At 45.2% G+C, this 72,089-nt stretch overlaps 1 protein-coding gene across 1 annotated transcript; it reads left to right on the forward strand.

Moving 5' to 3' along the window:
• The first annotated feature begins 28,458 nt into the window (after nt 1-28,458).
• LOC115081151 (vomeronasal type-2 receptor 26-like) lies at nt 28,459-56,198 on the forward strand. The gene is made up of 3 exons (XM_029585657.1): nt 28,459-28,566; nt 33,398-33,521; nt 55,276-56,198. The coding sequence occupies exons 1-3, from the start codon at nt 28,459-28,461 to the stop codon at nt 56,196-56,198; spliced, it is 1,155 nt and encodes a 384-aa protein (XP_029441517.1).
• Nucleotides 56,199-72,089: the final 15,891 nt, after the last annotated feature.

Raw genomic sequence — 72,089 nt, forward strand, 5'->3', positions numbered from 1 at the left:
TCTCTATAGCCTTCGGGGGGGGGGGGGATGCTAGTACTGGAGTTGAAGTAGTGGGTGCACCCTGAGAAGCAATTCCAGGTGCATCAGCCGCACTCTGTGCCTGCACTTACTGCTCTTCCTCATCATCATCATCAGTTTCATCTCTCCCCTGAAGCACTGAAGTGGAGGCTAAGACATAAGAACATAAGAACATAAGAAAATGCCATACTGGGTCAGACCAAGGGTCCATCAAGCCCAGCATCCTGTTTCCAACAGTGGCCAATCCAGGCCATAAGAACCTGGCAAGTACCCAAAAACTAAGTCTATTCCATGTAACCATTGCTAATGGCAGTGGCTATTCTCTAAGTGAACTTAATAGCAGGTAATGGACTTCTCCTCCAAGAACTTATCCAATCCTTTTTTAAACACAGCTATACTAACTGCACGAACCACATTCTCTGGCAACAAATTCCAGAGTTTAATTGTGCGTTGAGTAAAAAAGAACTTTCTCCGATTAGTTTTAAATGTGCCCCATGCTAACTTCATGCAGTGCCCCCTAGTCTTTCTACTATCCGAAAGAGTAAATAACCGATTCACATCTACCCGTTCTAGACCTCTCATGATTTTAAACACCTCTATCATATCCCCTCTCAGTCGTCTCTTCTCCAAGCTGAAAAGTCCTAACCTCTTTAGTCTTTCCTCATAGGGGAGTTGTTCCATTCCCCTTATCATTTTGGTAGCCCTTCTCTGTACCTTCTCCATCGCAATTATATCTTTTTTGAGATGCGGCGACCAGAATTGTACACAGTATTCAAGGTGCGGTCTCACCATGGAGCGATACAGAGGCATTATGACATTTTCCGTTTTATTCATCATTCCTTTTCTAATAATTCCCAACATTGTTTGCTTTTTTGACTGCCGCAGCACACTGAACCGACGATTTCAATGTGTTATCCACTATGACACCTAGATCTCTTTCTTGGGTTGTAGCACCTAATATGGAACCCAACATCGTGTAATTATAGCATGGGTTATTTTTCCCTATATGCATCACCTTGCACTTATCCACATTAAATTTCATCTGCCATTTGGATGCCCAATTTTCCAGTCTCACAAGGTCTTCCTGCAATTTATCACAATCTGCTTGTGATTTAACTACTCTGAACAATTTTGTGTCATCTGCAAATTTGATTATCTCACTCGTCGTATTTCTTTCCAGATCATTTATAAATATATTGAACAGTAAGGGTCCCAATACAGATCCCTGAGGCACTCCTCTGTCCACTCCCTTCCACTGAGAAAATTGCCCATTTAATCCTACTCTCTGTTTCCTGTCTTTTAGCCAGTTTGCAATCCACGAAAGGACATCGCCACCTATCCCATGGCTTTTTACTTTTCCTAGAAGCCTCTCATGAGGAACTTTGTCAAACGCCTTCTGAAAATCCAAGTATACTATATCTACCGGTTCACCTTTATCCACATGTTTATTAACTCCTTCAAAAAAGTGAAGCAGATTTGTGAGGCAAGACTTGCCCTGGGTAAAGCCATGCTGACTTTGTTCCATTAAACCATGTCTTTCTATATGTTCTGTGATTTTGATGTTTAGAACACTTTCCACTATTTTTCCTGGCACTGAAGTCAGGCTAACCGGTCTGTAGTTTCCCGGATCGCCCCTGGAGCCCTTTTTAAATATTGGGGTTACATTTGCTATCCTCCAGTCTTCAGGTACAATGGATGATTTTAATGATAAGTTACAAATTTTTACTAATAGGTCTGAAATGTCATTTTTTAGTTCCTTCAGAACTCTGGGGTGTATACCATCCGGTCCAGGTGATTTACTACTCTTCAGTTTGTCAATCAGGCCTACCACATCTTCTAGGTTCACCGTGATTTGATTCAGTCCATCTGAATCATTACCCATGAAAACCTTCTCCATTACGGGTACCTCCCCAACATCCTCTTCAGTAAACAGAACTAACTAATCCTTCTAAACCTTCTTCAGCTATTACTTCTTCCATTTCTGATGATGAGAATCCCACACAAGATGATTCTTCATCGGAATCAGAAGCAAACAGTACCTGCGCTACATTGCCAGCGCTAATTAGAGTCTGCTGTCGCACTGCTGCCTTTGGGTCTCAACCTTTTGTCTGGCATAACTCAGGCTCCCCTTCCCTCACCTCCAAAACTACAGAGTCAGAAACAGGTGGTGGCGATGCATCATCTGTAAATTTCATTTTTTTCCGGATGGAACTGGCTGCCCCTCCAGAGATTTTAGATTGGAACTGCTCCTATTATAACTTTAATGGGGGACTAGCACTGCCTTTTGAAGTGCCTCCTCTGCCAGTCCCAATCACTCGACCACGTCTAGCTTTCCCTGACATCATGGATTTAATGTCACTGCCTACTAGGGATTTCAATTAAAAGAATTATTTCCAAAAGAGGCCTACTGGGCTTTTGGCTTCAAAGAGCACTGCTGTCCCAATATGTGAGTATGCAAAACTGCCCACAGACAGATGCAGTGCAGTGCCTGGATGTACACTACAACTGAGACCGCTGTATGTGCACACACCAAACTTGTTCTAACTACAAAAGAGGCCTACTGGGGATTTGGTTTCAGGGAGCACAGCTGCCCCAATATATGTAAGTCTGCAAAACTGCCCACAGGCTCACGAGGCAGTGCCTGGATGTACACTACAACTGGGACCGCTGTATATGCACACACCAAACTTGTTCTAACTACAAAAGAGGCCTACTGGGGATTTGGTTTCAGAGAGCAGAGCTGTCCCAATACATGTGAATCTGCAAAACTGCCCACTGACGCCCAGTGCACTGCCTTGTTGGCTTAAAAGAGCACAGAGAGACAGTCTGAGTTCAATTAAACAACTGCAGTTAAAACAAAAGCCTGGCTTGGCACAGCAGAAAAAATGAAGAAATATCTTTTTCAATGGAAAATTCTATCAAACTAGCTAGAAATTGAAAACATCTCCCACCTACAACACCCAAATCCTGCCTGCAACCTACCCCAGGGGGGTAAAATAAGCAGCAGAATGCCACTGCTAGCAGCTTGTCTCAGTGGGACAGAGAGAGACCATCTGAGTTCAATAAAAAAAAATTCGGTCAAAAAAAGCCTTCCTGGCTGGCATTGCAGCAACAATGAACAAATATCTTTTTCAATGGAAAATTCTATCAAAGTAGATAGCAATTCAATACAGATTTAAGACACTCGGACCACCCCCGCAAAGAAAGAGCGTGGCACGCTGCGTGCTTAAGGTATAAATAGTGCAGCGAAATCAGGAACAGCGTCACAGAGCACTGAGTGAGAGCGGCGATTGGCTGCATTAGAATAATGCTTAACTCTGATAGGTTGCATTCTCATCTCCTTGCCAATCTGTCTGACCCACTCTATGACAGGGCTGTGAGGTCACTTATGACTCACAGGAAAGGGCTGGTTTTTCTTATGGATTCTTCCACATGGCCTTTTCCTATTTCAAATGGCCACTAAGAAATAAACTGTGAACCAAAGGAATGAAACTAATATGATATGTTTTATTCGTGGGGGATTGCAATCCGTTTTGCGAACCCACGAATACAACGAATAGCGACTTATGCGTTGCAGATCGCACATTCATTGAAAATGAATGCACATTCCTACTGGGTAAGCCCCTGAGATAGTCCTGTGTGCATGCAGGTGATAAGCCCTTTAGGTAGCCCCAGTGGAGTCCTCAGTAAGATTAGACCCCAGGTCAAAGCCCATGGGCAGAATGCCAGTGTACATGGTTTGAAACCAGAATACTTGTCCTAATGTAATAAGGTACCCCTAAGTAAATAAAATAGTAAAATTAAATTTAAAAAAATAAATGATTACCTGGGTCTTGGTTTGCAGAACCATGGCCTGTGAGAGAAGAATCACTGGTGGTGCTGGTCCTGGGTTGCCAGTCGTGGTGGGGGCTCAGGTAGAGAATGCCAGCTGGGCTAGGGCACTGAGAGGAGGCCTGCAAAAGCCTACGAATCCTGACCTAGCTAATGAAAGAATTGTTAGAAGAATAGGTTTTAAAAAAGAAATGTTAGCACCAATAAGAGACTTTTACACCCTTTTAAGGCTTTTAGTGGCATAAAAGAAAATAGATGGACCAGAGAAATATATTTCCTGAGAGGAAAAATGCTTTTTCAGTCCACAATAATGTGAAAATAAAAGTTTTTCAAGAAGATGGCAGCATCCATCCACCCCTAAAGTCAATGATTCATCCTTAAGCATCACTGAACAGTTAGGTAACCAGGGGAATTTTGAAGCTGTATCCAGGGATTGCTTAGTAACGGCTTCACCTGTAAATGGTGTAATGGCAGATGTAGCATCACTGCTTGACACTTCATAAGGAAATGGAAAACAACGCAAAGAAAATTAAGACCCAGGACATCTTTGGAGCATGGATATAGAGAAGCTGGAAAATCTATAGGCAGTTTAGAATCTGGGAGAGAGCTGAGCTGAAGTGACACAGAGAGGGAGGGCTACACTAATACTTCTGTCTGAAAGTGAAAAAGAGTCTCATACATGTTAAAACCTGGCAGGAACAATAGCATACACTGTGGAATGAATGGGACTGTGATTGAATAGTTATATAAAAACATTGCAAAGGTAAAGTTTAGAGAAGTGAACCTTAAGTGTCATGGAAGCTGACCCATGGTGAATTAGTGTCAATGTTCAAAGTTAATATGAAAGGGATAAATATTTTAGAAAAACTGTTTATGAAAGTGAGTGAAAAATCTCAGAAAATCACACAACATTCATAAAGACTCCCCATTCAAAAGAAAATTTCATGCAGTATTTATTCTGCGAACAGTGCATTCCAGACAGAGAAAAAGTTTCAAAATTTTTGAAAAAAGGTGGAAAAAAATTTCGCTGAAGTTATATTTTCAATGATCCTTCCTTTTTGGAAATTCTAATTAGAGATAACAATATAAGTAGTTATAGGGTACAGCAAATGTCAACACTTTGTTTTGACAGGTAGACATGCCCACTTTTTGGGTTAAGCCATGCCCATTGACCCCCTCAGCCAATCAGCATTCTCTTCCCTGTTAAGCCTCACCCCTTTCTCCGTCCTAGCCCCGCACTTGCGCAGAAAAGCCAAAACAAAGCAGTTTTGAATTGTGATACCGTAAAACCATGCTGCAGGCAGCTATCTTGGAATGTCATCATCCCTGCATAAGAACATAAGAAATTGCCATGCTGGGTCAGACCAAGGGTCCATCAAGCCCAGCATCCTGTTTCCAACAGAGGCCAAAACCAGGCCAAAAGAACCTGGCAATTACCCAAACACTAAGAATATCCCATGCTACTGACGCAATTAATAGCAGTGGCTATTCCCTAAGTAAAATTGATTAATAGCCATTAATGGATTTCTCCTCCAAGAACTTATCCAAACCTTTTTTGAACCCAGCTACACTAACTGCACTAACCACATCCTCTGGCAACAAATTCCAGAGCTTTATTGTGCATTGAGTGAAAAAGAATTTTCTCCGATTAGTCTTAAATGTGCTACTTGCTAACTTCATGGAGTGCCCCCTAGACCTTCTATTATTCGAAAGTGAAAATAACCGAGTCACATCTACTCGTTCAAGACCTCTCATGATCTTAAAGACCTCTATCATATCCCCCCTCAGCCGTCTCTTCTCCAAGCTGAACAGCCCTAATCTCTTCAGCCTTTCCTCATAGGGAAGCTGTTCCATCCCCTTTATCATTTTGGTTGCCCTTCTCTGTACCTTCCCCATCGCAACTATATCTTTTTTGAGATGCGGCGACCAGAATTGTACACAGTATTCAAGGTGTGGTCTCACCATGGAGCGATATAGAGGCATTATGACATTTTCCGTTCTATTAACCATTCCCTTCTTTTTGTTTTAAGTATCTTTATTGACAACAATTATTGTAACAAGAGACAGAATCCACACAGTATGTGCACAGTTTCCATGGCAAGGCAATCATCCTGCCCTCAGTATCCTTTTCACATGCAGTATTGCAAAACAGTAACTTTACAGGTTACAGGTTAACAGTGTTAACAGGGGGAACGGTCTTTGTGGTAAAAACATCTTGAACACTGTATACTTTATACTTTATACTAGCAAAAACCCTAGTGCTGCAGAAGATTATCGCCAACCATTGCAAAAGGCTTAAGGACCTACAGGTTTTTTCAATTATGTTTGTCTCAGCCTCCGCTTTGTCTAAAACAGTATGACCGAGAACAGTAATGCAGATAAACAGTAAAACAGTATAACTGGAAAACAGTAAAAAACAGTAATAGGCTCTTGTCGCTCTCATTCAATACGTTTGTCTTTCTGCTGTCTACTTTTTCATGTTTCATCCCTACCCCTAGGAAACCCTCCCATTCCCCTCGCTCGACATACCGAACTTCATAAGTGACTGCCCTTAGGGGGCCCCCCCCTAAATCTCCCACTACCCCCCCTCCCTCCTGCCATCCCCCCCTCCCCCCCTGTTATTTTTAAATTACTGTGTTCAAATCTGGACTCTGGAATATTCTTTCTCCGTCTAGTCCCATATGATAAAAGTGCGGACTGCAATTTAGGAGTGCCCTTAGGACCCGTTGTCCCGTCTCTGCATGCAAGTGAGGGACATCAATAGATTTATTTGAGGTCACCTATACGGATCCCTGTAGCCATCTATAAATGGGCATGTGCTTAGAAAAGTTGGCCTCTGTTGGATGAGTCTGAAAGTTTACATTCCAAAAGCATGCAATGGTACATTTTCTGACAGAACAAAACCGAGCATCGTACCAACATTGCCTGATACATATAGGTACTAAAAATATACATAATAATAACCAATAACCAATAATGAATAAAGTCCAATAGTTTTTGTCCCGCAGCACGTTTTGCCTTCATAGTCTCCCAATAACCTGGAGTTGCCCACAAGCCCCAACCATTCCCTTCTTAATAATTCCTAACATTCTATTTGCTTTTTTGACTGCTGCAGCACACTGAGCCGACGATTTTAAAGTATTGTCCACTATGATGCCTAGATCTTTTTCCTGGGTGGTAGCTCCTAATATTTATTTTTTATTTATTTAACATTTTTCTATACCGAACTTCATGACAGGCGTCATATCAGGCCGGTTTACATCAAACATAGGGGTTAACTTAGCAAAAAACCATATAACAAGAAGGCCGAAGCGCAGATACAAATAACAGGGAAAAGAACTTGGAGGCTAGAGTAGCCAGGAAATAAAGGACAGAAAAAACTGGAGAATGAACATGGATGAATATGCAGTTACTGGTTTGTACATTTAGTCTATTGAGCTAATATGGAAGCTAACATCGTGTAACTACAGCAACGGTTATTTTTCCCTATATGCAACACCTTGCTCAGACCTTTTTGCTTACTAGGAGACAGCACAGAGTGCAGATATGTTGGAAGGAAGGAATGAGCATGCTCAGTAAGCAGCCATGGGGTTTAAAGGGTAGTTGATATCAGTCATTAAAAACCTACTGCTTTCTATCATTAAAATAAAAACATCAAAATTGTTTTTTCTTTTTGCCACAAGCCATACATTTTTGTGCCAGTGTTTTCTTTTTGTTTTCTCAAATTTCCACTCCTTCCTCTGAACTCAGGCTGCTTGAGAAAAGAGAAGAAAGAATTTTTTTGAAACAAAATCTCTCATCTCCAGTTGTAATTTAATCTCAGGAGCGAATTTCTGTAGCAGAGAGAAAAAGTAACAACTGCCACCCACACCGCCCTCACCTTTCTTCCCCCATACTAGCTCCAGATAGCACAGACAGAAGTTAGAAAGGAAATGCATATTATCACTCACCGTTTTTAGTTTTAAAAATGTTCAAAATGTATAATTCTAAAACATGAATAGAAGCCAGACCATATTTTTTTGTAAAAAGCAAGCCAGCAAGGAACCTGTTTTACTTGTTAAAAGCAAGTTGTAAATTAATTTAGTGTTTTCCTTCAATATTCCAGAACGCGCCTCCTCCTTCTGACCCCCTCCTTTTTCCAGTAGAGTTCTGCTGCTTTATTTCAGGCAGAGTTTTCTTTTTTGACAGCATGTGCAAAGCACACTTGGCTAGATTTTAAAAGCCCTGCGAGCGTAAATCAGAATCGTCTTGTCTTAATAGCTCTCGTTGTCCAACTGAACTCCGCTTACAACTCAAATATAACACAAAACCGACTTATCTTGATGAATGTCGTTGTCCACCCAACAAGACCTTGTTTCAGACCCGGCAAGGGGTCTTTCCTCAGGGGATATATATGTGATGTTAAGCCGTCGGAATTACATGTCTGTTTCAAGCCGTTCTTTTCAAAGCCGTGGTGCTCGCTTCATTCAAAACATTCTTTTTTGAAGTATGCAGTAGGATTGCACTGCACGCCATATTTAAAGGTCTTACTGCACCGATGAATTGACCGCTTTACAACTACAAGTTGCTTACCAGTCGCACCCGCTGGCATCTAATCATTCGGCTTCCCTGAAGAAGGACTACCCGAAACATTGAAATGTTGGATAACATGTAGCACGCATAAGAAGTTCTATGCTATCACACACCGGCAGCTTCAGTATTGACATCCACAGAACTGGTAACACTTATATGATAGCTTTTCGAAGAATCATTAACTCTGGGATTCCAATGATTAAAAAGCCCTAGCACCTTTTAGAGCTGTATGCACTAGTTTATAGCCCTCAGTGGCCCTATATGAGGTATTCCCTGAGCTTCTACAAACACTCCTATTCATTGAGCTGAATCTTTTGTGTTTTTCATGACAATGATAGACAATTCAAAAAATTCAGAAAAGTACATATTTTACGACTGCTAATGTATACAAGAAACGGGGGTGTACAAGCCCAATTACATCTTTGCCTCGGATCTTTACCAAGAAAAGAATTGGGAATTTATGGGTGCGGATAGGCTCTTTGGCTTTATTAGGACTTTTATTGCCAAGAATTTCAGAGTACACCTTAATAGCTTAAAATTCCAAACATTACAATGGGTACTTTATAGAAAGCTAGTTGATAAAGTAAAAGATGGAGATGGATTTCCTAGCTCAGAGCAGTAAACTTTTACAAATCTTGCCTAAGCCCTGGGAATTTGATTTATAGATTTTTTGAACTTCTTCCCCATGAAACTGAGCAAGCTTCTGCAAGCCATGGTTTCTGAAGGTTGCAAGGGTTATTTCCCTGATTAATTTAAAACCGAGAAAAAACGATATTATGTGGTCATGATGCTTGAGGAAAAAATATTAAGGGATTAAGAGCATGCTACCAGATGAGAAAGAGGCCTTTTCAAAATGGTATAACAAGAACAAGGATAAAATGTTCGACTTTCAGAAAGAATTGGCCTATTATTGCCAACAGAATGTGTACATTTTGCATCAGGCCTGGATCCTGTACAGATTAAAAATCATGAAAATGATAGTGTGCCGAATGTGGACCCTTGAGCCGAGATGAGGTTGGTGCTACCACCAGGAGAGGGCCCCTGGTGGTCCTCATCATCGGGAGGCAGTGCAAGCTGAAAAGACCCAACTGGAGCTTCACCTTTACCAGCTCCCATTCACTGCAGATTGAGCCCTTGGGTACCGGGGCCGGCAGGACTTAGGTGCGGGTCTCTCACAGCATGAAACCAGAGGAGGAGGCTGAAGCAGCATCAGGCAAGCAGAAATCAGGGCAGGAGGCAAACAGATGGAACCAGGAGTAGGCCAAAGATCAGGACGGGCAGTGGAGAGGCGAATATGGAGAAACAGGCTGGAAGTCAGGGCAGGTGGAGGTCAAGCAGAATCGGGTTACCAGACAGAGGTTAGGCAGGCAGAGGTTAGGCAGAGTCAGTGAACCAAGCAAGTCCAAAGCCAGGAAGTCAGTTGTAAGGGCTGGGAGCAGGAAGCAGGGGGCAAGGCAGGAACGCAGAAACAGGAGTCAGGACCGGAATGCTAGAACACAAGATCAGATGACAACGCAGACTATGCATTCTGAAGCAGAGCAGGACCCATTGCTGAGGCCCTGATTGAAGGCAGGGCCTGACCTTAAATTGGCCCTGGCTGATGAGGTCATAGCAGGATAGCCCACGGGCCACCGAACATAACAGTACCCTCCTCCAAGGCACCCCACTCAAGGCCCCGAGTTAGTGGGGGTACCAGCTCCAAGGAAGATTTGAGTGGAGGTTTCTGCAACCAAAGGATTGGTTTTGTCCCATAGTTCATGCAATTCCGGGGACTGAACCCTCCCTGTCGAGGGGGAGCAACTCTTCCAATAGCAGGAAGGGAGGTCTGGCCCTACTGTGAAATGAAGGCCCTCCGTTCCCTCAGAGGCCATACAGGCAGAAGTGGGTCGCTGTTTCTTGCCCTTTTCCTGAAACAGAAGGGTATTCAAAGTTTGTATTTATTCATCTTTCTCGCTTAGTAGAGATGTGATCTTTTCCATTGCTCGGTTGCGTTCCTTCTTCTAATCCTCATATTCCAATCTCTCTTGGACCAACTGGTCCTTCAACTGAGCAAAGACTAGTTGTAATATATCCTTCTGGATGCCCTGGAGGTGGTTTGAGTCCCTTGCGACCTTTTGTCAGTGGTGTGAATGTTTGGCAGGATGGTGGTCACGAGCAGAGAACTGGGAGGCTCTTCCGATTTTAAACAGCAATCCATGCATGCTAGTCCCCTATGGATGAGTTCCATCGTGGACCAATTAAATTGAGGTTGGTGCCTCTGCAACCACGGTAGACCTAAAATGATGGGACTTACTGCCCTAGGAAGCACATGGAAGGAAACAAGCTCCATGTGTGTGGATCCTGTCTTCAATGTGAGCGGTACAGTGGTTCGAGTCACTAGCCTGGGATGGGGATCCTTAAAGGCCGAGGAAATTGCCAACATTGGTATTAGGGTTTCGTGGGGATTTGATACCAGTCTATAACCTCTTGTCTTATGAAATTTTCCCCAGCCCCGGAGTCCACCAGGGCTTGGGTAGAGAAGCAAGCGGAGGGTTGTTCCAGGGACACAGACAGTAGAAACTGGGGCAAAGGGGTGGTTAGCCCGAGCATCGTCTTCTCTGTTGCTTCACGGCGTAGGGAAGTTCCCTTTCTCTCTGGGCACTGGGCTAACAGATGACTGCTTGTTCCGCAATACAGACAGAGACCTCATTGATGACATTGGGTCTTTTCTTCATTAGTAAGGTGGACATTATCTAGTTGCATGGGTTCTTCTGGGAATCCCCTAAAGGGGAATGAGAATGATTGTGGAAGATGACGGCGTTCTGGAGGGGCCCCTTTGAAGTGAGCGGTGCTCCTGAGCTCGCTGCTAGAGGAGTCTGTTGATCTTCCCCATGAGATCAATGAGGCCCTCGAGAGAGATAGGCAATTCTCATGCCGCTAGCTCATCCTTAATCATGGGGACTAAACCCTCCAGGAATATAGTACGCAGTAGAGATGTGAATCGTATGCCAGACTGTCTTAATGATCAGGTTCGGCTGGGGGGGGGGGGGGGGGAATCTGATCGTTAAGATATGTGAATTGGAATCGTTTCCGATTCCAATTCACATCGCAAATTTGTTTTTTAGGGAGGCCCGCGCTGCTAAAAAAAAAACCCACCCGACCCTTTAAATCGACCTCCCTTAGCCTCCCCCACCCTCCTGACCCCCTCAAAACCTTTTAACATTACCTGGTGGTCCAGGGGGGCCTCGGGGGACGATTTCCCGTTCCCAGGCATCAGCTGCGCTAATGGCACGGATACCCTGTCACATGGTAAGGGAAAAGGGGCATCGGCGCCATTTTTTTTTAGCGCAGCTGATGCCTGGGAACGGGAAATCGTACCCCGAGGCCCCCCTGGACCACCAGGTAATGTTAAAAGGTTTTGGGGGGTTCGGGAGGGTGGGGGAGGCTAAGGGGAGTCGATTTAAAGGGTCAGGTGGGTTTTTTTTTTATCGGGCCATCGGCGCCATTTAAATTAGTGGCAGCCAAAATGGCGCCGATGGCCCGAGAGTGGGAGATCGCGCCGGGACCCCCCCCCCCCCCCCATTGGACCACCAGGTAATTTAACATTTTGGGGGGGTTCGGGAGGGTGGGGGAGGGTAAGGAATTGGTTTTAAAGGGTCGGGGTGGGTTTAGGGGTTGTTTTGGTGTGCCGGTTTTCCCGCCCTCCCCCAAATAATTCCCGTGCCCTATTTAACGATTTAGGATGATTTATGATGATAAATAGGGGGCATTTGTATTGTATCGTGCACTCTGACGATTTAGGACTATTTTAAAATTCTCTGACGATAATTTTAATCGTTCAAAAACGATTCACATCCCTAGTACGCAGGCAGTCGCCCTGTCAGTTCAGCTCTGTGGCCAGGGTTCAGAATTCGATCGCTTATTCCATCAGCGACCGATTATCCTGGCGCAGGTGTAGAAGGTCAGACCCCAACATGGGTAGCCGACTGGGCTTAAAGACCTGCTTGAATGCCGAGGCAAATTGCTGGAGATTAGAGAGATATCCAATCCTGGCAAATTATTCATATATCACAAACCAATTAACTACTAATACTTATATTGTGACATCAATCCAATTCAATAATCTTTATTAGTGAAAATTCCATAAAAAACATTCACAATTAATCCATAATACCCCACACAATAGATATTATATTTTTATAAAACATTACATAATATTCATACATCACCCATACAACACATATCACACATACATTCTACATTCAACCTCCCATAAAAACCATTTCCAAATTTCTAGACATTTAAATTAAACATTAAATACAAATCTTCTTGATTAACACATCATGAAGTGTAGATACATTTCATTTTTCAAGCAGAAAGAGTTATATTGCACATTAATTCTTGCGTTACAAGAACGTCAATCCTCTTGATCTCTTTTTATTCTCTCTACATGTTTCGCCTTCCCTCAGGCTTCTTCAGGAGAGCTTTTTCAAACAATTTCCCACTGCTCATGTATCCAACATCTATCCACAGGGTTTTCTGCACGTCCCAAAGAACTTGCCTAGACGTACAGATCAGCACATCCCCGACTCTTATTTCAAAGCGTGTCAATTGTTCAAAGCAAGCAACACATCTCTCAAAAGTACTTAGACTTCCTTATCATGGGCAGAAAAACCGCCATCACCTCGTTTCAGAAAAACGCCGCCATGGCGTTTTTCTGAAACGCCATGGCCATGGTTGATTCATTCCATGGCGGCGTTTTTCTGAAACGAGGTGATGGCGGACATCCAAGATCTCACGTACTTGATACGTAACCTCTTCCGGTACTGAAGGGTCAGATGGTTCAGGAGCCCGGGAGTGGTATCTGGATAAAACAAGAGGCTTCAGCAATGACACATGGAACACGTCATGTATACGCATGGAGGAGGGTAGGCGTAATCGGTATGAGACTGCTCCCACTTGTTCGGCAACTCGAAAAGGCCCACAGAATCTCGGAGCTAGTCTTCGAGAAGGAATACGTAGCTGTAGATTTTTTGTACTAAGCCAGACGCAGTCTCCTGGGAGGAAGATGGGTGCTGGCTGACGATGCCTATCCGCCCATTTCTTGGTGGACTGGGCGGCTTTACGGATCTTTCCCTGGATAGACGTCCATAAGGAAAGAAGCTGGCGGGCTGAAAGTTGCACTGCCGGGAGTGCACTAGGTACAGGCGAAGGCAAGGGCAGTCAAAGTTGTTTCCCATAGACGACAAGGAAAGGCGCACTTCCAGTAGCAGCATGCGTGTGATTATTATACGAGAACTCCGCCCACGGGAGTAACTTGGCCCAATTATCTTGTCGTTCATTCACGAACGAACGGAGAAAAGTCTTCAAGGTTCAGTTAGTCCATTCCATTTGCCCATTACTCTGGGGATGGAACGCAGACGAAAGACTAAGTTGCACATTGAAGCGTTTGCAAAGTGCTTTCCAATATCGAGCAGTAAACTGTGGTCCTCGATCAGAGACTATATCCTGCAGGAGACCGTGAAGTCTAAAGATATGCTGAGTGAAGAGGTTAGCTAGGTCAGGTGCAGAAGGCAACTTTGGCAAGGGGACAAAGTGTGCCATCTTGGAGAATTGGTCTACGGTCACCCAAATGACCGAATTACCTCCTGAGACGGGAAGATCCACGACAAAATCGGTGGAGATATGTGTCTAAGGCTCCACCGGGATGGGCAACGGTTGCAACAGGCCCCTGGGCCTTCCAATGAGCGGCTTTTGAATGGCGCAGGTATGGCAAGAGCCCACAAAAGCTTGGACGTCCTGTCTCACCGTCGGCCACCAGTAGAATTGCTTCAAGTCAGGAGTCTCTTTGACCTCAGAGGAGCGCGAGAGCGCGTCGGCTCGAACATTCTTAGAGCCAGGTCGATAGCGTAAGGTAAAGTCGAACCGATCAAAAAACAGCGACCACCGGGCTTGCTTTGGGTTCAGGAGTTGGGCTTGCTTCAAGAATGCTAAGTTTTTGTGGTCGGTGTAAATCGTAACCGGATGGTTAGCTCCCTCCAACCACTGTCTCCATTCCTCCAGGGCAAGTTTCATGGCTAGCAACTCTTTATCACCAACACAGTAGTTGCTCTCTCCTGGGGAGAATTTCTTCATGAAATATGAACAGGGTAACAAATGACCAGAATCAGAGTACTGGCTCAGCACGGCCCCTACGGCCACATTGGAGGCATCGACCTCCACCACAATGGGCCGGCTGGGATCCGGATGATGAAGGCAGGTGTCTAACAAGAATGCTTCCTTAAGGGCCTTGAAGGCTTAGCAGGCGGGAACAGGCCAATCCACCGCGTTGGCCCCCTTTCGGGTGAGGGCAGTCAACGGGGCCACAATACGGGAATAGTTAGGAATAAAGTGACGGTAGAAATTGGAAAAGCTGAGGAAGCATTGCAACGCTTTAAGGCCCTACGGCCGGGGCAAATTCTTAATTGCCGCCACTTTCTCAGGATCCATACTGAAGTCAGTTGCAGAGATTAAGTAGCCCAGGAATGGCAGGGACGTCTTCTCGAAACTAAATTTTTCCAGTTTCGCATACAGACCATGCTCCCTAAGTATTTGGAGCACTTGACGGACATGCTGATGGTGTGAAGGCAGGTCCTGGGAGTAGAGTAGCACATCGTCGAGGTAAATGATTACGCAGGTGTTCAGAAGGTCCCGTAACACCTCATTCATAAGGAGCTGGAACACTGCCAGAGCATTACATAAGCCAAAAGGCATCACAAGATACTCGTAATGCCCGTCTCTGGTATTAAAAGCGGTTTTCCACTCATCTCCGGGACGAATTCTGACTAAGTTGTAAGCACCTCGTAAGTCCAACTTTGTGAAAATCTTCGCTCCCTGGAGCCTATCGAGGAGCTCCGGGATTAACGGGAGCGGGTAACGGTCTCACTTAGTAATGGAATTTAGGCCTCAATAGTCTATGCACGGTCTCAGTGAGCCGTCCTTCTTGCTGACAAAGAAGAAGCCTGCCCCTGCAGGCGACTTGGACGGGCGAATGAACCCCTTGGCCAAATTCTCTGAAAAATACTCGGACATGGCCTGGGTTTCAGGTAATGATAAGGAATACACCCTTCCTTGGGGGGCATAGTACCAGGTAACTGGTCTATAGCAGTCATACAGACGATGCTGCGGAAGGATCTCCGCCTTGGCCTTAGAAACTACGTCCGCAAAGTCCTCATAAGATGCAGGAGGACCTATGGCAGAGTGCATCAACGGTAGTGCGGGAGACCTAGGCACTTTCATACAGTTAGCTAGGCAGAAAGGGCTCCACTCGACAATCTGTAGAGTATCCCACTGAATCGTGGGCGAGTGTGTCTGTAACCACGGCAACCCTAGCACCACAGGGTGGACAGCCATATCCAACACTAAGAAGGCTATCTCCTCCGAATGGCTCACCCCGGTACGGACAGTAATGGGTGCCGTGGACATCAGGACAGGTCCTGGAAGGAGCATCCCCTGGATAGAGGTAATGCGTAACGGGACCTGCCGTCTACTAGGGATGTGCAGAGCAAAAGTTTAAGTTCATATGTCCATATGTCCAAAGGGGGTCCCATTTGCGGTCAATATGGACATAAACAGAATTCAATGAGTTGAGTATATGTCCATATGTGCAAATAAAAATTTAAACCCCTCACACTCCTTAATCCCCCCCCCCCCCAAGACTTACCACAACTCCCTGGTGGTCCAGCGGGGTCAGGACGCCATTTCTGACCAACTTTGCAAGGAGCACGTGACGTCGGCGTCACGTCGGAGTGACGCGGCGTCACGTGATTCCCCGCGGGTTCGCGCCGGAACGCTCGTTCGGCCCAAAAGGAACTTTTGGCCAGCTTGGGGGGGCCTCCTGACACCCCCAAGCTGGCCAAAAGTTCCTTTTGGGCCGAACGAGGGTGCCAGAGGGAACTCGCGGGGAATCATGTGACGCCGCGTCACTGCGACGTGGCGCCGACGTCACGTGATTCCCTGCGGGGTCGCTTCCGGGATCCTCGTTCGTTCCTTTTGGGCCGAACGAGGATCCCGGAAGCGACCCCGCGGGGAATCACGTGACGTCGGCGTGACGCGGCGTCACGTGATTCCCCACGAGTTTCCTCCGGCACCCTCGTTCGGCCCAAAAGGAACTTTTGGCCAGCTTGGGGGGGCCTCCTGACCCCCCCAAGCTGGCCAAAAGTTCCTTTTGGGCCGAACGAGCATTCCGGCGCGAACCCGCGGGGAATCACGTGACGCCACGTCACTCCGACGTGGCGCCGACGTCACTTGCTCCTCGGAAAGGCTTTCAGAAATGGCGTCCTCACTCCTCGCTGGATCACCAGGGAGTTGTGGTAAGTCTTTGGGGAAGGATTAAGGAAGGTGAGGGGTTTAAATTTTTATTTTGGATCAACAATCGCGATTTCCAACTTATTCAACATAGCTATGTTGAATAAGTTGGAAATCCGATCGTTTATGTCTTATCACTTTTTTAAGTTAAAAAAAAAAATAAGTAGCGTTTTACATTTATGTTCAATACGAATGCACACCCCTACCGTCTACGCATAGGGATTCGCAACTGGGAGACTAAGTCCTGCAGGATGAAATTACCTCCGGCTCCAGAATCCAGGAACGCAATCCCTGTTACCCTGGAATACCCTCCAGGGTATTCCAGGGTAACAGGCACGGTACATTGAGGAGCTCTAGCACAGCCTAGGAGGAGCTCCTCCCGATCTCCTAGACTTTGGCGTTTTCCGCACGCTCCTGGCAGCGTGCCAAGAAGTGGCCCTTCTGACCACAATACAAACACAACTTCAATGAACAGTGATGATGCCTCTCTTCAGCAGAGAGCGTGGCCTGACCTAGCTGCATGGGTTCGCAGGTGGAAGCATCTGGAAGAGAAGTCTTAGGAGAAGGCACAGGTCTCGCCGACAAAGCAGCAGGATTGTGGCGAGAGGAGCGCTGCTCCTTGGCCCATTGTTGTAGGCGGCGGTCAATGCGGGCAGCCATCTCTTTTTTTTTTCAATTTATACTTTATTGAAAATTTTTTATATACGTTATCCATAATTTCAAAAATAAAAAAGGTAATCTTGTTATACAACATCAAACACTTACTTCAAGTATCAATTCCAAATAATCAAACAAATGTTGAACAAGAAAATTATAAATGGGGGAGCAAACTATAATCTTAATAAGACCAAACAATAATTCAAAATGGAGGAGGGTTGTCAATGATTTTTACTTAGGCCTTATTTTAGATGTTACTATACTCTTTGTCTCAGATTTATCTACAAGGAATGTTTCCAGATGCATGGGGTCTGAGAAAATAAATGTATTGCCTTGAAAATTAATATAACATTTTGAAGGAAATTTTAAATAAAAAGTAGCCCCAATCTCTAGGACTTTACTTTTCAGGGCAAGAAACTGTCTTCGACGTGCCTGAGTAGGCCTCGAGACGTCAGGAAATATATATACTCTTTGCCCACAAAAGGAGCATTCCTTGTTCCTAAAGAATTTCTCTAATACCTGATCTTTCTCTCTCTCAAGAGAGAAGGAAACAAATAAAGTCACCCTTTTACTTATAATATCCAGGGATTCCTCTAAAAAAGAAGAAATCCCTGGACTTTTCTCCATTTCCCCAGCTAGTGAGGCTCTGGACTGCATAGGAAAATAAAAAATCTTGGAGATAATTGGAATCTTATCTATTTCATAGGCAAGGTTTTCTATTAGAAATTTTTTGAACATTTCATATGGTGACAATAACCTCGTTATTGGGAAATTAACTATATGCAAATTTTTAATACGCAACTTATTTTCAATATTTTCAATTTCTGCATGTAATGATAGACTATCAACAATATGCATATTTTCAGCATTTTGGATATTTTGAACATTACCAGTTATAGACTTTACAACAGATTCCAATTCTAACAGTTTTTTCCCTGTTCTTCAATTGATGACTTATTCACATTTACTAGAGACGTAAGAGATTCATTCACATTTGAGACATTGGAGTCAAGTCTGACCAACATTCTCCACAAATCTCTCAATGTAATATCTGTTGGCTCTTTAGGGCTCAACAGACTCTTACAAGGAGCCCCTGGTGTGGATCTATCTACAGTTGGTAGTCCATCTGAAGAGCTTTGGGGAGGAGGAGAATAGCCTTCTTCCCTATTCGCTCTTACTTGACTGTCCTCAATAGTCTCTCCCACCTTTAGGGTTCCTGGAGGCTGCGGAGGTGTGATCGGGCCATTGCCTGGACTCAGAGACACTTCAAGAGTGGCACTTTCACTGTCCATTTGTGGCATCTTCTTATTGACGTGGGCATCCATAGGCCCGATTTTGGGGGCGGGAGAGGAGGTGTAGACTCTTGCCTTCCGCTTCTTACCCATATAAAATTCAAAGTAAAAATTACCTGTTAGGTAGAGTCTTCAAAAAGGATTCTAAGACAGTCGGAGGCAGTCGAAGCCGGTCAAAGCCACGCGCGCCCCTTTGGCACGCGCGACTTAGGCTGCGCACCGGCATCTGCTGCGCGCCGCACAGCCGCGGGGTTTTGAAGGTCCCGCGGTCCTGCTATGATGACGTCAAGCCACTCGAACGAACTCCTTCGCAGCTGTTTCCCCTCTCACAATTCAGGTTGGCTTAGCAGGCAGGGGCTTAGTGTTCCTCTCTCCTCTTTCTCGCTCCCCAAACACGCCACACAACCGCGGGTATTTGAAGGTCCCGCGGTCCTGCTATGATGACGTCAAGCCACTCGAACGAACTCCTTAGCAGCTGTTTCCCCTCTCACAATTCAGGTTGGCTTAGCAGGCAGGGGCTTAGTGTTCCTCTCTCCTCTTTCTCGCTCCCCGCGGGCAGCCATCTCTAACAAGGCGTTGAGGTCCTCCGGCAGATCTCGAGCAGCAATCTCATCCTTTATGCATCCGGAGAGACCCTCCAAGAAGATGGCCTTAAGACTACCATCCTGCCAACCTACTTCCTGGGCTAAAGTCTGGAATTCCATAGCATAATCTGTCAAGGAGCGAGCCCCCTGACGGAGTTGCAGCAGATCAGATGTAGCCGTGGCTACTCGGGCGGGCTCATCAAAGGCCTGTCGGAAGTTTGAGATGAACTGTTGTAAGTTCGTTAGCGAAGGATCATTGTTTTCCCAAAGGGGAGAAGCGCATATTAAGGCTTTCCCATCAAGCAGGGACAGGATATACGCCACTTTCACCGCATCCGAGGGGAACTGCCGAGGCAACAGAGAGAACCGTATGAAACATTGGTTCAGAAAGTCGCGGCAGGTCCTTAAATCTCCAGCATGGCGGGAGGGTGCCGGTAGCTGAGTCACAGAAGAGCTGTGTCCCTCGGGGACCCCGCCAGCAGGAGGCAAGGACTCCAGGCGAGAGGATAGCTGTTCTACCGTGGCTGCCAGAGTATCAATACAGCTCTGGTGCTGTAGCATCTGCCGGGCCATCCCGGGCAGATCCGAGGGAGCGGGCACATCCGCCGAGTCCATGGCCTTGCAATCTGTTATGGAGTCTCAGTTTAGTGGACCCTTAGGCCGACCTGCAGGAGACTAGGAAAGGTGGTCAATGTCTCTAGTATGTGGCAGGCCGGGAGGCAGATGTTCAGGCAGGACGTAGAGGTGCTCTTCACCCTGGAAGCTGATACTCCCCCGGGAGGAGCCCATAGGAGCCCAACCGCTGGGACTTAGGGGGCTTCACCCTTGGAAGCTGAAGCCCCCCCCCCGGGAGGAGCCCGTAGGGGCCCGGCCGCTGGGACTTAGGCAGGTTGTTGATCAGGACTGAGAACTGGAACCAGACTAGGACAGTAGATAAGTACTGTAACAAGGCTCAGGTTCTGGAACCAGGCAGGAACTTTAGCAGGGCTCGGGTACTGAAACCAGGCAGGAACTGTAGCAAGACTCGGGTACTGGAACCAGGCAGGAACTGTAGCAGGACTCGGGTACTGTAACCAAGCAGGAACTGTAGCAGGCAAGCAGGAACAGAGCGAGTAGCAAGTCAACTCACTCCGGGGCACGACGCAACAGGGAACCAGGAGGTAAGCCCGTTGCAAGGCAAAGACTGAGTGTCCATGGCCGGCTTATCAAGGACACGGTGTCTGACGTCAGGAATTGGGCGGAGTCACCACTGGCGGGAAACGGCCTAGAACATAAGAAAATGCCATACTGGGTCAGACCAAGGGTCCATCAAGCCCAGCATCCTGTTTCCAACAGTGGCCAATCCAGGCCATAAGAACCTGGCAAGTACCCAAAAACTAAGTCTATTCCATGTTACCATTGCTAATGGCAGTGGCTATTCTCTAAGTGAACTTAATAGCAGGTAATGGACTTCTCCTCCAAGAACTTATCCAATTCTTTTTTAAACACAGCTATACTAACTGCACTAACCACATCCTCTGGCAACAAAGTCCAGAGTTTAATTGTGCGTTGAGTAAAAAAGAACTTTCTCAGATTAGTTTTAAATGTGCCCCATGCTAACTTCATGGAGTGCCCCCTAGTCTTTCTACTATCCGAAAGAGTAAATAATAGAGATATGGTTCGTTTTTCGCCCTATTTAGGAAATTTAACGAAATTTCCTAATTCGTTTCTGTTTCGGAGTATCCGAAACACGACATAAACGCCGTTATTTCGGAGCCCCCGAAACCGGAAACGAAATTTTCCCCGCAATTCGGGGGAAAATTCGTTTTCGGGTTTGCCTGGGGAGAGGGGCAAAAATTATTTTTTTTAAAATTAAAAACCACCCCAAATTTAAATTAATTATAATACACCACCCCCCGATCCCTCCCCAAGACTTACGAAGATCCCTGGTGGTCCAGCGGAGTCCCGGCTTCCATTTGCCATGCCCTCCATGCCCTAGTTCGTGCCAGTGCAAGCCGCGCGCCAAAATGGTGCCGAATAGCCCGAACGACCATGTCACAGGGGCTTTCGGCGCTATTGGTCAGCCCCTGTCACATGGCCATCGGCGCCATCTTGGGCTCCTATCATGTGACAGGAGCTGACCAATGGCGCCGAAAGCCTCTGTGACATAGTATGGGCAAAGGCTATCGGCGCCATTCTGGTTACTGGCAGCCGAAAACGAAATCGCTTTCGGACCCTTGCTGGACCCCCAGGGATTATTGGCAAGCCTTGGGGGGGTCAGGAGGGGGCTCCTGACCCCCCCAAGGCTTGCCAATAATCCCTGGGGGTCCAGCAAGGGTCCGAAAGCGATTTCGTTTTCGGCTGCCAGTAACCAAAAAGGCGCCGATAGCCTTTGCCCATACTATGTCACAGAGGCTTTCGGCGCCATTGGTCAGCTCCTGTCACATGATAGGAGCACAAGATGGCGCCGATGGCCATGTGACAGGGGCTGACCAATAGCGCCGAAAGCCCCTGTGACATGGTCGTTCGGGCTATTCGGCACCATTTTGGCGCGCGGCTTGCACTGGCACGAACTAGGGCACGGAGGGCATGGCAAATGGAAGCCGGGACTCCGCTGTACCACCAGGGATCTTTGTAAGTCTTGGGGAGGGATCGGGATGGGGGGGGGGGTTGTTATATATGTACGAAAATGCTTTAAATTGTTTTTAAATGCTTGGGGTGGTTTTTTTTTTTCGCTTCGTTACCGATTCGTTTTTCGGTCCGGTTTCGGGTTTCTCGTTTCGTTTTCGGGCAAACGAACCGAAAACGAAACGAGAAGACCCGAATTATACCACGAAGTATTCGAACCGAAAAACGACCCGGTAGAAAAAAACGAAGCACATCTCTAGTAAATAACAGATTCACATCTACCCGTTCTAGACCTCTCATGATTTTAAACACCTCTATCATATCCCCCCTCAGTCATCTCTTCTCCAAGCTGAAAAGTCCTAACCTCTTTAGTCTTTCCTCATAGGGGAGTTGTTCCATTCCCCTTATCATTTTGGTAGCCCTTCTCTGTACCTTCTCCATCGCAATTATATCTTTTTTGAGATGCGGCGACCAGAATTGTACACAGTATTCAAGGTGCGGTCTCACCATGGAGCGATAAAGAGGCATTATGACATTTTCCGTTTTATTCACCATTCCCTTTCTAATAATTCTGTTTGCTTTTTTGACTGCCGCAGCACACTGTACCGACAATTTCAATGTGTTATCCACTATGACACCTAGATCTCTTTCTTTTGTTGTAGCATCTAATATGGAACCCAACATTGTGTAATTATAGCATGGGTTATTTTTCCCTATATGTATCACCTTGCACTTATCCACATTAAATTTCATCTGCCATTTGGATGCCCAATTTTCCAGTCTCACAAGGTCTTCCTGCAATTTATCACAATCTGCTTGTGATTTAACTACTCTGAACAATTTTGTGTCATCTGCAAATTTGACAATCTCACTCGTCGTATTTCTTTCCAGATCATTTATAAATATATTGAAAAGTAAGGGTCCCAATACAGATCCCTGAGGCACTCCACTGTCCACTCCCTTCCACTGAGAAAATTGACCATTTAATCCTGCTCTCTGTTTTCTGTCTTTTAGCCAGTTTGCAATCCACGAAAGGACATCGCCACCTATCCCATGGCTTTTTACTTTTCCTAGAAGCCTCTCATGAGGAACTTTGTCAAACGCCTTCTGAAAATCCAAGTATACTATATCTACCGGTTCACCTTTATCCACATGTTTATTAACTCCTTCAAAAAAGTGAAGCAGATTTGTGAGGCAAGACTTGCCCTGGGTAAAGCCATGCTGACTTTGTTCCATTAAACTATGTCTTTCTATATGTTCTGTGATTTTTATGTTTAGAACACTTTCCACTATTTTTCCTGGCACTGAAGTCAGGCTAACCGGTCTGTAGTTTCCCGGATCGCCCCTGGAGCCCTTTTTAAATATTGGGGTTACATTTGCTATCCTCCAGTCTTCAGGTACAATGGATGATTTTAATGATGTTACAAATTTTTACTAATAGGTCTGAAATTTCATTTTTTAGTTCCTTCAGAACTCTGGGGTGTATACTATCCGGTCCAGGTGATTTACTACTCTTCAGTTTGTCAATCAGGCCTACCACATCTTCTAGGTTCACCGTGATTTGATTCAGTCCATCTGAATCATTACCCATGAAAACATTCTCCATTACGGGTACCTCCCCAACATCCTCTTCAGTAAACACTGAAGCAAAGAAATCATTTAATCTTTCTGCGATGGCCTTATCTTCTCTAAGTGCCCCTTTAACCCCTCGATCATCTAACGGTCCAACTGACTCCCTCACAGGCTTTCTGCTTCGGATATATTTTAAAAAGTTTTTACTATGAGTTTTTGCCTCTACAGCCAACTTCTTTTCAAATTCTCTCTTAGCCTGTCTTATCAACGTCTTACATTTAAGTTGCCAATGTTTATGCTTTATCCTATTTTCTTCTGTTGGATCCTTCTTCCAATTTTTGAATGAAGATCTTTTGGCTAAAATAGCTTCTTTCACCTCCCCTTTTAACCATGCCGTCCAAGTGGCGCGCGCACGCCTAGAAGCAGGGCGTCCATGGGAAGGTTTCTGGCAACGCAGCCCCCGCGGGGGCGCCGCCAAACAGGGCGCAAAACAGGCCTCCAGAAGCGGGAGTAGGTCCAGGAGTATGGAGGTAAGGGTCTGGTCGCGGCGCTCTCAGCCAGAACTGCAGCAGGATGTTTTCCTTGAAATCTTCCACAATGCGAGGCTTGTTCCAATAGACTTTTCCCTTGAGCATACCCCAAAGGAAGAAGTCTGGTGGTTTCAGAACCAGCGACCGTAGTGCCCAAAGCCCCTTTGAAATTACCCTGTTGCCGAGAAAGGACTCAATTTCTTCTATGCTATTTGCCGATGTGTGACACGCTGCTCCATCTTGCAAATGGAGGTTAAACGTTGCAACAGCAGTCTGGGGCATCCCAGCTTGTTCGAAGCTTCACATACTGAGGAGCACATTGCATGTTGTTTCGTTCAGATTGCTTCATCCTAGTGAGAGTTATTACAGAATATTTGGGGCCTCTTTCGAGTAAATCTCCCTGTATAACTACACAGCTAAAGGGGATTATGAGGAACAATGTGGTATGGCAGTTAGGACCTGAGAGCTCAAGAAAACCCAAAGAGTCATTTATGATAAAAGGATGTTGTGTTCCGGCTACCTTATGCTAACTTATGGTTACTGACCCCATGGAATTGTACAGGCAGCGTCATTTTTCCTGTATTCTAGGGCACCAGGGCTACGCGCGTATCTTATAAAATCCAGTGTACTTTTATTTGCGCCTGGTCAGCGAACAAAAGTACGCGCGGGCGTTTATTTATAAAATCTACCCCAACATTTTTTTCCCCATTGGACATTGTACTAATGTGTTCCACATAAGTGTAAATACAATAATTTACCTGACCATTCAATACTGGTATTTAACATTTTTTCTAAAAAACATTGTACTTTTATAAGATATTGAACATCAAAAATTGTGTAGAGAATGGGTAGGTCAATGTTATTTTGCATCATATACAAATAGACAGAGAGGAGTTGCTATTTTAATAAATAAAAACACATTGGGCCTTATTTTCTAAACGGATCGCACGAGATAAGGGACGTTTCGCACGTGAAAAGTCCCTAATCGCTTGCAATACCAAAATGGGGGCGGAGTCGGCCCTAGAAGAGGAGGAGTCGGGGCGTCACCGGGGCCGACTGCGCGAAGACGCCACAGACGATGAAAAGGTAAGGCCCTTTTTGCGTCCGAGTTCACGCCCAATAGCTACACCTTCTATGGTGGCGCTATTGGGTGCGAAACCGGCAGCAATCACACCTCGACAGTGTGATCGCTGCCGGCTAGCTCAGGCCCGCCTCCCATTTCGGCCCCACACCCCTCATTCCCTTTAGTATCGCAGGCCTGCGATGCTTTAGAAAACGAGGCCCTTAGTTTCTCCCTTATAATAAACTTTCATCCTCGCTGGAAACTGTAATGATAACTTTATGCCCATCTTAAACAGTTGTGAACAATAAAGGGTTAATTCTCTTCGTGCTGCAATAACTTTATTAGAAAAATCTGGGAACATCTAAATTTTATGATTCCCATACTTTAATGCATTTTGTTTCTTTTTATAAACAATTAAAATCTTCAATTTGTTAAAAAATGTAGTATATTTAACAATTACTGGTCTTGGTTTTTGAGCTGATTGCAATAAAGGACCCAGCCGATAAACTCTCTCCACCCACAAGTGCCGATCATGTGATTCAATATCTAGTAGTCCCGGAAGATCTTTCTCACACCACTGCAGTAAAGCTTCACCATTCACACCCTCTGGTAATCCCAAAATACATCAGTTATTAATTCTGTTATTATTTTCAAGATCCTCAATTTTTTCTTCAAGGATTCTAATTTTATTTTTCAAAGTTATCTGTTTTAAGAAGCTCTAAAGTTTCATGTTTCTCCATTTTGTGATCAATTTCTGTCACCAGTAAGTTTTGATTCAATAACTTTTCATGTAATTCTTCAAGAGAAGTATGTATTTTTTGAAGCTTATCTTGTATAGTCACAGACACTGCCTCTGAAACAGCTTTTGTAAGCTCCCGCATTAACAGCTCTGAAACAGTTTCCGTTGGATCCAGCATTAAAGCCTTTTCATTTGTTGATTTCTTGCCTTTTCCAGCCATTTTTTTCACATTAATTTTCTAGTGATATTCAATAGTTATTATTGCAGCTATTTTAAAGATGAAAAATATTTTTTAAAACTGCCGTATTTATTAATATTAAAATCAACCTCCGAGGAGCACGGATCTTAAACGGCCTTTCCTTTTCGCGTCATCATGGAACCCTCCTCATGAATTCTTTACCTGAAACTTTTAATGATGATTGTCTGTTTCAAATCAATAACATAAACATGGCTATTGTAGAAGATTTAATGGACTCTGCTTATAAAAGTGATGAAATTGAGAAAGCATTTACCAGGTACGTGCATCAGAAAAACTTGAGTATTATACATATTGTCCAGAAAATGTTCTATTAAGGCAAAACAAGCCATACTATCACTTTAAACACTAAATACATGGTGCTTTTTAAGAATCCTAGAGATAAACTACAAATAAGGGGCGCGTGGCTAAGCAGGGCTTAGCCGGGCTTCGCCGGGCCTTCGCTGGGATTCGCTGATTTACGGGAAGGTTGGGACTTTATAGAAATTGTTTAAGTTGAATATTTCTTATATCTCTTCCTTGGTTCCAATAGAAGTGACAACTATAAGTTTATTTGGTTTTAAAGTAGTGCATTGTTAACCCCAGTACTTTCCTAAAATATATTTCCTTTACAGGATGCCACATACAAAGAGGAAGGCTAGATTAAGGCCTCCTATTGAGGTGGCATCAGTAGAAGTTAAGCAAAAAACAGTACTGGAGTGGTTAGATCCTCTAAACTCCCCAAAAGGGCAGACCGCTGTAGGAGAGTCACTAGAACGAGGTGCCTCCCCTCTGGTCAGTGAAATATCTTTGAGCCCTGGGGCACCGGCTCCACCATCTCCTCCTGGGATAATGGGCCAAGAGGCCCAAGAAAAACCAGGGGTAAACAGGAGGGCTTAGTAGGTCACTTGGAGATACAAGGAGTAAGTGGTAATCAGCTTAAAGATTTGCATGGAATAGAATATAAATCAAAAGAGAAAGTACATTTGAGTTTGATACAAAGTCCAACTGAGTTGCCTATTGATTCAAGTACACCTAAAATTACTAATACATCAATAGATGGTAATCAGAATGTGGAAGTGGTCATAAAGTCTAATATCTCACTTCCTAAACCAAATAATATAACAATGGAAAGTCTCTGGAACTGCCTAGTGAAATTGGATTCATCAATAAATAAGCTGACAGAGGTAGTAATGAAAACTTCTAATTCTTCTGTATTAAATGCAGCAGAGTTAGATAAACAGAAAGAGGTAGTAGATAAAATGGAGAAAAGAATTATTCAGGTAGAAAAAGTTCAATGTGAACAGATAGTTGAGAGTGGAGAAGTAAGTAAAAGACTAGAAAAATTGGAAAACATGGTCAGATCACTGAATATAAGAGTCAATAATTTTCCAATTATAAAGAAATTAAGTCCCACAGAATTATTCAGGAATTATTTACTACAAATATTAAAAATACCAGAGAATTGTTTACCAGTTATAGTAAGAGCATTCTACCTAGGGAGTAAGAAAAAGGAGACAGGACAGGAATCAAAGGAAATGAATAATAAAGCATTGGAGAATGTTAGTACATCTTTAGACTTGTCAGACTTACTTCAGAAATCGCAGGATGAGTTAGATGTAAAAATAAGGGGAACATTGCTGGTTCAATTAGCTTTCTCAACAGACAAAGATAACATCATGAGGTCCTTCTTTTGGAATAGAACAACTACTTTTTATGGCCAAAAGGTTTGGATTTTTCCTGACCTCATTAAAATTACACAGGCCCGTAGGAAGGATTTCCTTCGATACAGAGAACAAGTATTGGAAAAAGGAGGTAGTTTTAGATTGATATATCCATGTAAATGCAGTGTAAAGCTGAATGATTGTAGTTATTCTTTCTTGGATCAAATTGATTTAAAAAACCTTCTTGAAAATCAATGACCGGTATAGAAGTGTATGAGTGGATCTAAATATGCCTTATTTTTCCTTTGTATTCGTTCAATTATAAATGGCTATCACTTCTAAATTACCTTATGATATTATTAATGATAGGAAAGTGACTGTGTATGTAACTTTGTTATAATTATCACAGTTTGCTGGACAATCATGTGTTAATTTATTTGTTGTTGTTATTATTGAAACAATAAATAAAGAATTAAAAAAAAAAAAAAAAGAATCCTAGAGATAAACTACAAATAACTATATAATCCAAACAGATTTACCCCAGTAAGTCATGATTCTTTCTTGAGGCCGTCAAGGATGCTTCATAAACTGTCATGGCATAAGAATGTGGCATCCTGGCAGGGTAACACCAGGATGTGTGCAAGGGAACACCCGTCGATGACTCTATCCTGCTTATCCTGGTTTGTGAGGCAACGTAGACTCAAGCTCTGTTGCACCAGAAGACACCCAAAGGCTAGAAGAGTTCATGTGAAGACTGGCTGAACTCAACATGCCCACCACGGAGGTGGGTAATGTGAGCAACAGGGATCTAAAGTCATGCTTGAAAGAGAGCCACTCGGTGACCACAGGCTCTGCCACCATGATGTTCTCCAAACCCGTAAAAGTCAATCAGCTGTAAAAAAATGTTAATTGATTCACAGATACTTGTGGCTGAATGTATGATAACTTTGCTAATAAAAATCCCTGATGTCCATCCTCCAGTCTAGATGTCCATCCTCCAGTCCAGATGTCCTGAACCCCTGGTTCCTCATCGCCACCTTTCCTGGCATACCATGGGCTATGTAGGGCGCCTCAGGGTACAAGGCCATATTCTCCTCCTATGTCTTGAACCCCGAGTTGTCTGAGAATCCTGTATCTTGTATCCTGAGCTTGAATCCTGTCCTGGTCTTCGGAGCCCCTTGCATTTGCGCCCGTCCATGTCTAAGACTCTGTTTGAACCTGCTCCATTCCAGCGTGGTCCGCGACCAGCCACTGGCGGCTGAGTAGGGTGCACCCCGGTGCAGGCCTCTACAGTTTCTGCAACATGCTCTTCTCAGTTATTCCATTTTCTCATCTAGAGTCTACGTTGGTTCCAGCGTGTTCTGTGACCAGCCCTGCGGGTGGGCTGTGTAGGGCGCGCTGCGTCGCAGTCTCAACCCAGCTCTTGATCCTGACTCCTTGTCTACAGAACCTCGCTCCTGACTCCTTATCTACTGAACCTCACTCCTGACACCTTGTCTACAGTACCATGATCCTTCGTCTTCGTCCAAATGTCTTCACCTGAGTCTTCATCCAAGTACCCACATCTTCGCCTGAGTCTTCATCCAAGGTCTTCATTTGCCCTGGCCTCCGTCCGGCCTGCCGCTTCTTGCTGTTACCCAGCGGCAGGTCCGAAAGGGCTTGGAAGGGTCGAAGGACTGTTCAAGAGACCACCATTGCATTGTTGGTCTTTCCAAAGCATGCGGGTCCAGTGGAGGGTCAGTACCTTCGGTCATCATTGTCTTCATTCCAGACTTGTTCCTGTTCCGGATTCCATTGTCTGTCTTCAGTCCAACCTTGCTCCTATCCAGCCCATGCTCGGGCATGCCTCGCCTGCCTCGGCACCTCTTCCATTTTGTAGGGATGTGAATTCGTTTCATCCATTTCATACGTTTCCTATACAAGCATGTAATATGAAACGTATGAAACATATGAAACGGATGCACATCTAATTGACATGTAATGGGAAACATATGAAATGAATTAAACGAATGAAATGAATGCACATCCCTACCATTTTGTACCATCCATGGACAACAATTCATCTAACCCCCTTCCTCTCGAGACCGGTGTAGCTCAAGGGTCCGCACTATCTGCAACCCTCTTCAACATATACCTTCTCCCTCTATACCACCTCATCTCAAGCCTCGGAATTTCTTACTATATATACGCCGATGACATCCAGTTCATCATCCCAATCTCCAACACACTAGAAGAGGCTCTCGCTACTACAGCAAACCACCTAACCTCAATTAGTAACACGCTAAACAATCTGAAACTATGCCTAAACATGTCCAAAACGGAATGCATCCTCATAGGAAGAAATCTTACAGATCTTACCTTCAATACACACTCCCTAACAATTGAAAACATTAACATCCCGATAAAAAATGATACAAAGAACCTCGGCATCTGGATTGACAAACATCTCAACCTAAAAAAACCCATCGCTACCAAAACCAAAGAAGGATTCTATAAACTGCATGTCCTGAAAAATCTAAAGCCACTTCTCCATCATCAGGAATTCCACACAATTCTTCAATCACTAATTTTCAACAGCACTGACTACTGCAACTCGCTTTTATTAGGTCTTCCCAAATCTACACTAAAACCACTCCAGCTACTACAAAATGCCGCAGCCAGAATCCTAACAGGCAAAAAAAAGACGGAACACATCACCCCTGTACTAAAATGTCTTCACTGGCACCCAATCAAACAACGGATCGAATTTAAGACCCTAACTTTAGTACATAACGCCTTATACAAAATGGATAACAACACACTCAGCAACATGATACACCAACAAAAACATCAACGTCACACCAGATCGGCAAGCAAACTATTTCTCGACATACCATCACTCCCAACAGCGAAACTCACGAGTACAAGAAACAGAGCCTTCTCTATTACTGGCCCATTCTTATGGAACACCTTACCCCAATACCTAAGATCGATATCCGACTGCAAATCCTTCAAAAAAGAACTGAAAACCTGGTTATTTAGCCAAACTTTCAGAGACAGCGTGGGCTAAATGTTATTCTCCCTCCACCAGAACTTCCCTACCTAGATGAACTCAATAAGCTACACAAGAGTTTTGTACTTTGTACCTTGTACTTTTGTTCTCTATGAACCCATTTCCCAGTGCTTTCCTGCAATGCAAAGTTTAAGTTAAACACGCCGCAACCCTGTTCAAGCATTTAAGTTTTGTTCTATGTTTCTCTGTTACCAGTTCGATATATTCTCTACCTCTCGTTGTTCCATGTCCTGGTTTCGATGTAATAAGTTGTTCTACTGTAAACCGGGGTGAAGGCTAACTGCTATACCTTGGTATATAAAAGCACCGAAATAAATAAATAAATAAATCTTGTATTTGCTGTACCTTCTTGTACCATCTTATACTCTATCCACAGCTCTCTCTCTGTATTCAACATCTCCTACTCAGCTACTTTCCCCCGAGACATCCTCCCTTGTCTGCCCCCACCAGTACTACCTGCTTCCTCAAATGGCAACATACCCTATCCCTCGCATCCACCATCCTTTCGCCAGACTACCTCCCCTCCATGCCCACTATCCCCCCACCTTACGCAAATCCCTAATCCCCATCCTCACCTCTCCCCTGACGCAATTCCTAGGCCTTACTACTCTCGCCATAATACTATTTAATAGGGATGTGAATCGTTTTTTGACGATTTAAAAAAAATCGTCAGATAATTTTTAAATCGTCAAAAATCGTTAGAGTCGCGATACAATAGAAATTCCCCCGATTTATCGTGAAAATGGTAAATCGGGGGAGGGGGGGAGGGCTGGAAAACCGGCACACCAAAACAACCCCTAAACCCACCCCGACCCTTTAAAACAAATCCCCCACCCTCCCGAACCCCCCCAAAATGTTTTAAATTACCTGGTGGTCCAGTGGGGGGGGGGGTCCCGGCGCGATCTCCCGCTCTCGGGCCATCGGTGCCATTTTGGCTGCCACTAATATAAATGGCGCCGATGGCCCAATAAAAAAAACCCCACCCGACCCTTTAAAATTACCCCCTTAGCCTCCCCCACTCTCCCAACCCCCCCAAAAAAACTTCTTACACATACCTGGTGGTCCAGGGGGCCGCGGGCAGCGATCTCCCATTCCCAGGCCATCAGCTATGCTAAAAAAAAAATGGCGCCGATGGCCGTTTGCCCTTACCATGTGACAGGGCAGAGGTAGCGCCGGCGCTATTTTGAATATTGGCAATACGGCCCGAGTGCAGGAGATCGTTCCCGGACCCCCGCTGGACCACCAGGGACTTTTGGCCAGCTTGGGGGGCCTCCTGACCCCCACAAGACTTGCCAAAAGTCCAGCGGGGGTCCGGGAGCGACCTCCAGCACTCGGGCCGTATTGCCAGTATTCAAAATGGCGCCGGCGCTACCTGTGCCCTCACTATGTCATAGAGGCCGACGATTGATTAGATTAGAAAAATGTATTGTTTGAAAATATGATTAGAAAAATGTATTGTTTGTTGAAAAAAGAAAGATTCAGACAAGGACAAACTTTAAAAGCCTGGCAAGCGCAAATAATGGGAAGTATGCGCATGGCTGGGCCCCCCTGCAACAGCTTGATATGTGCAGAAGTGCCAGGCTTTGTAAAACAGGCGGGTCGGGGGCGGGATGGAGTGGAGATTGACCAGGACAGGAACCATTAGGCCCTGTCCCGGGGAAGCCTGCACTGGGAGCTGGCTGGAGCTCAAAACCTCCTGTTGCTCGAAGGAGCAGCTAAGTTCAAAAATAAAAATTAAAGAGGTTAGTTAGGATAGGTTTAGGGGTTGGGGAGGGGAGGGGAAGAGAGAGGAAGGTAAGGTAGGGGGTAAGGAAAGATCCCTCCCAGTCTGCTCCTTAATTGGAAGGACTGGGAGGCAACTGGTGTAGGCCTGATCATGTTGCCACACGTTTTTAACTAAAATCACCCCCCCTTGCACACGTGAGCTGCGACCCGCCTGCACATGAGTGTGCCGATATAAAAATCTGGTGCGCATGTGTGCACGGGAATCCTATTTTATAATATGTGCACAGAGATGCGTGCACGTGCCGGGAACCACACGCAGATGGGCACACACGCGTCTTTGAAAATCTACCCTACAATACTTGTGTTATCATCTGATTACTTCTTTTTAAACCTCTGCCTTCCCCCTCTACCCCTGAGGGATGTTAGGGTGGGTTTTCATACTTTAGTGCTGGATAGTTGCCCCAACTGGAAGGAGAGTTTTCCTCTTTACTGCCCATCCTTGTGTGAAACATTCAGTGGTCCTCAAGCTGAAACATCCGAAAAGATTTAATTATCATACTCAGCCATGGAAAGCGGGAGGGTTGCCACACACAAAGGAGGGAGATTAATCTTGAAGCTTTTTTCTATGCAACATTTCACCATCCTGTACTATTGAAACCTGACAAATATTTGATGTTTCTAGCATAAGCCCTCTTTCCTCCAGCACATCCATTTTGCATGTCTTAAGCCCCTCTTTGTAGAGTTTATCATTTTAGTAGTCCTTTTCTCTGCTGCTTCCATCCCCTCAGATCTCTTTACCAGTATTCATTTTTTTTAACCTTTCCCAGTGTGTCTTAACTTATGCACCACTCTTGCCTGAAATAAAGAGCCTCTTGGTTCATTATTAATAGATAAATTTGCTCTGTCCCCCTCCACATTTGTCTCTGTTAAGGCTCCTGTCTCTATCTGCAGTGAGAGCTGTGGTCCTGGGTTCAGGAAGGCCATTCTGGAAGGGCAACCTGCCTGCTGCTTTGACTGCATCCCCTGCTCCAAAGAAGAGTTTAGTAACCAAACCGGTGAGTGCCATGAATTATACTCAGTAGTGAGCATATTTAGAAGGATGGAAGGTTGGTATTAGAGGATACAATGATTCCTTCTAGATCAGTTTAATGGGCAAAAGCATTACAGGGTATGCAGCTACAGTTCTGAGCAAATGTTCATAGACAATCAAATACCAGCATATATATTAAAATCTTAAAAAGTAGATTTCCTAGTGAAGAATTGCCTTGTGTTTTATTTATTCTTGGCACGGTTCAAGAAACATACATAATTAAAATGAAATATATCTTCCAATTGATATCAATAAGTGAAAAGACAAACTTAATTGAAACAGTAGCTGTTGGTCGGTGGACCCTTGTGCTGAGACGAGGTTGGCACTACCTGCAGGTGGTAATCCCCAGCAGGTCCTCTATATCAGGAGGTGGAAACTGGGCTCTCTGTGAGATCCACCAAGGAACCAGTAATGTGGAAACAGGAGCCCGGAGTCAGGAAACAACCAGCATCCTCTCTAAGAGTGGGACCTGTTGCTGAGGCAAGGAAGGAGCGGCACAATTGGGCTTAAATAGTCCCCCAACCAGACATCATCAGTTGGGGAGCTTTCCTGCTGATGGCCCTTTAAATTGGGGAGAGAGGCATGTGCCCAGGAGTGCCAGCAAGGGAGAGGGCACTGGCGGCATCTCCCTTTTGCACATCTAGAGCATGGAGCTGTCAGCGGGATGGAGAGTGCCTGGCCAGCACAGGAGCAAGTGTCTTGCTCCAAAAGGTGAGGGAAGCCAGCGACGGAGGTTTGCAGCAGGCGACCTCTACACCCCCTTCTCTGTGCAAGTGTCTGAGCAGGTCTTTGTCTAAGCAGGTTCCTAGGTGTTCTCTTTGGGCCCAAAGCCCTCAGAGGAAATCAGGTATTCCCATCTCTTATGGCATCGCCTCACATCCAGGACTTTTATGTCCAGATTACATTCAGGTATGGTAGGTGAAGTTTGTACCTGAGGCAATGGAGTGACAGTGGGACATGAATCCTGGTCTCCTGGTTCATAGCCCACTGCTCTAACCACTAGGCTACTCCTTCACTCCAATATAGCAGGGAGCCAGTCTCATGGAGGGCACCCTGAGTCTGATGTGGCAAGTGCTGAGCCAGACCCTGTCCCCTGGGTTGAATCATAGTTTTGGTTCAAATCCAAAGTTCCTGGAGTACTAGGGCAGTCAATTAAGGCGCTGGGGAAGGTACTGAGAGCGGTATAGGAAGTGGTGGTGCAGACTTTTTCCCATACACTGTAAGAAATGGAGAAGACCCTGTGGCTGAGTTGATATGAATCTATTGTGAAAATTCAGCCCAAGGGAGGCCCAGTCATCTTGGCAGTCAATCACAAAGGAGTGGAGGAAGGTCTTCAAGGTGTGGTTAGTTTGCTCCACTTGGCCACTACTGCCTGAGGGTGATAGGCAGTAGTGAAGTCCAAGTGAATGTTAAACCTGCAGCAAAATGAGCATCAGAATTTGGCAGTAAATTGAACCCCTCTTTCAGAGACAATATGAAGTGAAAGTCTGTGCAGGTGAAAAATGTGAGTGATAAAGAGCTTCACCAGTTCAGGAGCTGAGGGTAGGCTGGGGAGAGCAGTGAAATGGGTCATTTTTGAGAATCAGTCTATGATGACCCAAATGACATGGCAGCCACTTGAGTGGGGAAGGTCCAACACATAATCGGTGGACAGTTGGGTCCAGGGTTCTTTGGGGACCAGCAGCGGCTGTAACAGCCACCAAGGTCATCCTATCAAGGGCTTTTGTTGGGCACAGATAGGACATGAGTCCACAAATGCCCTGATGCCCTTTTCCACACGCAGCCTTCCTGGATGACCCGCGATGCATGAGTCATGGGCCCACACCAATATATTCTGGCAGTGTGGCAGGGGAACTACTGTCTTCCCAGGAGGAGCCAGCAGGGCCGTGGTCAGATGTGCCCATGCTGGGTCAATGATGTAGCCTGGGGAATCAATTGTATCCTGTCTCAAATGCTCGTGAGAGTGAGTCTGCCCGGGTGTTCTTGGAAGCCAGCCAGTAGCATAGTACGAAATTGAAGCGGGCGAAGAATAAGGACCAGCGGGCCTGGCGGGTGTTCAGGTGCTGGGCGAGGCGAAGGTACTCTAGGTTTTTGTGATTTAGTGTATACCATAATAGTATGCTGTGTGCCCTCCAACCACTGATGCCACTCTTCAAAAGCCAGCTTGATGGCTAGCAGTTCCTTATCACCAATGACATCATTCCTTTCTGCGGGGAGAACTTCCTGGAGAAGAAGAAGCAGGGACGTAGGGTTCTCTTGTCAGAATTTTGACTCTGCACCACAGCCCACCACTTTGGAGGAGGCATCCACCTCCAGGATAAGTGGACATGAGGGATCCGGATGACGAAAGCTAGTGTCTTGAAACAAGGCTTGCTTCAAATTATTGAATGCTGTAACTGCTTCAGGAGGCCACTTCTTGGAATTGATCACCTTCTTAGTGAGATTGGTGAGTGGTGCGACAAGTTGGGAGTACCGTGGAATTAAATGTCTATAAAAGTTCGTGAATACCAGGAATCATTGCAGGGCCTGAAGGCTGGACGGTTGGGGCCACCTTTGGATCCAAGAGACCTTCTCTGGGTCCATGTGTAATCCAGTACAGGAAATTATATATCCCAGGAAGGGGAGCAATTCGCACTCAAACAGACATTTCTCAAGTTTGGTGTACAGTTTATGGATCTGCAATCGCTGGAGTACATGCCTGCCGATGAGAGTGGAGATCCTTAGAGTAGATGAGGATGTCATCAAGGTATACTAGGACACTTGTGTGTAACAGGTCCCTGAAGACCTCGTTGATCATATGCTACTGTTATGTTCGGTGTGTCTTTGAACAAGAAGTGGACCCTTGGGTAGTGGAGAGTGGAGACTATGCCCACAGGGAGGAGCCCTGTGGGCCTTACCACAACAGGCAAATTCTCAGCAGTAATGGACAACAGAGGAATAACTATTATACAGCCTATGGTGATCCAAGGAGCAGATCAATGGATTCAATCCAGATTGTAGTCTGCAGTGCAGAGTGGTCTGGTGAATACCTTCTCTAGGCGTAGCTTGTGCTGGCACCTCCGGTAGTGGTCCGCAGTGTGGGGCAGGCCAGAAGCCGCAGTGTGGGGCAGGCCAGAAGGCGTGCACAAGACAGAGGGGATCCGGGTGTGGCCCACAAGCGGAGTAACCCGAGAATTCGTGCCACAAAGGTAGTAGAGCAGATTCTGTACTCACACAGGTACTGTAGACGTAGATGGAAGATCAGGCACCGAGGAGATCCAGTTAAGGAACAGCGAGGGTCATCCAGGAACGATGCAGGACTCGCTGGAATGAGAGAGAGAGAAATGGCTCTCTGAGGAGCGGATAGCCCTGAGTGCGGCAAGGCCCCCGAGAAGCGGGTAACTAGGACACTCAGAGAGACGAAGTCCCAACGTGGCAGAAATAGCAGGAATGAATCCTTGCTAACTCGTATAGCAAGAGTTCAGCTGAGATAAAGTATGGTAAGCAGATGACATCATGCGGTTTGGATGCCCCCAAGGTTCCCGCCATGACATGATTAAGAAGAGGGCAGTCGCACGTGCACATGACTTAGGTGAACCCAGATTTAAGATGGCTGCCAGGAGCGTCCACGCCATCCCAGGCACGCCATGAGGGTCGGAGTGTGGAAGCGGAGGCCACCATTCTCCCCAGACTCGGAGATGCATATAGAAAGGAGGTGAGCAGCAAAGGTCACAGCCACCTACGACAGATGGGCGCAACAGCTAGAAAACTGTGGGGGCATTACACAGACTAAATGGCATGACTAGGTATTCATAGTGGCCGTCTGTTGGGTTGAATGCGGTCTTCCACTTGTCACCCCCTAGAAGTCCAGCTTAGTAAAGTTCTTGGCTCCCTGCAGTCAGTCCAGGAGCTCTGGAATAAGGGGAAAAAAGATACCGGTCTCCTTTAGTTATGGTATTCATGCCCCAATAGTCGATGCAAGCCCTGAGTGTACCATTCCTCTTTGCAACAAAGAAGAACCTGGCTCCTGCTAGAGAGATGGAAGGCCGGATGAAACCTCTCTCCAGGTTCTCCTGAATATGAATATACTGTAACATGGCGTTGGTCTCCGGGGTGGCATGGTACCTGGCAGGAGATTGATAGCACAATCAAATGGTTGGTGTTCCGGAAGTGTCTTAGCCATTTTCTTCGAAAACAAGTCCTCAAACTTTGAGTACTGGGGGACCTTGCTAGAAACAGCATCCAAGAGGTACAGAGAGATTTCCAGTCTCTAGCGAAGCAGATTAGTCACATGATGACAACCATTGCCTTTTCAGAAGTGTTACCTGTTCATGGAAAGGGAAAGGAGAGACTAAGCCATATCTTCAATGTATGGCTCAAATCATAAGAACATAAGAACATAAGAAATTGCCATGCTGGGTCAGACCAAGGGTCCATCAAGCCCAGGATCCTGTTTCCAACAGAGGCCAAAACCAGGCCACAAGAACCTGGCAATTACCCAAACACTAAGAAGAACCCATGCTACTGATGCAATTAAAAGCAGTGGCTATTCCCTAAGTAAAATTGATTAATAGCCATTAATGGACTTCTCCTCCAAGAACTTATCCAAACCTTTTTTGAACCCAGCTACACTAACTGCACTAACCACATCCTCTGGCAACAAATTCCAGAGCTTTATTGTGCGTTGAGTGAAAAATAATTTTCTCCGATTAGTCTTAAATGTGCTACTTGCTAACTTCATGGAATGCCCCCTAGTCCTTCTATTATTTGAAAGTGTAAATAACCGAGTCACATCTACTCGTTCAAGACCTCTCATGATCTTAAAGACCTCTATCATATTCCCCCTCAGCCGTCTCTTCTCCAAGCTGAACAGCCCTAACCTCTTCAGCTTTTCTTCATAGGGGAGCTGTTCCATCCCCTTTATTTATTTATTTATTTTATTTTAAACTTTTTTTATACGGAAGATCATGTACAAGTACATATCGCTTCGGTTTACAGAGAACCAACTATTGGAAATTACAGCAAACAATATGAACAAAAAATTGGACAATAATTGAATAAGAATAGAATTGAACATGGATTATAATAGAATTGAACATGGATAACAAGAGGGGATTAGGGGGAATTGCGAAAGGTAAACATGAGAATCAAACATGGATTACATGATAAGGAGTAAGGGGAACTTCTAGCAGTTAAACACGTCAGAACCTAAGTACTATAATGTAGGGTCAGGTAAAAGGGACTTTAAGTAAATGCTCTTGTGAAGAGCCAGGTCTTCAATTTTTTTTTGAACGTCCACAGGCAGGGTTCAGTGCGAAGTTCTGAGGGAAGACTGTTCCATTGTATAGGACCAGCAATTGAGAAGGCTCGTTTCTTGAGAGCTGACTTGGCGGGGGGAACATGAAGGGTACCTAGGTATGTTGTTCTGATTGGTCTGGAGGCTGAGTGATGTTGAAGAGGGAAGGATAGTTCGAGCGAGGTTAGAGAGTGAATAGTTTTATGGATCATGGTTAGCACTTTATACTGAATTCTGAATTTAATAGGTAGCCAATGTAAGTACATAAGAATGGGGGTGATGTGTTCTTCTCTGCTGGTATTAGTTAAGATTCTTGCTGCAGAATTCTGTAGCATTTGAAGTGGTTTGGTGGTGATAGCTGGAAGACCGATTAGAAGGGAATTGCAGTAATCTATTTTTGAGAATAAGATGGCTTGGAGAACTGTTCGGAAGCCTGCAGGTGAAGGAGGGGTTTCAGATTTTTTAGAATAAGCAATTTATGGAAGCATTCTTTCGTTGTGTTGTTGACGAATCTTTTTAAATTCAGCCTATTATCTATAGTTACTCCCAAGTCTCTTACATTTGTGGTAGTGGATATTTGGAGTGAAGGGAGGTTGTGGAGCACCTGAGCATGTTTGTTGTCCTCTTGATCGATGAGTAGTAGTTCCGTTTTTGACATGTTGAATACTAAATTAAAGTTGGTAAGGAGGACGGTTATAGACTGCAGGCAACTGTTCCAAAAAGTGAGCGTTTTAGCGATTGATTCTTTGACTGGTATCAGGATCTGGACATCATCTGCGTAAATGAAATGAATAACCTTTAGATTTGTGAGAAGCTGACAGAGAGGAAGTAGGTAGATGTTGAATAAGGTGGGGGAGAGCGAAGATCCTTGGGGGACTCCGAATGTGGCTTTGACGGGGTGAGTCTTTGTTGCTAATTCTGATCTTGAATTTCCTGTTATTGAGGAATGACTTGAACCATTCCATGGCTGTTCCTGATATACCAATGTCTGAGAGGCAGTTGATAAGGATGGAGTGCTTCACAGTGTCGAAGCTGCAGATATATCGAGTAGTGCTAGCAGGTACAGGGTCTTTTTATCAAGGCCTGTGAGGATTTTGTCCGTTAGAGAGATTAGTAGAGATTCCGTGTTGAGAGATTTGCGGAATCCGAATTGGGCAGGAGCGAGAATCTTATGTTCCTCTAGGTAATCCGATAGTTGTTTGTTCACTATTTTTTCCATGAGTTTGGCGACAAAAGGGATGTTAGTAATGGGGCGATAGTTAGCTGGGTCCGTTGGGTTCAAGTTTGGTTTCTTGAGTAGAGGTTTAAGAGTGGTGAGTTTCAGGACATCAGGTACTGATCCTTGTGTTAGAGAGCAGTTGATAATCTTCGCTAGCAGCTTGGAGATGGTTTCTGGGACGGTGAGTAGTAATTTTGAGGGAATGGAGTCAGTCGGGTGTGAGGACGGCTTCATCTTTTTGAGAATGGATTCAATTTCAAGGGAGGTGGTAGGTTCGAAGGCTTTTAAGTTTGCTTTCTGGTATAAGTGGGAGACGGAGGGTGATGGTGGTCCTGTGTTTGAGGAAGTCAGTGGGGCTACTAGTCTGAGGATTTTATTTTCAAAAAATTGTGCAAGTTCGGAGCATCTAGATTGAGCTTGGCAATCTGGGACGACTGGAGAGTTAGGTTTCGTGAGCTCTGTGACATAGGAGAACAGAGCTTTGGCATCGAATAGAAAATTGTGAATTTTACTCGCATAATAGTCTTTTTTTGTGCGAAGTATGGTGTTTCTGTAGCTGTGCATGGAAGTTTTGTAATCCGTTAGTGTCGAGGGGGATGGTCTCTTGCGCCTTTATCATTTTGGTTGCCCTTCTCTGTACCTTCTCCATCGCAACTATATCTTTTTTAAGATGCGGCGACCAGAATTGTACACAGTATTCAAGGTGCGGTCTCACCATGGAACGATACAGAGGCATTATGACATTTTCCATTCTATTAACCATTCCCTTCCTAATAATTCTTAACATTCCATTTGCTTTTTTGACTGCTGCAGCACACTGAGCCTACGATTTTAAAGTATTATCCACTATGATGCCTAGATCTTTTTCCTGGGTGGTAGCTCCTAATATGGAACCTAACATCGTGTAACTACCGCAAGGGTTATTTTTCCCTATATGCAACACCTTGCCCTTCTCCACATTAAATTTCATCTGCCATTTGGATGCCCAATCTTCCAGTCTTGCAAGGTCCTCCTGTAATTTATCACAGTCTGCTTGTGGTTTAACTACTCTGAATAATTTTGTATCATCCGCAAATTTGATAACCTCACTCGTCGTATTCCTTTCCAGATCATTTATATATATAGGGGTAGATTTTTAAAAACTGCGCGATCGCGTACTTTTGTTTGCGCAGCAGGCGCAAACAAAAGTACCCTGGATTTTATAAGATACGCGCATAGCTGCGCGTATCCTCTAAAATCCTGGATCGGCGCGCGCAAGGCTGCCTATTTTGGGCAGCCGGTGCGCGCTGAGCCGCGCAGCCTGCCTCCGTTCCCTCCGAGGCCGCTCCGAAATCAGAGCGGCCTCGGAGGAAACTTTCTTTCGCCCACCCCTCACCTTCCCCTCCCTTCCTCTACCTAACCCACCCCCCCGGCCCTATCTAAAACCCCCCCTTATCTTTGTCCGTAGATTTACGCCTGCGAGAAGCAGACGTAAATCTACGCACGCCAGCGGACTGCTAGCGCGCCGTCCTCCGACCCGGGGGCTGGTCCGGAGGCCTGGACCACGCCCCCGGGCCAATGCCACGCCCCTGGTCCCACCCCCGAAATGCGACACCCCGCCCCTGAAACGCAGCGTCATCGGGTCCCGCCCCCCGACACGCCCCCTTAAAAAATCCCCGGGACCTACTCGCGTCCCGGGGCTCTGCGCGCGCTGGCAGCCTATGGAAAATAGGCGCGACAGTGCGCAAGGCCCTGCTCGCGTAAATCCGGGCGGATTTACGCGAGCATGGCTTTTAAAATCCGCCCATTATTGAAAAGCACCGGTCCAAGTACAGGTCCCTGAGGCACTCCACTGTTTACTCTTTTCCACTGAGAAAATTGACCATTTAATCCTACTCTCTGTTTCCTGTCTTTTAACCAGTTTGTAATCCACGAAAGGACATCGCCTCCTATCCCATGACATTTTAGTTTTTGAAGAAGCCTCTCATGAGGGTCTTTGTCAAACGCCTTCTGAAAATCCAAATACACTACATCCTGGTGTAAGGATGAAAGTTTTGGATTTATTGGGAGCTGGGGCCGTGTATGGAACAGTAAAAAGCTCTTTGTCAAAGATGGCTTACATTTGTCTGTGGCAGGAAAAAGGATCCAAAGAGATAAATTCAAATCCTATGTCATAAGGCATTTAAAGTAGATGCCGGGGGTGGCAGTAAGAAATTAGAATGTCACCCCCGAAATACAAATGCAATGGAAAAGGGTGAAGTGGATAACAAAACTCAACTAAATAAGTCACAAAAGGAGTCCAAGAAAGCAGTAACCTGAAGAGAAAAGCTGGAAAGCTATGAGCACAAATGCTCATAGTTTGGGCAATGAAATCCCAGATCTGCAAGCCCTAATGGTAGAGGCGGACTTGGACATTGTTGCTGTCACGGAGATGTGGTTCACGGAATCTCATGACTGGGATACGGCAATACCGGGCTATAACTTGTTAAGGAAGGACAGAGAGGACAGGAAAGGGGGAGGAGTGGCTCTTTATGTCAGAAACAATATCCAAGCATCTGAGCTGCAAGCAAGATGGGGCAAAGAAGAAGCACTATGGGCCGACCTAAAAAAAGATGATGGGGCATCCATTTTTAATGGAGTGGTTTACAGGCCTCCAAATCAAATGGAAGAGCTTGACAGAGATCTGGTTGAAGACATCCAAAAGATGGGAAAGAAGGGAGAAGTGGTGATTGTTGGAGATTTTAATCTGCTGGATAGAGACTGGAGAATCCCTTCTGCAGAATCAAATAATAGTAGAGTGATAGTGGATGCCCTGAAAGGGGCTCTGTTCAAACAAATGGTAATGGAACCCATGAGGGAGGGAGCTATACTCAATTTAGTGCTCACTAATGGAGGTAATGTCTCTGATATCCAGGTGGGTGCCCACCTAATCACCAATGATTATCAAATGGTATGGTTTCATTTCACAAATAGGATATGGAGAAGAAGCATGAAGACCCGAGTTTTGCAGTTCAAAAACACGGACTTTGATGAAATGGGGAAGTACCTGGAGGAAGAACTAGAAGGCTGGGAGAACAAGAGAGATGTGGAACAACAGTGGACCAATCTAAAAGGAGCAATTACCAAGGCAACTGATCTATATGTTAGGTTTCATTTTTCTTTTACTTTTCTGGTTCTCAAAGGAGTTGGCTGACAAAATAAAAGCTAAAAGAACAGCATTCAAGAAATATAAAGGATCCCAAAGGGAGGAACACAAGGAAGAATATCTGGTGGAACTGAGGGAGACAAAGAAAGTAATCAGGATGGCAAAAAGTCAAGCGGAAGAAAGGATTGCCAAAGAGGTAAAGCGAGGTGATAAAACATTTTTCAGATACAGCAGAGAAAGGAGAAAAGTTCAAAGTGGTATAGTGAAACTGAAAGGTGAAAAGGATCAATGTGTGGAGAGAGACGAAGAAATGGCAGAAATATTAAATGAATACTTCAGTTCGGTGTTAACTAAAGAGGACTCTGGAGAAGGACCATCGCTAGTTAACAAGAAACTGGAGGGAGTGGATGTAACTCCGTTTACAGAAGAGAATGTATGGGAAGAGCTAGAAAAACTAAAAGTGGACAAAGCCATGGGGCCTGATGAACTACATCCCAGGATACTGAAGGAGCTCAGATGTGCTAGCAGGTCCGCTACATGACCTGTTCAATAGATCCCTGGAAACGAGAGTGGTGCTGAATGATTGGAGAAGAGCGGTGGTGGTCCCGCTTCACAAGAGTGGGAGCAGAGAGGAGGCTGGAAACTACAGGCCAGTTAGCCTCACCTCGGTGGTGGGAAAAGTAATTGAGTCACTGCTGAAAGAAAGAATAGTGAACTATCTACAGTCGGAAGAATTGCTGGACCAGAGTCTGATTGACTTTTTTGACTGGGTGACTATGGAATTAGATCAAGGAAGAGTGCTCGATGTCATCTACTTGGATTTCAGCAAAGCTTTTGATATGGCCCCACACAGGAGGCTTGTGAATAAAATGAGAAGCTTAGGAGTGAGTGCTGAGGTGGTGGCCTGGATTGCAAACTGGTTGACGGACAGAAGACAATGTGTGATGGTAAATGGAAATTACTCTGAAGAGAGAGTGGTGTTAAGCAGAGGGCCGCAAGGATCAGTATTGGGACTGGTCCTGTTCAATATCTTTGTGAGCGACATTGTGGACGGGATAGAAGGTAAGGTTTGTCTTTATGAGGATGATACTAAGATCTGCAACAGAGTGGACATGCCGGAAGGAGTGGAGAGAATGAGATGAGATTTAAGGAAACTGGAAGAGTGGTCGACGATACGACAACTGAGATTCAATGCCAAAAAATGCAGAGTCATGTATATGAGGTGTGAAAATAAAAAAAAACTGTATTTGATGGGGGGTGAAGGGCTGATGTGCACGGAGCAGGAGAGAGACCTTGGGCTGATAGTGTCTAACAATCTGAAGTCGGCGAAACAATGTGACAAGGCAATAGCTAAAGCCAGAAGAATGCTGGGCTGCATAGAGAGAGGAATATCTAGTAAGAGAAAGGAAGTGATGATCCCCTTGTACAGGGCCATGGTGAGGCCTCACCTGGAGTACTGTCTTCAGTTCTGGAGACCGTATCTCCAAAGGGACAGAGACAGGATGGAGGCGGTCCAGAGATGGGCGACCAAAAAGGTGGATGGTCTACATAAAATAACTTATGAGGAGAGATTAAAGAACCTAAATATGTACACCCTGGAGGAGAGGAGGAGCAGGGATGATATGATACAGACTTTCAGATACTTGAAAGGTTTTAATGATCCATGGTCAACAACAAACCTTTTATGTTGGAAAAAAAAATCAGTAGAACTAGGGGCTACGATTTGAAGCTCCAGTGAGGAAGACTTAGAACCAATGTAAGAAAGTATTTCTTCACGGAAAGCGTGGTGGATGCCTGGAATGCCCTTCTGGAGGAAGTGGTAAAGACTAAAACTGTGAAGGATTTCAAAGGGGCATGGGATAAACACTGTGGATCCATGAAGGCTAGTGGATGGGAATGAAGAGAAGAGGCATGGGAGTGGATTACTATACCTGGTGATACTACCCTTACTCAATAAGCCTTCGCACGGTTAATGCAACTCCAACATTGCTCTCTGCTTCAATGGCAAGTGGAAATGTGGAAAATAGGATTTACATTCAGTCAACATCCAACAAGGCATTGATCTGTGCAGTCTGGGTAAACAAGCATCGGGGTAACTTGCTTGATGTGGCGGTTACTATCCTTAACCATTAAGCCTTATGCTCACCTTTTTTGCAATGCCAACATTCCTCTCTGCATCAGTGACAGGGGATGGCAGGAAATTTGAATCAAACAGTTACTAACAAGGGCCCTGAACTTGGTGGTTGATGATACAGATAAGTATGGGAAAACAAGTGTAGAAGCTTGCTGGGTAGACGAGATGGGCCGATTGGTCTTTTTCTGCCGTCATATCTATGTTTCTATGAGACCATGGCCAGAGGGACCGAGGGTCATTGAATTGGGAGAAGACAAGCAGACTGGTTGTGGTACCCCCAAGAAGTTAGCTGCAGAGTTCCCCAATCGATACTGGAAGAGTGTAGCTGAAGCCATGGCAGCCCCAGAACAATAATGTGCACAGATTTTTCAAGGACACGGAAGCTGATGATCATTTCGTTTAAGACGCCAGTATGTAGAAACACCGGTGCGGTGATTTGTGTGATCCGGCCAGGGAGAGGGTTGCCGAGTATGGAAGAGACCTCAAGGGGGTAGAGTCCTAGGTAGCGTTAGTTGGGATAGCTGAGTAACTAAATCCTTCAGGATGAAGTTCCCTCCGGTGCCGAAGTGAATTAGCACCAGCGTAGGAAAGGTGCATTGTGGCAGAATGATGGATACGGGAATTATACATTGGGAAGCAGGAGTGGCACAGCCTAGGGTCATCTCCCCACTGACACCTAGGATGGGTAGTTTCCCTTCCTCTTGGAGCACTGTGCTAGGAGGTGACCTTTCCCAACACAGTATAGGCAGAGCCCCAATGTGCACCTCCACTGTCTCTCCTCAGGCATAAGACAGCTTCAGCCCAAATGAATGGGTTCTTCTAAGCGAGGCAGACCAGATTCTGGGGGAGAGTTCTGCACCAGGGGACACGAGAAGGAAGGTGTGATGTTTACCGGTTGGTGGGGCACTTGGATTCCCAGAGCCATTGCTGAAGTCAATGGTCGATTCTCCCCACAAGGTCAATAAGGGCATCCAGGTCTTCTGGGAGTTCCCGAGCTGTGAGTTCTTCTTTGACCTGAGGGATAGGCCCTCCATGAAGATGCTTCAGAGGCTATCCTCCCACCAGCCCAGCTCGGTAGCCAGTGTGCAGAATTCTATGGCATATTGCTCTAGGGTCCTCGAGCCCTGCCGTAGATGGAATATGTCAAAACCTGCAGTGGTTAGGTGTCCAGGCTCATCAAAGACCTGTTTGAAGGTCTGCATAAAGCATTGCAGATCCTGCAAGAATGGGTCTCCTCACTCCCACAGAGGAGAGGCCAAGACCTTTCCATCCAGCAGAGAGAGGATAAAAGTAGTCTTAACCAGAGGATCCAAGATGGCTCCCTGACCGAACGCATATTCAAACGCTCCTGCATTTCGTCTTACCTTTGAATTTTTTCTTCTTAAAATGCCTCATAAAAGAAAGGGGAGAGTGAGGGTCTATCCACCCGAGCCCTCACTTCCCGCAGGACAGCGTATAATTTCACAATATGCATCCCCCATATCACAAATTGGGGCAACGAGCCCCGCTAGCGGATCGGGAGGAGGAGTCCCTTTTCCGCTTGGGGAAATATCGCTGACCCCCCCCCCCCCCCCCCCCCCCCGGAACCGTGAGAACCGCCGAGCGCAATCTCTTCGAACGCAGCCGGGCTTGTAGAGTCGCCGGTGAGGAGCGTCACAGGTGCAACTCTATCGAGTGGACAGCCTGGAAGCGCTGCGAATTGGGAGAGGCTCCCCGACACCTCAATTTCACCGGAGGCTGTAGCACGGAGAGAGGAGAAGAAAGAGGAAGCCTCGCAGATACCAACATTGCCGACAGGAGGAAGAGAGGTAACGGGTAACCTAATAAGAAACCCCATTGAGATAAAACGACCGGCAGTAATTACAATGAAGTCCCTCTGGGACCTGATTGTGGGGTTAACAAAGGCATTCAATGAACAAACCCAGAAAACGGAGGCAATCTCCCAAAAAATGGACTCTGTTGAAAATCAATTTCATCAGAAGGGAGCGGAACAAATACAAGCATTACAGCAGGTTAAAGAGGAACTGAAACAAGTGTCTGATGTTAACGCCATTTGTGTGAGAGATCAGGCTATTTCGATGCGACGGCTGGAATCTGTTGAGAATTACCTGAGACAACTTAACCTTAGGGTTTTGAATTTTCCTAAAGTAGTGGGTGAGATACCACTACTAACGTTCAAAAGATACCTGAAAGAAATTCTGCAGATTCCGGATGAACAAATACCAGCTGTTAAAAAGATTCTGTACTTAAAGCAAAGACAGAGCCAGATACAGATATCCCCTGTAGGGGATATGGGAAATTTTGATAATCTATCTGACTACTTGGAAAGCTCTGGGCTTGAGGTTGTTGAGAGATCTGTCCTCTTTGTCTCTTTGTTTTCAGAATTTGATAGAGCCCTTATTATGAAATACTACTTTAAGGCTATTAATGTTACTTATTTGGGTGGATTAATCCGTATATTTCCTGATTTGTCCAGGGTTACACAGTTACGCAGGAAATCTTTTTTATTAATGCGCCCTGAAGTAGTAACTTTGGGGGCAAGTTTCCTATTGCGTTACCCCGCTAGGTGTGTAATAAAGTACTCTGGGAATAGCTATGTATTTTATAATCCTGAGCAACTAAGGGGGTTCTTAGATGCCAGAAGGGAAACCCCAGCAATCTAAAAGACCTGGACTGCGTATTAAAAAATAGTTAGATATGGATATTGTCATAGGAGTTTTGTTCAAATTGATTTCTTCTAATACTCCTCTTTTTCCTTTTCCTCCCCTCAAATATTTCTTAGAATAAATGAGGATACATAATTATGCATATAATGTAGTGATGTAACTGCTATTAATAATGTAATTTAACAATAGTTTTCTTCTTTGTAATTCCTCTTGATTTCAAGCAAAGGATTCTTTGTTTATATTTGTAAAAGCGATAAATAAAAAATTTAAAAAAAAAAAAAGTAGTCTTGACCGTGTCACTGGGGAATTGGGCTGGCTGGAAGGAGAAATGCATAAAGCATAGATTAAGAAAACCCTGGTACTGTTTGTGATCTCCATCATACCAAGGAGGGGCCGGCAGATGGAGTGTCATATTCGCAGCTGGAGGAGCGAGAGGAGCCAGAGAAGAAGAACCAGGTGGTAGTGTCCAATTGAGCTGCAAGATGCTCCATGGTACTGGCCAGCATCTACAGGCACTGTTGATGCTGCTGTATCCTTTGGGCTAGGCCCGGGATGGCCTGCAGTCAGGAAATATCCACCTGGTCCATGGCCTCAGAAAACTGTTTATCGGTGAACCCCTGTGCCAAGATAAGGTTGGTGCTACCTGCAAGCAGTAACCCCTCTGCAGGTCCTCATCACTGGGAGGCAGAAACTGTTGGTGTGGAAACCCAACAGGACCTTCACCAATACCAGCCCTCATTCCCTGCAGGTTGTGCCCTTGTTCACCAGGGCTGGCTGGACTTAGGTGTTGGTCTCCGGTCAGTGAAGAATCCCACAGAGTCAGAAGGCAAGGCGTGGTCAGACACACCAGAGGTCAAGGCCGGTGGCGAGAAGTACGGTTGGAGGCCAGAGGTCATGGCAGGCAGCAAGATGATGAGATCCAATGAACAGGCAGATGGTCAAGGCAGGAAGCAGACAACACAGGGTCCAGAAAACGTACCGAGGTCAGAGCCAGAAAAGCAATCTGATGCATAGGAGTGGGAACACTGGACCAGGAGCACTGGAACAGGAACCTGGAACATGGAAACAGGATCCAGAAATCAGGAGCATGAAGTCAAGAAACAACCAGCTACTCTCTAAGAGTGAGACTTGCTGCTGAGGCAAGGAAGGAGTGGCACGACTGGGCTTAAATAGTCCTCCAGCCAGACGTCATCAGTTGGGGCCATGGGGAACTTTCCCACTGCTGGCCCTTTAAATTGGGGAGAGAGGCACGCGTGTGTGCATAGTTAGGCCAGCGAGGGAGACAGCAGTGGCAGCATCAGAGGAGGAGGTGGCTGCTCCCTGCCACGTGACTGGAGTGCGGAGCTGTTGGCGGGATGGAGCATGCCTGGCCAGCATGGGAGCAAGTGTCTTGCTGCAAAGGGTGAGGAAATCCGGCTGTGGAGGTTTGCGGCTGGTGACCGCAACACTAACTTAGAAGAAGCACAGACAACATTATCAAAAGAATCCAAGTCTACATACCCTGATGGTAAAAGGAAGACTGAAGGAAGGTGTTATTCCTTAATTACTAACTGGAAATTAATCCCTATTCATCGACTAAAGCTTGCCTGAAAAATAAGGTTTATACTATCTTTCTGTGAGTTTGAAAGCATAAAATCATACTTATATCCCTGGTGATGTTTTCCTAAGTTCAAGTCCCTCAATGGTTCGTAGATCTTAAGTAATTTATGATGTGAAATTTTCAAGAAGAGTCCTATGATGACCTGGAAGCTAACAATCTATATCTATCATATGCATGGGGTTATCTATCTGTTGGTAGGGAGTGTTGAGTTGTGTGCATGGATACACAGGTAGCCATCATGGAGCAATGTCCATCATCAGACACACAAACTATGCAAGACAGAACATCCCTAGGAAACACAGTGGCAATGACCAATAGAGTAAAGGGGCCTGGAAGGGTACATGAGAGAGTACGTCAGCAGACTTGCAATAATGTGGAGAGATAGAGAATGAGTCTGAGGCTCAGAGCCTGCTCAGGGTCAGATAGGGGGGTGGACAAGAGCGCTGGGTTCAATCATAATTATTACCTGTTGAATTTTCAAAGGGTGTCAGCAGGTAACTATAACAGTTTCATAGAAACATAGAAACATAGAAGTGATGGCAGAAGAAGACCAACGGCCGATCCAGTCTGCCCAGCAAGCTACGCAGTTTATCCATTTTTTCCCCCCCTTTTTCTCCCTCCCACCCGTCTCTATTGGCTTCCAGCACCCTCCGGCCCCAATTCCCTTCCACCCCTCCACCAATGCAGAGAGCAGCGCCATCCTAGTGAACATCCAGCTCAATCAGGGTTAGCAACCGCCGCAACCATCAGGCCACACCCCTGCCCCTTACCCACCCCTGTTTTGTTTGCTTGTTTGTTTTTTTTTGGGTTTTTTTTGAGATGGCAGCCCTCCATCCTTCCGCTCCGTGAAGGTGGAACACCAACCACTGGCCACTGGCATCCCGCTCCGTGAATGCCTCTGTGGCTACTGCCGCTCCGTGCAGTGTTTTGTTGCATGAAAGTGGAACACCAACTACTGGCCACTGGCATCCCGCTCCGTGAATGCCTCAGTGGCTACTGCCGCTCCGTGCAGTGTTTTGCTGCCTGAAGGTGGAACACCAACTACTGACCACTGGCATCCCGCTCCGTGAATGCCTCAGTGGCTACTGCCGCTCCGTGCAGTGTTTGCTGCCTCCTCTCTATTTATGCCCACTAGACACGATGGATCCACAGTGTTTATCCCACGCCCCTTTGAAGTCCTTAACAGTTTTAGACTTCACCACTTCCTCCGGAAGGGCATTCCAGGCATCCACCACCCTTTCCGTGAAGAAATACTTCCTGACATTGGATCTTAGTCTTCCTCCCCGGAGCCTCAGCTCATGACCTCTGGTTCTGCTGATTTTTTTCCTACGGAAAAGGTTTGTCGTTGTCTTTGGATCATTAAAGTTTTTCAAGTATCTTAAAGTCTGAATCATATCACCCCTGCTCCTCCTTTCCTCCAGGGTGTACATATTTAGATTCTTCAATCTCTCCTCGTACGTCAACCGATGAAGATCCTCCACCTTCCTGGTCGTCCTTCTCTGTACCGCTTCCATCTTGTCTTTGTCTCTTTGTAGATACGGTCTCCAGAACTGAACACAGTACTCCAGGTGAGGCCTCACCAAGGACCTGTACAAGGGGATAATCACTTCCCTTTTCTTACTCGATATTCCTCTCTCTATGCAGCCCAGCATTCTTCTGGCTTTTGCTATCGCCTTGTCGCATTGATTCGCAGACTTCATATCATTAGACACTATCATCCCAAGGTCCCTCTCCTGCTCCGTGCACATCAGCCTTTCCCCCCCCATCAAATACAGTTCATTCAGATTTCCACTCCCCATATGCATGACTTTGCACTTCTTGGCATTGAATCTCAGCTGCCATATCTTCGACCACTCTTCCAGTTTCCTTAAATCCCGTCTCATTCTCTCCACTCCTTCCGGCGTGTCCACTCTGTTGCAGATCTTAGTGTCATCCGCAAAAAGGCAAACCTTACCTTCTATCCCATCCGCAATGTCGCTCACAAAGATATTGAACAGGACCGGTCCCAACACCGATCCTTGCGGTACACCACTTAAAACCGCTCTCTCTTCAGAGAAAGTACCATTTACCATCACACATTGTCTTCTGTCCGTCAACCAATTTGCAATCCAGGTCACCACCTCGGCACTCACTCCTAAGCTTCTTGTTTTATTCACCAGTCTCCTGTGCGGAACCGTATCAAAAGCTTTGCTGAAATCCAAGTAGATGACATCGAGTGCTCTTCCTTGATCCAATTCCTTGGTTACCCAGTCAAAAAAGTCAATCAGATTTGTCTGACAGGATCTTCCCCTGGTGAATTCATGTTGCCTCTGGTCCATCAATTCTCCGGACTGTAGATATTTCACTATTCTCTCTTTCAGCAGCGACTCCATTACTTTTTCCATCACTGAAGTGAGGCTAACCGGTCTGTAGTTACCAGCCTCCTCTCTGTTCCCACTCTTGTGAAGCGGGACCACCACTGCTCTTCTCCAATCTCTCGGTACCACTCCCGTTTCTAGGGATCTACTGAACAGGTCACACAGCGGACCCGCCAGAACATCTCTGAGCTCCCTCAGTATCCTTGGATGAATCCCATCAGGCCCCATGGCTTTGTCCACTTTCAGGATCTTTAGCTCTTCCCATACATTTTCTACTGTAAAAGGATTTTCATCTATTCCACTTCCCTCCAGTTTCTTGTTGTGTAGAGATGGTCCTTCTCCAGGGTCTTCTTTAGTGAACACAGAGCTGAAGTATTCGTTTAATATTTCTGCCATTTCTTCGTCTCTCTCCACACATTGATCATTACCACCTTTCAATTTCACTATACCACTTTGGACCTTTCTCTTTTCGCTGATGTATCTGAAAAATGTTTTGTCACCATTTTTTATCTCCTTGGCAATCCTCTCTTCTGCTTGACTTTTTGCCAACTTGATTAATTTCTTTGTCTACCTCAGTTGAATCAAATATTCTTCTTTGTGTTCCTCCCTTTGGGATCTTTTATATTTCTTGAATGCTGTTCTTTTAGATTTAATTTTGTCAGCTACCTCCTTTGAGAACCAGATAGGTTTCAATTTTCTTTTGCTTTTCTTTACATTTCTAACATATAGAGTAGTTGCCTTGGTGATTGCTTCTTTTAGATTGGTCCACTGCTGCTCCACATCTCTCTCATTCTCCCATCCTTTTAGTTCTTCCTCCAGGTACTTCCCCATTTCCTCAAAGTCCGTGTTTTTGAACTGTAAAACTCGGGTCTTTGTGGCTCTTTTCCCTATTCTTTTAGTGATATTAAACCATACCGTTTGATGATCACTGGTGCTGAGGTGGGTGCCCACCTGGACATCGGAGACATTATCTCCATTAGTGAGCACTAAGTCGAGTATAGTTCCTTCTCTCATGGGTTCCAATACCATTTGTTTGAACAAAGATACTAGAGATGTGAATCGTGTCCTCGATCGTCTTAACGATCGATTTCGGCTGGGAGGGGGAGGGAATCGTATTGTTGCCGTTTGGGTTTGTAAAGTATCGTGAAAATCGTTAAAATCGTGAGCCGGCACACTAAAACCCCCTAAAACCCACCCCCGACCCTGGGGATCCAGCGGCGGTCCGGAACGGCGGCGGTCTTATTTCTTGCTCTACTTAATTTTTTCCCTAATATATTTCATTAGCTTAGCTCCAGCTGAGTTTGCCCAAAGGTGGCTAACTGCACTGTTTGTGTAAGACAGGTTATTCCAACTCCCGTGTCCCGCTTCTCTTAAGGAAATCAAAGCTGCATCTGTGCTTTAAATTACCTGGGGATCCAGCGACGGTCCGGAACGGCGGCGGTCCAGAACAGCCTCCTGCAATTGAATCGTGTTGTCTTCAGCCGGCGCCATTTTCCAAAATGGCGGCGCAAAATGGCGGCGGCCATAGACCAATACGATTCGACTGCAAAAGGTCGTTCCGGACCCCCGCTGGACTTTTGGCAAGTCTTGTGGGGGTCAGGAGGCCCCCCCAAGCTGGCCAAAAGTTCCTGGGGGTCCAGCGGGGGTCCGGGAGCGATTTCCTGCCGCGAATCGTTTTCCGTACGGAAAATGGCGCCGGCAGATCGACTGCAGGAGGTCGTTCAGCGGGGGTTCCGGACCGCCGCTGAACGACCTCCTGCAGTCGATCTCCTGCCGGCGCCATTTTCCGTACGGAAAACTATTCGCGGCAGGAAATCGCTCCTGGACCCCCGCTGGACCCCCAGGAACTTTTGGCCAGCTTGGGGGGGCCTCCTGACCCCCACAAGACTTGCCAAAAGTCCAGCGGGGGTCCGGAACGACCTCCTGCAGTCGAATCGTGTTGGTCTATGGCCGCCGCCATTTTGCGCCGCCATTTTGGAAAATGGCGCCGGCTGAAGACAACACGATTCAATTGAGGGGGCCGTTCCGGACCGCCGCCGTTCCGGACAGCCGCTGGATCCCCAGGTAATTTAAAGCATTTGGGGGGGGTTCGGGAGGGTGGGGGATTTAATTTAAAGGGTCGGGGGTGGGTTTTAGGGGGTTTTAGTGTGCCGGTTTTCCTGCCCTCCCCCTTCCCCCGATTTACGATTTTTTGACGATAAATCGGGGGAATTGGTATTGTATCGTGGCCCTAATGATTTTTGACGATTTAAAATATATCGGACGATATTTTAAATCGTCAAAAAACGATTCACATCCCTAAAAGATACTATTTGTTTCTTTAGATGGTTGAATAGAACATAACAACTTTGAAAGTATTCTGCCTTTCATGAGACTGGTAAGGGAAGAATTATTGCAAGCCATATTTATGTGAAACGCTATGGTAAAAGTCTCATGATCAAGAATAATGTGTTCATTTAGCCTTTATTGTATGGATTTCACCAGGCTGGACAATAAGCCTTTATTAACTTGCCAAAGTGTAATTTAATTTACTGATTTACAAACTCTTTTTCAATTTGTAAATGACTATTGAAGGTTGGATTCAAAACAGCAAAGCCTCCACAAGCAAGTTACATTGAAAACAATACAACATCAGTACTAGAGATGTGCATTCTTTTATTACAAATTAGGCAATTTAAACGAAATTGCCTAATTCGTCCTGGTTCGGGTAACCCGAACCCCGACACGGATTTTCCCCGAACTATGAGGAAAATTCGTTGTTCGGGTTAACGTGGGGGGGGGGGGGGGGAGGCACCTTTATTAAAAAAAAAAAAAAAAAAAAAACCACCCCAACCCTTACAATTTAGTTTATTGCAGCCCCCCACCCTTCGGACCCCCCAAAACTTGCCTACAATCCATTGTGGTCCAGTGGGGGTCACCGACGGCCTGGGAGCAGGAGAACTCTCCCGGGACCCCCTCTGGACCACCACAGATTGTAGGCAAGTTTTTGGGGGGTCCAGAGGGTAGATGGGTTGCAATAAACTAAATTATAAGGGTTGGGGTGGGTTTTTCATTTTTTAAGAAAATCACTGAACAAAAAAAAAAGGACCCGTTGAAAAATGAAGTTTTCCACGGGTCGCCGGAGCTGATATGCAAAAACTAAACACATCTCTAATCAGTACAATCATAAGAAATAATACAGAAAACATTAATGCCTCCACAATCAGGGTACATAGATATATCTTGTATTTCAACATGATCTTAGATACAAAGAAAATGGGAGAAGTTAAATAATCTCTAAAGGTGAATGATACTCCCATTCTGATTTCTCTCAAAGCCACATCTGGCATTTCTTCTTTCTACAGATGCCACAGAGTGCATGAAGTGCCCCGATGACCAATGGCCCACTAAGAGACAAGATGCATGCCAGAAGAAGTCCATCGAATTTCTGTCCTATCAAGAACCCTTGGGTATGGTTCTGGCTGTTACCTCTGGGCTTGGTGCCCTGATACCATCTGCTATCCTTGTTGTTTTCATCCAAAACCGCCACACCCCAGTTGTGAAAGCAAACAACCGTGAACTCAGCTACCTCCTGTTATTAGCCCTCATTCTGTCCTTTGGGTGCTCATTAGTATTCATAGGCCACCCCACAACACTGACCTGCATGGTGCGACACATGACATTTGGCATTGCATTTGCCATCTGCATCTCTTGCCTGCTGGCCAAAACCATCATGGTGGTCATAGCCTTCAAGGCCACCAAGCCAACCAGCAACCTAAAGTTATGGGTGGGACCACGACTGCCCAACATCCTAGTATTAGCCTGCAGTCTTGTCCAGGTCCTCATCTGTGTCACTTGGCTGATTGTGGCTCCCCCATTTTACCAAATGAACATGAAATCCCAGATGGGAAAGATAGTCCTTGAATGCAATGAAGGGTCATTGGTTGCATTCTGGTGCATGCTGGGATACATGGGCTTGTTGTCTACTATCAGCTTCATTGTAGCGTTTTTAGCTAGAAAGTTGCCCGACAGCTTTAATGAGGCTAAGTTCATCACCTTTAGCATGATTATATTCATTGCTGTCTGGCTCTCTTTCATTCCTGCTTATCTAAGCACGACAGGGAAATACACAGTGGCTGTGGAAATATTTGCAATTTTGTCCTCCAGTGCTGGCTTGTTGGGTTGTATATTCTTCCCCAAATGTTATATCATCCTAATCAGACCAGACATGAACACCAAGGAATTCCTAATGGGGAAAGCCACAGGGAGCCTCAAGAAAACAAAGTAATTGCCTTGTAACATATTGGTTAATAAATATCAGAGCTTATATAATGTAATCCTGTTTTCTGAAAATACTTTTGCTTGAAGCAGTAGGCCTAGTAAATAAGAAAAGAACTTGGTTGACAGGTGATCTAAAAATATCACCCCTCGTAAAGTTGAACATTAGGAATTACAATTAATATAATCTCCTCCAATCTAGTGCTGCCAGAGATTGCAAACACTTCACTAAAAATTTATAAAGCTTGGTGGCATCTCTGAAAGATAAATTTTATTCAGACCCTGTGTGTGCTGGATTACATCCTGACGTTCATTTCATCCATCTTCATAGCCAGTTTTCTCTCTGATCCTGTAAACCAGAATTTATTAAACTTGTCATGGTGACCCTACAGCCCATTGGGGGTTTCAAAATATCCACAATGAATATGCATGAGACAAATGTAGATATTCTGGGTCTGCCAAGTATGTACATTTATGTAATTTACATCCATTGTGAGTATTGCACACAGGTCAGCCAACATATCTTTCTGATCTGATAATGCATTATTCTTCTTCCAAACAGGGTTTAAATCAATTTTCACTTATTAAGATTTCTTTAGAGACCACTCAACAAACCACTTTTAGTCATCAAGCAGCCCAGTAGTATAGCTCACTTGCCTTTGACTTTAATCTTGAGTTAGATTATTTAGAAGTCAGGAAGAATGTTAGGGCTTGTCTTTTCTATCATTTATTGAAATCATTGGGTGATTTGGACCTGTGTTTCTCAATAATAAGAAGGTAACTTTCAAACTGACATGTGGGCTCTCCTTGGGGTGTGTGCATCATCATGCACTAGATACGCCTCCATTTTATATCTTGTACATGTTGTGAAGGTTCTCTACTCCCAGGAAGATCCACAGCTGCTCTGGACCACCAATGCTTCTTTTCCCGGTGGATCCCTTCTGAAAACTCAGCAGCAATTAGCTCCTCCGACCCCGACGTGGGCCACTGGTCCATGTACAGGGCTTGCACAAGGCAAAAACTCACAGTAAAAACTTTTTAAAATATATCTGAAGCAGAAAGCCTGTGAGGGAGTCAATTGGACCGTTAGATGATCGAGGGATTAGAGGGGCACTTAGAGAAGAAAAGGCCATTGCGGAAAGATTAAATGATTTCTTTGCTTTGGTGTTTACTGAAGAGGATGTTGGGGAGGTACCTGGAAAGCGTAATTTTTGTTTGGCTCGCAGACAGCTTCTGCTCTCTGGCTCTACTCCGGGCCCTCCCCGAGGTGATCGGACCGGGTTTTCCTTCCCGGAGACAGCCTGCGCTTCATCACAATGTATATGAGTGAATGTAATAAAAACAGCCTCACTGCATTCATATGTGTATACAATTTTAACTGGGCACGAAACTATGCACATAAATCTCCCTTCTACTATTTAAACCATGAAATATAAAAGGAGCGCACATCCACACCATTACCAGTTTCACCAGTTCATCCACCAGCTCACTCAGCTGTTAGGTCCTCCAACTCCATCGTCTGCACCCCTTTACCCCCTGTTTATTTATGTACACATCTCAAGGCCACACCCTGAAACATCACACCTCACCCAGCCCATTACCAATTCCTGCCTCTTTTATAGAAGTTTGACATGTATGTACAGTACGAGATACACGCATATCTAGGAGCTTTTATTTATTTGTATTTATTTATTTAAATTCTTTTACTATACCGATACTCAAGACGAGGTCTTATCGTACCGGTTTACAATAGAACCGGGGAAACCAATTAACAACTAAGTAGAAGGTAAAGTTGCATTAAACAGGGAGCGAAAACATGGGAGATGGAAGACAGGAAAGATTTTAAATGATAACAACTAGAGAGTGATAAAATAATCAAAAAACAATAGAGTAGCGAGACATAAACAGAGATTTATCCTAGGCGATTATTAACATAATATATCCTGTGGGAGGAGGAGACATGGGGAGGTGAGCAGTCAGGGCAGGCACTGGAAACGGGGAGGGGGGGAGGGATTAGGGAAGAGGTCGAAGGGGTGAGAGTCAATGTTGGTTGATAGAGGTTCCTTCAACGGTAAGCTTGTGTGAACAGCCAGGTTTTCAGTTTCTTTCTGAAGGAGAGATGGCATTGTTCCTGGCGTATATCTGGGGAAAGCGAATTCCAATGGAGCGGACCTGCTGTCGAAAGTGCTCACTTGTGAATAGAGTTGTGGACCGAGGATTTTTTGAGGGGGGGGGCCTTGAGCGAACCTTTGTAGGTGGTTCTGATCGGCCTTGCGGAAGTATGTAGTTCGAGAGGGATGGCGAGTTGGAGTGTGGATTGTTGGTAGATGGATTTGTGGATGATGGTGAGAGCCTTGAAGAGTATTCTATATTGGATGGGTAGCCAGTGTAGGATTTTTAGGATTGGTGTGATGTGGTCCTTACGACGTGTGTTTGTAAGGATTCTGGCCGCTGCGTTTTGCAGCATCTGTAGAGGTTTAGTAGAAGAGGCGGGGAGACCGAGTAGTAGAGCGTTACAATAATCGATCTTTGAAAACAGTATGGCTTTAAGCACTGAATGGAAATCCTGGAAGTGTAAGAGTGGTCTTAGCTGCTTCAGGACCTGTAGCTTAAAGAAGCATTCTTTGGTTGTAGCGTTAATGAACTTTTTGAAATTCATTCTAGAGTCATTCATTCTAGAGTCATTCTAAAATTCAGTGCAGGATTTTTAAAATTCACCCCTAAACTTTCATATAGGGTCATTTATCAAAATGCCTTAATGCATGCAAAAACCACCACAATGCATGGTCCAATGCAAATTTTTAAAAGGGGAGGGAGTGGGGAGGAGACATGGTGGGAATTCTGTAAAAGGGGGCTAGTTTTGCAAAGCAATAATGCATGATATTACATAGTTTTAATGCTGAAAATAACTATTGTTTTTAATTGTGTAATGTTATGTGAAATCCCTATGATACAAATTGTGATTTTCTTTTGCAAATGCTGTTTTGGGTATTTTTAGGTTGGGGAAGAGCATTGGGAAAGGGGAAAAGAAGAGACAAAGAGAAGGAAGAAGAGAGAGCCGCTGAAAGCAAGCAGCTATTTATGCTACTGTAGGAGGCCTGCCTAGTAACTCGAGGTGAGCTTTAGTTAGTAGTGTAGGGCTTAGGGGCCACTTTTACATGCAGAGTGAGACGTACGAACAGAACAGTGCAAATGGTCTTGCTCTGCTTGGAAAGTTACCAATCTCAAGCTTGTCTCCTCTGAATTCCTTAGCCTATGTGCTTTAAGGTAGCCACAGATAGGATAAGGACTGTAACTACTACTGGCAATCAGAACAAATAAACTACTCTGCAGATTTTCTATGTACCTACATTAAGCAGGACAACATGAATAGCCCTAAGCTGGACAGGCAAATGGTCTTCCTGTACCCTGACATCTCCATATTTCCCAATAGCTAGCTGTGACAGGTCATGCAAGATTAATAGCTTCAAACACAGCTTTGTCTTGGGTTCAATGAGGTGAAGCTTTTGTTATGTGATATCAGGGTATGATTATAGTCATCACTAAATAAATTCTGATTCACTGGTGAATTTCAACAACAGGTAAATGCATGACACTATCCTATTGCCAATCCAGCATTCAGATACTCATACCAGCATCCTTGTACATCCTCCCTGAGTAGCTAATATAACCAACATGACAAACCAAGAGCCAAGGCCCTCACCATCTGTTTATGATAGTAGCATGGCGCAGCTGTGCATGGTTGTGTGCAACCCCTACGAGACATGCTAACTTGCAATGATCTGTGAGAAGTTTGGGATTGCCACGATGTTTGACATGTGCTTCCCAAAAAGCTGTAAGTGAAGGACTGCTATGTGAGCATTAAGTTGTCAGCACGGCCTCTGAAACAGCTGAGGCAGTGCTGACACCAGTCTTGCAGGCCCATATAACACAAAGCATCCAATGTACACGTGGATATATTCAGATGCACATGGATATCAGCTAGGGAATCTGGCTGCAACATGTTGAGTCTGTGATTGATGGTTTTAATTGTCAACCCGTAGCTTCAGGCTGTGCTTTTAAGCAGCTGAGTTGCTTGTTATTTCTAAGTTCTTGTTAGGATTAGTTAGTGTGTGGGCCCTGGACCGAGGTGAGAGATGTTACCGCCCACAGGGAGGAGCCCCGTGAGCCTCAACGTCAGGAGGTGAGGTCTCAGTGACATCAGACACAGTATCAGGCTAGAGTCTTTATTAAAGAGAAAGGAGTGACACCACCCATGGAACGGGGGATGCCAGAGAAGAGGTCTCACAGACCCAGAGACACAAGGTCCAAGGATTGGAGAATACCCAGAGGAGATACCTCCGTAGCGTTGGTATTGACCCACAGAGTGGGGTATACCGATGATGACTTCCGTAGAGATGTTAGTGGCCCATGGATCAGGGTACACCGGAGAGGTTCCTCGGTAGTGATGATAGCGATCTGCAGAGCAGGTGTGCTGATGAGGTCCATAGTAGTGATGGTAATGACCCATGGATACCGATGATATCCTCCATAGAGATAGTAGTGGTCTGCAGAGCAGGGTACAACAGCGAGGCCCGCAATAGAGATGGTAATGGTCCGCAGAGCGGGGTACACCAAAGGGATCCTCGGTAGAGCAGGAAGTAGTCCGCGAAGTGGGGTACTCACAGGAAGAGTAGTGGAGGTTCCAGGGAAGCCCCGGGGAACAGTGCAGGCAGAAGTACCAAACGGTAGGCCCTCCGAGGAGCGGATAGCCAAGATGAGGAGAAGGTCCCCGAGGAGCGAGTACCCAAGAAGTCTGTGCTTGGAAGCAGGAACTGGAATGCAGGTGCTCAGAGAGCGAGGTGGATTTAGCAAGGAAGGGAACTCTTTGCCAAGTCATCGGTAGGCAGGGCAAGCTGGCTTAAATATCCTGGAGGGATGACGTCATCTGGAGGGGACATCCCCGAGGTTCCCGCAATGATGGCTTTAAGATTGGCCAGTGAGCGCGTGCGCACATCTATGGAATACTGGCGACAAGATGGCAGTCGGCGGCGTCCGTGCCGCCCCAGGGGGCCTGGGAATGGTAAGCAGGCCGTCGGCAGCTGGCGGCAGCTGCCAGTCTAATCCACGGATTCAGGGAAGTAACGAGAGAGGTGAGCAAGAGAGGTCGCAGCTGTCTGCGACCGACAGGCGTTACAGTTCTTAAAGAGAACTTTGCTCAGTGTCATAGGCACGGGTGTTGTTTCATCATACCTATGCAACTATCTTGCCAACATGTAAGAGTGAGGACAGGATCAAAGACTTGGCAGAGGCAAGCAAGAAGACGCAAGCTATGGCAAGCTGTGGTACACTGTGTATGCAATGCTACATGAATACTATGGTGAGACATGTCTCTTTTGGACTGATAATCTGAATACATTAAGACAGCCACACCTCTGGAGTTAGGTTTATTTTGTGTCTACTTTGTCTACTACTGTCTAATGCACCTATTGTTGCATTATCACGATATTGCCTAACTAGGCCTAACTGGTTTCTTTTACACACTGACAGAAGACCTGTGAGTATAAGAAAGATAGAGATGAGACCAACTAGAACCACTCCATTGGGCTTTCTTCCCTGGAAGGAGAAGGACTAGATGATAACTAACATCAATGGAATGGTGTAAAATGCTTTGCTGAAGCTGGCTACCAGTCTGTATGGTCTCGCCAGTTTCTGCTGGGGGACATAGGGGATTTTCATATAAATCTGGAACTATGCGTACTGGGATGCCATACTGTAGAGACAGATTATGGAAGGCACAGCAGAACAGCACTATCTCAACAATTCTGGGTTGGGCATACATTAAAACTCCCTTCATTTTGTCCAAACAGAAAAATCTACTATTGAGAACTCTGAAAGTGCCTCATTCTATGACACAGCAGGTTGAACAAAATGCCTTATTGTACTTCATCTCTGCTGGTGTGTTTGGAAGCATGATGAGTGTAATAAGCCAATTCCTGCAACCATAGCTGGAATCTACTGTACCAAAGAGAGAACAGCAACATCACTCACACTGCCATAATTTAGTTATCTTGCAGTCAACTCACAGCAGGCTTTAAGACACTAGATGTAAAGCTCTAGTTCACATGAAGCATAGAAAACTATTTTCAAACCCTTAGTCCATGCCACCTTTTACGTGAACACTATATGTGCTAAAGTACTTTGTTATGCTGTGTCAGATCTTCATGACTGGAAACATGTGTCTAGGGTGCATTCAAAAGGTATACATGTCATTCACAAGCAAGCAATCTCTATCTATTTCTAGCACTCCTGTAACACTGAAGCTGTACATCACAGCTGCCACACATTTCATTGCAGAAGACATCAACCTCGTGATATTGTTGTTTATGTCCCTGGCTGTTCAGCAGCATGCCCTCCAGAGATACACGTTTGTCAGAAATAACACACTGAATAGGATTGTTCCAAAAGGCAAGTCCCAGAGTTTCCATTGAACCCCTATACCCTTGTAATGGTGAAGACAAACTGTGGTTGACATCCTGACTGTCAGAGCTGAAAAGATGCACACAGGATACCAATATGGGCACCAATAGCCAAGAGCCAACAGCACTAATGAGGCATGCCTGACCTGGGAGTCTCTGCATCATGTGCCCAAAAAGGTTTGGGTAGACAAGTTACTTTTCAACAGCTCCAAGAGAGAGGTTTTGAACTGATCAGTTGAAAGTCCATAGTGCTTGGACACACACTGACTTTAGTGGATAGTGGTTGCTAGGGACACATAATATTAGTAAGCATCTACCTCATAGAGAGAGAAAGCTGGGCCCTGGCACTATAGCTGGTTGACCTAACTGCACAAGCCACTTGCATGTAACTGATGCAGTCACATGCCTGGCAGCCCCCTGTGTCAGTATCATTTGATGTAAACACATAGCCAGAGAGGGACTATAGTAAGAGGCACCACTCTTACCTATGAGCCAGCTGTCATCATAGAGGTCGTCTTCAAGTAGTTCAAACAAGCCAGCTTGCCTAAATATAAAGGAATCGTGCACAGCTCCCAGGTTCCTGGAGACCATGTGAAGGATGTGCAGTTAAGCATCACAGACCACTTTCACATTGATGGAGTGGAAGACCTTTCAGTTGAGGTAGATCTCTTCACTGCCATGGGGTGGGATGATGGCAACTTTAGTGCACTCAATAGCTCCCAGAACATTTGGAAAGTTGGCATGGCAAGAAAACAGCTCTTCAAGTCCAGCAAGTCCTGCCTTTCATGAGGGAATCTTATATAATAATGTGATTACATACAGTTATTATAACTTAGAGCAGACAGCAGGATAAAGACATTGAGACATAACCCTGATGACCCCGACTGTTGTTGGGAAGGAGCCAGATGCCATAAAATGGAGCGTGCACAATAGTTTGGTGAGGCCTGGTATAGTGTGGCATATTTCTGTGACAGGATCCAGATCCCCTCTAACATTTGATATAATTCCGGGATAGTCTGTGATAGCTGAGGCCGTACCTCATAACCACATTTTCCGCTGGCATCCCTAGCAATGCATTTCATGGATGAAAGATGCACTCCCTCTGCCACCTGTATGCCCTTCAGTGTGACAAGCCCTGTCATGGACCAGGGTGCTCCACCGGAGGGGCTGACAGCTCTGGCTCTGGTGCCGGTATGTCCCTTGGAGGTTTTGGACCTCCTTTGCCTGTTGTTGTTGTTGCTGTCATTATTGTTGCTGTTGTTGAACAGCCTGAAGCATCCAACATCCCACTACTAGTTCACTTCCACCTAACATTGTAGCTTTAGGAAGCTAGAGCAGATAAGAAAAGCTGTTTTTATTGGTGGCCATGTCAATTAAATTCTTTTAAATATTCCAAATATTATAGCAAGATGGATACAGGGGATATCTGGGATGGGGTGTTCTATACCCCTAAATTGGCCTCAGTTGGAGTTTTTGGAGTCTTTTAGTGCTAAAATTGGTGATGTTTTTGTACACCTAGATAAAGGCTTTAAAAATCATTACATAAGGTGATGACAGAGCAGTGATCTTATTGAGGATGTCAGTATTAGTAATGGGGCTCTATCTATCTAATAGCTTAGTCTACCGGATAAAAAATGTGTGAATGCACTTCTGAGAGTTCCCCAGCTGCAAGACATAGAAGGTGCACATTGTTTGGACAGTCTAAACTAGAAGTGAAATCACAACAAGGAACTTCCACCTAATTCTGTGAACTGATTAGATAATTTTCACCCAAGCAGAAGGGGGGGGGGAAGAGATAGAGAGAGGGGGGGGGGGGGGTATTGTTAGTTTCCTTAACTGTTACCTTGTCTACTAAATACTTCTGTACCTTTCTGGAATGTACATTGTGTTAGAAGATGGCTCAAAAGTGATCCAAGACCGCAATTTGGTGAGATGGCTGAGAGCATCTTTCTTACCTGTCCACTTGAATTCCTCGAAATGCCGCACTCAGCCTGCAAAAGGAGGGCGAGGGAGAATTTTGCTTCGGAGCCTCACTTGGCCCTTCCGGTGGTGGGGCCTATGGAAGCTCACGTCCACCAGGATACAGGAACTCCGGCAGTGATTTCCCTGGCCGAGTCTCGGGGGGAAGAGCAGTCCGAGCAAGGCTTTGAACTTTTAAGATCTTTGTCCCCGGAGGAGAGGTCTCCTCCTGTAAACCCAGCTGAGAGATGAGCCTGCCAGCTGCGAGGAGAAACGGAGGTGCTGGAGATTAGCGCCTCGGAGGAATCTCAGCCGGAGCCAACGTTGCTGGAGGAAGGAGCCTCAGCACTTCAACAGAGCTATGGGGGAATGGGAGAAGTTCCAGCTAGAGTGGACCAGCAGCAGATGGAGGTGAACTCGGTTGAGCATTTACCTGTTCAGTTTCAAGAACTTGTAAGACCTCAAGCATTTACCCTTGAATCGCTTTGGGAAGCGATTCAAGTGTTAAATTTAAATATTACCATTCAAGAACTAATATAACAAGCACAGTGAAAGAGTTGGATACCCATTTAAAGGTAGCTGAACAGGAGTTAGGCAAATGCAAAATTAAAGTGGAGAGTTCTACAAATATTCAACAAGTATTGATAAAAGTTAATCAGTTTCTTCAATCTAAAATAGAATATATGGATAATCAAATGCGAGCAAAAAATGTAAGGTGTATTAATTTTCCGAAGCTTCCTTATGTTGCACCTAAAGACATTTGGAGAAGGTATATGATTGAAGTACTAAAAATTGCTGAGGATATGCGTCCAATAATATTAAAGGCATATTATATTCCTCCTTTGAAGAAAAGCCAAGTGAATACTAGTAACTTTCAAGTTTTAACATCAAGAGAAACACCTAAATTGGATATTTCTGCAGTACTGGAGCAGCCTGATGAGAACTGGTGATATCTTCAACGCTGTTCATTATTTTTACTAAAATTTCCTCATAAATGTCAATTAAACACCAGGGGGTCTGCTATTTGTGTTATCATCCCTCTCAATATCATTTCTTTCGAACAACATGGGAGCTCCGTTTAGCTCTTCTCCAACTGCTGGTTTGGAAACTCCTTAAGCTGTAACCAAAAGACCTTTCATTGTATTATGTTGTATCCCATTAAAGCCAATTTTTTTTCTTCTAAGAAAAATATTTCCTAGGGTTGGGTAATCTTGGATCCCATATTATGGGCTTGTTGCATGTTTTGTAACATTGAATATTCATCACCTGGAAATATCAGGCGGTGTGCGTTGCTTTTCTTTTTTTCTTGGTGTTATTATTCTTAAATTACTTTAATACATGGATGTGCAAGTCTGTCCTTTATTAATTGAAAAGTGTTGCAAAATTCATTTATTTCCTTTCAAGTAAATACTTGATAGTCTGTAAAATGAATAAATAGAAGAAAAAAATGAAGATTTAAAAAAAAAGTGGAAATGAGATTAAAAGGTCAAGAGTACATCTAAGGAAGAGTTGAACATTCCAGTGGTAAACTTTTATTGAGTGAAATATCAGTGAAATAAGGTATTTTATTTACACAGAATTGCCTCATTTTTGGTATGAAATCTGGGGTAAAAAATGTTTTATGCAATATAAACTTCGTACAGCCCTTTAAAAATAGTTGATCTCTAAAATATGAGAGGAAAATGTCAGAATTGTATTTTATTGAAAAATGTGTCTTTGCTCCAGCAATTTTTCTTTATCCTGTTCAGGATTCTCTCCAGCCACTGTGAAGCAAGGTTTTGCAACTTTCCTAATGTCTTCAATGGGGGAGCTGATGGAGGAAACAATTGGAAGAGGATGACATAAGACCACTTCAAGTCAGATAGTCTCCAGTTTGAAGTATTAGGGACTCAAACAACTATTTTAAAGTACATTAAAATGTCTTATCCTGTGCTGTCACCCAAAGCAGAAAGTTTTACAATTGCTTATTTTACCCTAAATACCTGATTAAAGCACCCCTGGGACTATTTCCTAGTGACGTCAGAGGGAGAGCAGGGATACCTCTTAAGCAGAAAAGGCATCATTGAGGACACATCTCGGAGAGGAACAATCATACAGACTGCTCAGCAACAGATGTGCTTAGCAGCTTCTCTTTCACAGAAAAATATTGAATGGTACCAGTGACTAAATTGACTCTGAGAATATTTGGACATTTATTTTCAATTACTGTGCTAATCCCTTTCAAGTAGCCTAATATGCTGGAATACATTATTTCAAATAATTGCAGGATTTTTAAAGTTTCTGTGAATAATAAGAGTCTGTATTAGGGTTGATCTGAGATCTATTAACATATTTTCCACTGCTACTGAATATACTGGCAATCCAGTGGGAGCACTGAGAGGAGAGGATCACCTTGCTGGTGGCTGAAAGGAATCAGCAAGTTTTTGCTTGGGAAATTTTCTTTTATAAAAGTATTGGGGCGAAGTTAACTATTTGGAATATTATTTACTGTGTTTGTGTGTTTATGCTTTTAATATTCAGTAAGGCAGTGAATAAACAGAAGTTAGACAATATTTTTAAATAGTCAGCAAGGCAGCTAGTAAGCAGAAGTCAGTGTGTTTGTATATTAAAAACAAACAAATGAAAAAGTAGCCAGAAGCTAGAAATAAGCTAGGAGCAGTGTATACCTAAGTAAAAAGGTTGAAAAGTTCAGTTCAGGTACTCACCTTGGAAAGGTGTTAAGATAGTGTGATTTGGTTTGATTAGGTACCAACATTTGTTAATCAAGAGAGCAGTGAGTCACTCTGGCTGACTAACTGAAGTTAGACTGTTTATATTTCCCACCCTTAGCTCATCCTTTAATTTATAGGCAGGAGTCACTTTCAAAAAAAAAAAAAAAGAAACAAACAACTTTATTGAGAGTTTGATCATTCCCCTGTAGGCCACTACCAGACATATAGTGAATTCACTAATACATTTAAAGGACATTAATTAGACACAGTCCTACTCCCATAGCAACCTAAAACTTAAGTAGGAACTGAACAAATTTGAGATGAAGCCAGCAGTCCAGCAGCAAGAGGGGGGCTTCCCGGTCTTTTGCATCGAGTGTCACATGTATGATTTTTTACTCGCCGGTGAGAAATTGTACATGTGCATGCGATGCAAAATGCTCCTGGCTCTCAGAGAACGAGTCTGATCTCTGGAGGCTAGAGTGGCAGACCTGGAGGAGCTGAGGCAGACAGAGAGGTATATAGATGAGACCTTCAGGGACATAGTAGCCAAGTTCCAACTTCAGACTGGCAACCCTGGTGCTGCCTTAGAGGAAGAAGGTCTCATGATTGGAGAGCATGACCTTGGTGCAGCAGGAAAGGATCCTGTAGCAAGGACCTGCTCTCCAGGTGATGCATTGTCCTTTCACACCAAGGATGTCTCCCCAAGGCCTACTGCTCAGGAAAGAAGGGTTAGGTCGGCCGTCTTAGTTGGTGATTCGATTATCAGGAATGTAGACAGCTGGGTGGCTGGTGGGCATGAGGATTGCCTGGTAACATGCCTACCTGGTGCGAAGGTGGCGGACCTCACGCGTCACCTAGATAGGATTTTAGACAGTGCTGGGGAGGAGCCGGCCGTCGTGGTACATGTGGGCACCAACGACATAGGAAAATGTGGGAGAGAGGTTCTGGAAGCCAAATTTAGGATTTTAGGTAGAAAGCTTAAATCCAGAACCTCCAGGGTAGCATTCTCTGAAATGTTTGTTGTTCCATGTGCAGGTCCCCAGAGGCAGGCAGAGCTCCTGAGTCTCAATGCGTGGATGAGACGATGGTGCAAGGAAGAGGGATTCAGTTTTGTTAGGAACTGGGGAACCTTTTGGGGAAGGGGGAGTCTCTTCTGAAGGGATGGGCTCCATATTAACCAGGGTGGAACCAGACTGCTGGTGCTAAACGTTAAAAAGGAGATAAGGCAGCTTTTAAACTAGAACAAAGGGGAAAGCCGACAGTCGCTTAGCAGCGCAAGGTTCGGAGAGAGGTATCTTCAGAGCATACTAATGATGCAGTAGAATTAGGGCATCCCGACAGTGAGGTTCCACTAATTAGAAAAGTAGTCCAAGTGCCTGTAACTAAAAACTCACCTGAGCTAAAAAATTCTAACTTATCCCTATCAATTAAAAAGCAGAATGAAAATACAAACAAAAAACAAACTTTGAAATGTTTGTATGCTAATGTCAGAAGTCTAAGGAGTAAGATGGGAGAATTAGAATGTATAGCAGTGAATGATGACATAGACTTAATTGGCATCTCAGAGACATGGTGGAAGGAGGACACCAATGGGACAGTGCTATATCGCAATGACAGAGAGGAACACCCGGGAGGCGGTGTAGCGCTTTATGTCTGGGATGGCATAGAGTCCAACAGGATAAACATCCTGCACGAGACTAAATGCTCAATTGAATCTTTATGGGTAGAAATCCCTTGTGTGTTGGGGAAGACTATAGTGATAGGAGTATATTACCGTCCACCTGGTCAAGATGATGAGACGGACAGTGAAATGCTAAGAGAAATTAGGGAAGCTAACCAAATTGGTAGTGCGGTAATAATGGGGGTGTTATGGGGAGTGCTGGGAGAGTGGTCCCCCTTAGAGGGAGTGTGCCCTTGGGACCCTGGCTCAATCCCAGGTGGATCAGGACCGCGCCAAGGGTAGGTGTAGCGTGTGTCAGAGTGGGTGGCGAGAGACGGCCGACCCCCAGCCGGACCTGCATGCCTCTGGAACCAACTATGGAATGTTGGTAATGAACAGTCCTCCGACCATTCCCGGCCCTTTCGGACCTGCCACTCGGATGGCAAAAGGCAGCAGGCCAGACTCATGGCGTGGGCAGACGGAAGTTCAGGAACAGAAGACAAAGACTCGGGAACTGTAGACTGTAGACGTAGACTCAGGAACTTGGAAGGTTCAGACGTTGGCACGGTCCCTCATGGTGCCCTACACAGCCAGTACCATTGGTCTGGTCATGGACCACCCTGTCCTACATCCGTGGGAGCAGGACCAACACAGGAAGGGAATGAGGTACTAAAGTCAAGGAATCAGGAACAAAATGCTGCACACCGGCTGTCCAAAACAAGGTAGTGCACACCGGCAGTCAGGAGAAAGATACTGCACATTGGCAGTCAGGAGCGAGGACTGGGACAGGAACAACAGGAACTAGCATCAAGGAACATCAGGAAACATCAGGAACGTGCAGGTCACCAGACACCCAGCTGGAACAAAGAACGAAGGCCTGACGGAGTGCTGGAAGAGGAGACATTCAGAGATGAGTAACTCCAATGCAAGGCAATGCATGAGTGCTGGAGAAGAGCTTTTATACCCCAGGAGCAGGCAACTGCCTGGGAGGAGTCCAGATGGGCCACACCTTTCTGGCCCTACAAGATTGGAGAGGAGCCGTGGGCCCGCCCCTTAGGAGAAGGGCGTGGCCCACACCAGAGCATACAGGCTGCAGTGGAGTAGGCCTCAGGTAGGCCCTGCTGACACCGAAGGCCTCCCAGGCTGTGGAGCAAGATCCGAGGGATTACTCAGGCGAGGCCCCGGCTTCGGAGCAGCCTCCAGAGAAGGTGAGAGGCCTCCTGTGGCACAGCTACGGGAGGAATCGTAACAGGGGGATTTCAATTACCCCAATATTGACTAGGTAAATATATCTTCGGGACACGCTAGAGAGATAAAGTTCCTGGATGGAATAAATGACAGTTTTATGGAGCAATTGGTTCAGGAACAGACGAGAGGGATCAATTTTAGATCTAATTCTCAGTGAAGCACAAGATTTGGTGAGAGAGGTAACGGTGGTGGGGCCGCTTGGCAATAGTAATCATAATATGCTCAAATTTGAATTAATGACTGGAAGGGGGACAGTAAGTAAATCCACGGCTCTCATGCTAAACTTTCAAAAGAGAAACTTTGTAAAATGAGAAAAATAGTTTAATAAAAACTGAAAGGAGCAGCTACAAAGGTAAAAAGTGTGCAAGATGCGTGGTCATTGTTAAAAAATACCATCCTAGAAGCACAGTCCAGATGTATTCCACACATTAAGAAAGGTGGAAAGAAGGCAAAATGATTACCGGTAGGGGTGTGCATTCGTTTGCAACGCATGGGCAATCCGCAATGCATAGGTTCATATTCGTTGTATTCATGGGTTCGTGAAACGCATCCCCCACAAATAAAACATATTATATTAGTTTCATTCTTTTGGCTCGCAGTGATTTCTTAGTGGCCCTTTGAAATAGGAGACGGCCATGTGGGAGTAGCCATTAGGAAAACCAGCCCTTTCTTGAAGGTCATAAGTGACCTCACAGCCCTGTCATAGAGTGGGTCAGACAGGTTGGCAAGGAGACGAGAATACAACCTATCAGAGCTAGGCATTTTTCAAATGCAGCAAATCGCCACTCTCACAGTGCTTTGTGATGCTGTTCTTGATGACGCAGCGCTATATATACCTTAAGCATGCGGCATGCCACGCACTTTCTTTGCGGGGCTGGTTTGGGGAGGTGGTCCGTGGAAGGTGGCTTCACTCAGAGATAGTATCACAAATCTTTATTCAATTGCTAGCTACTTTGATAGAATTTTCCATTGAAAAAGATATTTGTTTGATTTGGCTGCAGTGCCAGCTAGCCCTGTTTTTTTTTACCGCAATTTTTTTTATTGATCTGAGACTGTCTCTCTGTCTGTGCCACTAAGAGAAGCTGCTAGAAGTGGCATGCTGCTGGTTATTTTTATATTTTACCCCCTGGGGTAGGTTGCAAGCAAGATTTGGGTGTTGTGGGTGGCAGCTATATTCAATTTCTAGCTAGTTTGATAGAATTGCCGTTGAAAAAGATATTTCATCGTTTTTGCTGCTGAGCAAGCCAGGCTATTTATTTAACTGCATTTTTTTTTTATTGTGCTCTTTTAAGCCAAGAAGGCACTGCCTCATGGGGTCTGTGGGCAGTTTTCCAGACTTAACTATATTGGTACAGCAGTGCTCTTTTAAGCCAAGAAGGCACTGCCTCTTGGGGGTCTCGGGGCAGTTTTCCAGACTCACCTATATTGGTACAGGGGTGCTCTCTGAAGCCAAATCTATAGTGGGCCTCTTTTGTAGTTACAAGCTTGGTGTGTGCACATACAGCAGTCCCAGTAGAAGTGTACATCCAGGCACTGCCTCGTGGGCCTGAGGGCACTTTTGCAGACTCACATATATTGGGACAGGGGTGCTCTCTGAAGCCAAATCTCCAGTGGGCCTTTTTTGGAAATAATTCTTTTAATTGAAATCCCTAGTAGGCACTAGGCAGTGACATTAAATCCATAATGTCAGGGAAAGCTAGACGTGGTCGAGTGATGGGACTAGCAGAGGAGACAATTCAAAAGGCAGTGCCAGTCCCCTATTAAAGTTAAGAAGGGAGCTGTTCCAATCTAAAAGGACTGGAGGGGCAGGCAGTTCCATCCGGGAAAAAATGAACTTTAAAGATGATGCATCACCACCACCTGTT

Source organism: Rhinatrema bivittatum, chromosome 19 (genome assembly GCF_901001135.1).
Source record: "Rhinatrema bivittatum chromosome 19, aRhiBiv1.1, whole genome shotgun sequence".
Classification (NCBI taxonomy): domain Eukaryota; kingdom Metazoa; phylum Chordata; class Amphibia; order Gymnophiona; family Rhinatrematidae; genus Rhinatrema; species Rhinatrema bivittatum.

Coding starts and splice junctions, on each gene's coding strand:
- LOC115081151 (XM_029585657.1), top strand. CDS start 28,459: ATGCCCACCACGGAGGTGGGTAATGTGAGCAACAGGGATCTAAAGTCA. Junction 28,567..33,397: donor CCATGATGTTCTCCAAACCC/GTAAAAGTCAAT, acceptor GTCTCTGTTAAG/GCTCCTGTCTCTATCTGCAG. Junction 33,522..55,275: donor AGAGTTTAGTAACCAAACCG/GTGAGTGCCATG, acceptor TTCTTTCTACAG/ATGCCACAGAGTGCATGAAG.